At 38.9% G+C, this 72,089-nt stretch overlaps 1 protein-coding gene across 1 annotated transcript; it reads right to left on the reverse strand.

The window, feature by feature from the left end:
• Positions 1-23,794: 23,794 nt before the first annotated feature.
• SLC22A10 (solute carrier family 22 member 10) lies at positions 23,795-55,753 on the reverse strand. Its single transcript, XM_024255628.2, has 10 exons — positions 55,088-55,753; positions 53,976-54,079; positions 46,224-46,378; positions 45,954-46,122; positions 39,227-39,350; positions 38,642-38,757; positions 35,678-35,892; positions 33,971-34,079; positions 30,776-30,983; positions 23,795-24,568 (listed from the first exon to the last, which is right to left on the reverse strand). Exons 1-9 carry the CDS (start codon positions 55,487-55,489, stop codon positions 30,776-30,778), a joined length of 1,602 nt encoding a protein of 533 aa, XP_024111396.1. The 5' UTR covers positions 55,490-55,753; the 3' UTR covers positions 23,795-24,568.
• Positions 55,754-72,089: the final 16,336 nt, after the last annotated feature.

The raw sequence follows: 72,089 nt of genomic DNA on the forward strand, positions 1-72,089 counted from the left end.
GGTGTGAGTGACACAGAAGACAAATGATTTCTGCATTTCCAACTGAGGTACCAGGTGCATCTCACTGGGGGTTGTCAGACAGTGGGTGAAGGACAGTGGGTGCAGCACACCGAGGGTGAGCCAAAGCAGGGTGAGACATTGCCTCACCTGGGAAGCACAAGGGGTCATGGAATTCCCTTTCCAAGCCAAGGAAAGGGGTGACAGATGGCACCTGGAAAATCGGGTCACTCCCACCCTAATACTGCACTTTTCCAATGGTCTTAACAAATGGCACACCAGAAGATTATATCCCACACCTGGCTCAGAGGGTCCTATGCCCATGGAGCCTCACTCATTGCTAGCACAGCAGTCTGAGATAAAACTGCAAGGCGGCAGTGAAGCTAGGGGAGGGGCACCCACCATTGCCGAGGCTTGAGTAGGTAAACATAGTGGCCGGGAAGCTCAAACTGGGTGGAACCCTCCGCAGCTCAAGGAGGCCTGCCTGCCTGCCTCTGTAGACTCCACCTCTGGGGGCAGGGCATAGCCAAACAAAAGGCAGCAGAAACCTCTGCAGACTTAAATGTCCCTGTCTGACAGTTTTGAAGAGGGTAGTGGTTCTCCCAGCATGCAGCTTGAGATCTGAGAATGGACAGACTGCCTCCTCAAGTGGGTCCCTGACCCCCAGGTAGCCTAACTGGGAGGCACACCTCAGTAGGGGCAGTCTGACACCTCACAGCTGGATACTCCTCTGAGACAAAACTTCCAGAGGAGCGTTCAGGTAGCAATATTTGCTATACATGAATATCCGCTGTTCTGCAGCCTCTGCTGCTGATACCCAGGCAAACAGGGTCTGGAGTGGACCTCCAGCAAACTCCAACAGACCTGCAGCTGAGGGTCCTGGCTGTCAGAAGGAAAACTAACAAACAGAAAGGACATCCATGCCAAAACCCCATCTGTACATCACCATCATCAAAGACCAAAGGTAGACAAAACCACAAAGATGGGGAAAAAACAGAGCAGAAAAGCTGGAAACTCTAAAACTCAGAGCACCTCACCTCCTCCAAAGGAACGCAGCTCCTCACCAGCAATGGAACAAAGCTGGATGGAGAATGACTTTGACGAGTTGAGAGAAGAAGGCTTAAGACAATCAAACTACTCCGAGCTAAAGGAGGAAGTTTGAACCCATGGCAAAGAAGTTAAAAACCTTGAAAAAAATTGGATGAATAGCTAACTAGAATAACCATTGCAGAGAAGTCGTTAAAGGACCTGATGGAGCTGAAAACCACAGCATGAGAACTACGTGATGAATGCACAAGCCTCAGTAACCAATTCGATCAACTGGAAGAAAGGGTATCAGTAATGGAAGATCAAATGAATGAAATGAAGTGAGAAGAGAAGTTTAGAGAAAAAAGAGTAAAAAGAAATGAACAAAGCCTCCAAGAAATATGGGACTAAGTGAAAAGACCAAATCTAAGTCTGACTGGTGTACCTGAAAGTGACGGGGAGAATAGAACCAAGTTGGAAAACACTCTGCAGGATATTATCCAGGAGAACTTCCCCAATCTAGCAAGGTAGGCCAACATTCAAATTCAGGAAATACAGAGAATGCCACAAAGATACTGCTTGAGAAGAGCAACTCCAAGACACATAATTGTCAGATTCACCAAAGTTGAAATGAAGGAAAAAACGTTAAGGGCAGCCAGAGAGAAAGGCCGGGTTACCCACAAAAGGAAGCCCATCAGACTAACAGCTGATCTCTCGACAGAAACTCTACAAGCCAGAAGAGAGTGGGAGCCAATATTCAACATTCTTAAAGAAAAGAATTTTCAACCCAGAATTTCATATCCAGCCAAACTAAGCTTCATAAGTGAAGGAGAAATAATATCCTTTACAGACAAGCAAATGCTGAGAAATTTTGTCACCACCAGGCCTGCCCTAAAAGAGCTCCTGAAGGAAGCACTAAACATGGAAAGGAACAATTGGGATCAGCCACTGCAGAAACATGCCAAATTGTAAAGACCATTGAGGCTAGGAAGAAACTGCATTAACTAATGAGCCAAATAACCAGCTAACATCATAATGACAGGATCAAATTCACACATAACAATATTAACCTTAAATGTAAATGGGCTTAATGCTCCAATTAAAAGACACAGATGGGCAAATTGGATAAAGAGTCAAGACCCATCGGTGTGCTGTATTCAGGAAACCCATCTCACGTGCAGAGACACATATAGGCTCAAAATAAAGGGATGGAGGAAGATCTACCAAGCAAATGGAAAACAAAAACAGGCAGGGGTTGCAATCCTAGTCTCTGATAAAACAGACTTTAAACCAACAAAGATCAAAAGAGACAAAGAAAGCCATTACATAATGGTAAAGGGATCAATTCAACAAGAAGAGCTAACTATCCTAAATATATATGCACCCAATACAGGAGCACCCAGATTCATAAAGCAAGTCCTTAGTGACCTACAAAGAGACTTAGACTCCCACACAGTAATAAAGGGAGACTTTACCACCCCACTGTCAACATTAGATAGATCAACAAGACAGAAAGTTAACAAGGATATCCAGGAATTTAACTCAGCTCTGCACCAAGCAGACCTAATAGACATCTACAGAACTCTCCAACCCAAATCAAGAGAATATACATTCTTCTCAGCACCACATCACACTTATTCCAAAATTGACCACATAATTGGAAGTAAAGCACTCCTCAACAAATGTAAAATAACAGAAATTATAACAAACTATCTCTCAGACCACAGTGCAATCAAACTAGAACTCAGGATTAAGAAACTCACTCAAAACCGCTCAACTACATGGAAACTGAACAACCAGCTCCTGAATGACTTCTGGGTACATAACAAAATGAAGGCAGAAATAAAGATGTTCTTTGAAACCAATGAGAACAAAGACACAACATACCAGAATCTCTGGGACACATTCAAAGCAGTGTGTAGAGGGAAATTTATAGCACTAAATGCCCACAAGAGAAAGCAGGAAAGATCTAAAATTGACACCCTAACATCACAATTAAAAGAACTAGAGAAGCAAGAGCAAACACATTCAAAAGCTAGCAGAAGGCAAGAAATAACTAAGATCAGAGCAGAATTGAAGGAGATAGAGACACAAAAAACCCTTCAAAAAATCAATGAATCCAGGAACTGATGTTTTGCAAAGATCAACAAAATTGATAGACCACTAGCAAGACTAATAAAGAAGAAAAGAGAGAAGAATCAAATACATGCAGTAAAAAATGATAAAGGGGATATCACCAATGATCCCACAGAAATACAAACTACCATCAGAGAATACTATAAACACCTCTATGAAAATAAACTAGAAAATCTAGAAGAAATGGATAAATTCCTGGACACATACACCCTCCCAAGACTAAACCAGGAAGAAGTTGAATCTCTGAATAGACCAATAACAGGCTCTGAAATTGAGGCAATAATTAAGAGCTTGCCAACAAAAAAGTCCAGGACTAGATGGATTCACAGCCAAATTCTACCAGAGGTACAAGGAGGAGCTGGTACCATTCCTTCTGAAACTATTCCAATGAATAGAAAAAGAGGGAATCCTCCCTAACTCATTTTATGAGGCCAGCATCATCCTGATACCAAAGCCTGGCACAGACACAACAAAAAGAGAATTTTAGACCAATATCCGTGATGAACATCGATGCAAAAATCCTCAATAAAATACTGGCAAACAGAATCCGCAAAACATCAAAAAGCTTATCCACCATGACCAAGTGGGCTTCATCCCTGGGATGCAAGGCTGGTTCAACATACACAAATCAATAAATATAATCCAGCATATAAACAGAACCAAAGACAAAAACCACATGATTATCTCAATAGATGCAGAAAAGGCCTTTGACAAAATTCAACAACACTTCATGCTAAAAACTCTCAATAAATTAGGTATTGATGGGACATATCTCAAAATAATAAGAGCTATCTATGACAAACCCACAGCCAATATCGTACTGAATGGGCAAAAACTGGAAGCACTCCCTTTGAAAACTGGCACAAGACAGGGATGCCCTCTCTCACCACTCCTATTCAACATAGTGTTGGAAGTTCTGGCTAGGGCAACCAGGCAGGAGAAGGAAATAAAGGGTATTCAATTAGGAAAAGAGGAAGTCAAAGTGTCCCTGTTTGCAGATGACATGATTGTATATCTAGAAAACCCCATCATCTCAGCCCAAAATCTCCTTAAGCTGATAAGCAACTTCAGCAAAGTCTCAGGATACAAAATCAATGTACAAAAATCACAAGCATTCTTGTACACCAATAACAGACAAACAGAGAGCCAAATTGTGAGTGAACTCCCATCACAATTACTTCAAAGAGAATAAAATACCTAGGAATCCAACTTACAAGGGATGTGAAGGACCTCTTCAAGGAGAACTACAAACTACTGCTCAATGAAATCAAAGAGGATACAAACAAATGGAAGAACATTCCATGCTCATGGGTAGGAAGAATCAATATCATGAAAATGGCCATACTGCCCAAGGTCATTTATAGATTCAATGCCATCCCCATCAAGCTACCAATGACTTTCTTCAGAGAATTGGAAAAAACTACTTTAAAGTTCACATAGAACCAAAAAAGAGCCCACATTGCCAAGTCAATCCTAAGCCAAAAGAACAAAGCTGGAGGCATCATGCTATGTGAGTTCAAACCATACTACAAGGCTACAGTAACCACAACAGGATGATACTGGTACCAAAACAGAGATGTAGACCAATGGAACAGAACAGAGCCCTCAGAAATAATGCCACACATCTGCAACTATCTGGTCTTTGACAAACCTGAGAAAAACAAGAAATGGGGAAAGGATTCCCTATTTAATAAACGGTGCTGGGAAAATTGGCTAGCCACATGTAGAAAGTTGAAACTGGATCCCTTCCTTTTGCCTTATACAAAAATTAATTCAAGATGGATTAAAGACTTAAATCTTAGACCTAAAACCATAAAAACCCTAGAAGAAAACCTAGGCAATAGCATTCAGGACATAGGCATGGGCAAGGACTCCATGTCTAAAACACCAAAAGCAATGGCAACAAAAGCCAAAATTGACAAATGGGATCTAATTAAACTAAAGAGCTTCTGCACAGCAAAAGAAACTACCATCAGAGTGAACAGGCAACCTACAGAATGGGAGAAAATTTTTGCAATCTACTCATCTGACAAAGGGCTAATATCCACAATCTACAATGAACTCAAACAAGTTTACAAGAAAAAAACAACCCCATCAACAAGTGGGTGAAGACATGAACAGACACTTCTCAAAAGAAGACATTTATGCAGCCAACAGACACATGAAAAAATGCTCATCATCACTGACCATCAGAGAAATGCAAATCAAAACCACAATGGGATACCATCTCACACCAGTTAGAATGGTGATCATTAAAAAGTCAGGAAACAACAAGTGCTGGAGAGGATGTGGAGAAATAGGAATACTTTTACACTCTTGGTGGGAGTGTAAACTAGTTCAACCATTGTGGAAGTCAGTGTGGTGATTCCTCAGGGATCTAGAACTAGAAATGCCATTTGACCCAGCCATCCCATTACTGGGTATATACCCAAAGGATTATAAATCATGCTGCTATAAAGACACATGCACACGTATGTTTATTGAGGCACTATTCACAATAGGAAAGACTTGGAACCAAGCCAAATGTCCAACAATGATAGATTGGATTAAGAAAATGTGGCACATATACACCATGGAATACTATGCAGCCATAAAAAATGATGAGTTCATGTCTTTTGTAGGGACATGGATGAAGCTGGAAACTATCATTCTCAGCAAACTATCACAAGGACAAAAAAACAAACAGTGCATGTTCTCACTCGTAGATGGGAATTGAACAATGGGAAGACATGGACACAGGAAGGGGAACATCACACACTGGGGCCTGTTGTGGGGTGGGGGAAGGGGGGAGGGATAGCATTAGGCGATATACCTAATGTAAATGACGAGTTAATGGGTGCAGCACACCAACATGTCACGTGTATACATATGTAAGAAACCTGCACGTTGTGCACATGTACCCTAAAACATAAAGTATAATAAAAAAAATAAGTAAATGTGGTTAAAGTAAAAAAAAGAAAAAAGAACAGTGCATTCTCAAAGGATGTCTCCTTATTTTTATGATAGAATATATACTGAGCAGAAAGTTTCTTAATTCATTAAGACCCCTTGACAAGCTCATATGTATTGGTATTTCTGTTGGTACTTATAAAGTCACATTTTTATTTATAGGTTAATAGTGTCCATTATTAGAATATCTAATTTATAATGAAACAATAGTTGGCAATATAAGGAAAAAAATGAATGGTTCTCAGGAGACACAGGGCCAGAAATTAAAACTACTCAATCCCTCTAGGTCCAGGCACTATCATGGAAGAGGTTGGCATGTGAGATTATAAGGGTCAGTACTGAGTGATAAAATTACTTCAGAGTTTTTCTGTAAATTAAACAGGAACATCAAAAGCACACTTATGCAAGACCAGCATCTGGGACCCTGTATCAGATTAGCAAGGTTTTCTTGGTGCATTGATCTGTTCATTTATTTTTTCATTTTTATTGTAAAGCTTATTCATCTTTTGTTTTAATGTCAGTTTTTTTTTATTTTTGGTTTTCTTGTTTGTGAAGTTATATGTGTTTATCACAGAAACTCTAGAAATACAGAAAGAATGAATATCATATAATTCTGCCACCCAAAGAAAACCATGGTTAGCACATTGTTTGATCATTTTTAATGGTATATATATGTGGCATGACATTTCCTTTAGGAATGAAGGATCATAGTTGTACACACACAAACGTTTAGTGACGCAGAGATGAACAAATGTTCTCTATTGCTAGGGAGTCTGTAGCTTGCTAAGTCAGAAACATGCAAGTTTATAAATATGTGCAATAAAGTGTTTGTTGATAGAAGAATGTACAGGATACAGTAGATGCCAAAGGAAGAGTGGTCATTTTTACCTGGGTGGGCCAGAAAATGCATCATCAAGGAGATGCCATGAGCTAAGCATGTGGAAAAAGGGAGAACAAGCTCATCCAAAGGCCCCAGAGGCACCAAAATTTGCGGTGGTCAGAGAACTGAAAATTGTTTAATGCAGCCAGAATGTGCTTTGGTGGCAGGGGGAAGGTGAGGTACAATAAGAGAAAAGCCATGAAGCTGAGATAAAAACTATCAGATGGTTTCAGGCTGGCCTCTTTTCCTAAATTGTTGTCTCTACATTTCCTCAGGCACTTCTGTCTTGACAGTGTCATCTTGTAGCAATACTACCAGCCAGGGTAGATGGAACTCTTGGGGAAGTACAAACAAAACATAATACTTTGACAGTCTTTCTTCATTATGGGATAATGAGTTATTTTGTTTCATTAACACTTGGCTGAAAAATCTGCTCCTGCTTTAGATTTCAACCTGGAAGAAATTACAGGATTTAGTTAGAAAAATGGATCCAAATGAGCTGCTAGATGAAGATGTGGAAGAGGTGGCATTGTGGCCCTGAGAGCCAGGATAGCATGGTGATTAAGGGCACAAATTTATTTAATTAAATTAATTAATTAATTTATTTTCTTTAAGTTCTGGGATATATGTGCTGAGCATGCAGGTTTGTTATATAGGTACACATGTGCCATGGTGATTTGCTGCACCTATCAACCTGATATCTAGGTTTTAAGCCCTGCATGCATTAACTATTTGTCCTGATGCTCTCCCTCCCCTTGACCCTCTCTGACAGGCCCCGGTTTGCATTGTTCCCTTCCTTGTGTCCATGTGTTCTCATTGTTCAACTCCCACTTATGAGTGAGAATATACAGTATTTGGTTTTCTGTTCCAGTGCTGGTTTGCTGAGGATAATGGCTTCCAGCTTCATCCATGTCCCTGCGAAAGACATGAACTCATTCCTTTTTATGGCTGCATAGTATTCTATGCTATATATGTACACATTTTCTTTATCCAGTCTATCATTGATGGGTATTTGGGTTGGTTACATGTCTTTGCTATTGTGAATAATGCTGCAATAAACAAATGGGTGCATGTGTCTTTATTGTAGAGTGATTTATATTCCTTTGGGCATATAACCAGTAACGGGATTGCTGGGTCAAATGACATTTCTGGTTCTAGATCCTTGATAAATCACCAAACTGTCTTCCACAATGGGTGAACTAATTTACATTCCCACCAAGAGTGTAAAAGCATTCCTATTTCTCCACAGCCTCACCAGCATCTGTTGTTTCTTGACTTTTTAATAATTGTCATTCTGTCTGGCATGAGATGATATCTAATAGTGGTTTTCATTTGTATTTTTCTAATGATCAGTGATGTTGAGCTTTTTATCATACGTTTTTGGCCACATAAGTGTCTTCTTTCATGAAGTGTCTGTTTATATCCTTTACCCACTTTTTGATAGGGTTGTTTGGTTTTTTCTTGTAAGTTTGTTTAAGTTCCTTGTACATCCTAGATATTAGACCTTTGTCAGATGGGTAGTTGCAAAAATTTTCTCCCATTCTGTAGGTTGCCTGTTTGCTCTGATGGTAGTTTCTTTTGCTGTGCAGAAACTCTTTAGTTTAATTAGATCCCATTTGTCAATTTTGGCTTTTGTTTCTATTGCTTTTGGTGTTTTAATCATGAAGTCTTTGCCCATGCCTTCGTCCTGAATGCTATTGCCTAGGTTTTCTTCTAGGGTTTTTATGGTTCTGGGTTTTATATTAAAGTCTTTAATCCATCTTGAGTTAACTTTTGTATAAGGTGTAAGGAAGTGGTCCAGTTTCAGTTTTCTGCATATGGCTAGCCAGTTTTCCCAGCACCAATTATTAAGTAGGGAATCCTTTCCCCATTGCTTTTTTTGGTCAGGTTTGTCAAAGATCAGACAGTTGTATATGTGTGGTCTTATTTCTGAGGTCTCTATTCTGTTCCATTGGTCTATATGTCTGTTTTTGTACCAGTACCATGCTGTTTTGGTTACTGTAGCCTTGTAGTTTAGTTTGAAGTCAAATAGTGTGATGCCTTTAGGCTTTGTTCTTTTTGCTTAGAATTGTCTTGTTATATGGGCTTTTTCCAGTTCCATGTAATTTTTAAAGTAGTTTTTCTACTTCTGTGAAGAATGTCAATGGTAGTTTGATTGGAGCAGTATTTAATCTATAAATCATTTTGGGAAGTATGGCCATTTTCACAATATCGATTCTTCCTATCCATGGGGCTGGAATATTTTCCATTTGTTTGTGTCCCCTCTTATTTCCTTGAGCAGTGGTTTGTAGTTCTCCTTGAAAATGTCCTTCACGTCCCTTGTTACCTGCATTCCTAGGTATTTTATTCTCTTTGTAGCAATTGTGAATGGGAGTTCATTTACGATTTGGCTCTCTGCTTGTCTATTTTTGGTGTATAGAAATGCTTGTGGTTTTTGCACATTGATTTTGTATCCTGAGACTTTGCTAAAGTTCCTTATTAGTTTAAGTTGTTTTTGGGCTGAGACAATGGGGTTTTCTAAATGTAGGATTATGTCATGTGCAAAGAGAGACAATTTGACTTCCTCTCTTCCTATTTGAATACTCTTTATTTCTTTCTCTTGCCCAATTGTCTCGACCAGAACTTCCTATACTACATTGAATAGGAGTGATGAAAGAGGGGCTCCTTGTCTTGTGCTGGTTTTCAAAGGGAATGCTTCCAACTTTTGCCCATTCACTATGATATTGGCTGTGGGTTTGTCATAAATAGCTCTTATTATTTTGAGATGTGTTCCATAAATACCTAGTATATTGAGAGATTTTAACATGACGGGATGTTGAATTTTATTGATGCTCTTTTCTGCCTCTATTGAGATAATCATGTGGTTTTTGCTATTGTTCTGTTTATGTGATGGATTACGTTTATTGATTTGTGTATGTTAAACCAGTCTTGTATCCCAGGGACAAAGACAGTTTGATCATGGTGAATAAGCTTTTTGATGTTCTGCTGGATTTGGTTTACCAGTGTTTTATTGAGGATTTTCACATTAAGGTTCATCATGGATATTGGCCTGAAATTTTCTTTTTTTGTTGTGTCTTGCCAAGGTCTTGTATCAGGATGATGCTGGCCTCATAAAATGAGTTAGGGAGGATCCCCTCTTTTTCTATTGTTTGCAAAAGTTTCAGAAGGAATGGTACCAGCTCCTCTTTGAACCTCTGGTAGAATTTGGGCTGTAAATCTGTCTGGTCCTTGGCTTTTTTGTTGTTGCTGTTGTTGCTAGACTATTTATTAGTGCCTCAATATCAGAACTCTTTATTGGTCCATTCAGGGATTCAGTTTCTTCCTGGTTTAGCCTTGGGAGGGTGCATGTGTCCAGGAATTTGTCCATTTCTTCTGGATTTCTAGTTTATTTTCATAGAGGTGTTTATAGTATTCTCTGATGGTTGTATTTCAATGGGGTCAGTGGTGATATCCCCTTCATCATTTTTATTGTGTTTATTTACATCTTCTCTGTTCTTCTTTATTAGTCTAGCTAGTGTTGTATCTATTTTATTAATTTTTTCAAAGAACCAGCTCTGGGATTTACTGATTTTTGAAGGGTTTTTCATGTCTCTATCTCCTTCAGTTCTGCTCTGATCTTAGTTATTTTTTTGTCTTATCCTAGCTTTTAACTTTGTTTGCTCTTATTTCTCTAGTTCTTTTCATTGTGATGTTAGAGCATCTATTTGAGATCTTTCTAGCTTTCTGGTGTGGACATTTAGTGCTATAAATTTCCCTCTTAATACTGCTTAACTGCATCCCAGAGATTTGATATACTGTCTCTTTGTTCTCATTGGTTTCAAAGAACTTCTTGAGTTCTGCCTTAATTTCTTTTTTACCCAGGAGTCATTCAGAAGCAAGTTGTTCAATTTACATGTAGTTGTGTGGTTTTGAATGAGTTTCTTAATCCTGAGGTCTAATTTGATTGCACTGTAGCCTGAGAGAAGGTTTTTTATGTTTTCAGTTCTTTTACATTTGCTGAGGAGTGTTTTACTTCCAATTATGTGGTTGATTTTAGAGTAATTGCCATGCGGCACTGAGAAGAATGTATATTCTGTTGGTTTTGGGTGGCGAGTTCTGTAGATATCTATTAGGTCCACCTGATCCAGAGTTGAGCTCAAGTCCTGAATATTATTATTAATTTCCTGTTTCATTGATCTTTCTGATATTGACAGTGGGGTGTTAAAATCTTCCACTATTATTGTGTGGGAGTCTAAGTCTCTTTGTAGGTTTCTAAGAACTTGCTTTATGAATCTGGGTGCTCCTGTATTGGATGCATACATATTTAGGAAAGTTAGCTTTTCTTGGTAAATTTTTCCTGCACCCCTTTATTTTGAGTCTATGTGTGTCTTTGCACATGAGATGGGTCTCTTGAATACAGTACACTGCTGGTTCTTGACCCTATCCAATTTGCCAGTCTGTGCCTTTTAACTGGGGGCATTTAGCCTATTTACATTAAAGGTTAATATTGTTATGTGTGAATTTGATCATGTCATCACGATGCTAGCTGGTTATTTTGCACACTATTTGATGCTGTTTCTTTATAATGTCATTGGTCTTTATATTTTCTTGTCTTTTGCAGTGGCTGGTACCAGTTTTTCCTTTTCATATTTATTGCTTCCTTCAGGAGCTCTTAAAAGGCAGGCCTAGTGGTGATAAATTCCCTCAGCATGTGCTTATCTGAAAAGGATTTTATTTCTGCTTTGCTTATAAATCTTGGTTTGGCCAGATATGAAATTCTGGGTTGAAAATTCTTTTTTTAAAGAATGTTGAATATTGGTCCTCCCTCTCTTCTGGCTTGTAAGGTTTCTGCTGAGAGATCTACTGTTAGTCTGATGGGATGGGCTTTCCTTTGTAGGTAATCTGGCCTTTTTCTCTGGCTGCCATTAACATTTTTTCCTTCATTTTGACCTTGGAGAATCTGTTATTATGTGTCTTGGGATTGATCTTCTCATGGAGTATCTTAGTGGGCTTCTCTGGATTCTCTGAATGTGAAAGTTGGCCTGTCTTGATAGGTTGGGGAAATTCTCCTGTATAATATCCTGAAGTTTGTTTTCCAACTTGGTTGCATTCTTCCCATCTCTTTCAGGCATGCCAGTCAATCATAGTTTCAGTCTTTTTATATAGTTCCATATTTCTCAGAGGTTTTGTTCATTCCTTTTCAATCTTTTTTCTCTAACCTTGTCTGTCTGCCTATTTCAGCAAGATAGTCTTCAAACTCTCATATTCTCTCTTCCACTTGATTGATTCAGGTATTAATACATGTGTATGTTTCACAAAGTTCTCGTGTTGCATTTTTCAACTCCATCTGGTCATTATGTTCCTCTCCAAACTGGTTATTCTAGTTAGCAGCTCCTCTAACTTTCTATCGAGGTTCTTAGCTTCTTTGCATTGAGTTAGGACATGCTCCTTTACCTCAGTCAAGTTTTTTATTACCCACTTTCTGAAGCCTACTTTTGTCAATTCGTCCATGTCATCCTCTGTCCAGGTCTGTGCCCTTTCTGGAGAGGTGTTGCAATCATTTGGAAGTGAAGAGGCACAGTGTCCTTTTTGGTTTTCAGCATTTTTTCATTGATCCTCATCTTCATGAATTTGTCTAGTTTTGATCTTTGAGGCTGCTGATTCTTGGATGAGGTTTTTGTGGAAATTTTTTCATTGATATTGTTGTTGCTTTCTGTTTGTTTGTTTTTCTTTCAATAATCAGGTCCCTCTTTTGTGGGGCACCTATGGTTTGCTGGGGGTTCACTTCAGACTATATTCATCTGGTTTGTTCTCATGCCTGGAGATGTCACTTGAGGAGGCTGGAGAACAGCAAAGATGGGTGCCTGCTCCTTCTTTTGAGATATCTGACCTCAAGGGGCACCGATCTGATGCCAGTAGGAACACTTCTGTATAAGATGTCTGACAACCCGTGTTGGGGGGCCTGGAATTTCTGATCTCAAGGGGCACCGACCTGATGTCAGTAGAAACATTCTTGTATAGATATCTGACAACACTTGTTGGGGGTTCTCACCCAGTTGAGTGGCATGGAAAGCAGGACCCATTTAATGGAGCACTTTTGGCTGTCCTCTGGTGGAGGAGGTGTTCTTCATTGGGGGGAAACCTACTCATCTCAGCTGCCCAGATTCCTCAGAGATAATAGGAGGAAAGACTAAGTCTGCTGGTCTGCATAGACTATAGCCACACCTCCCTTTAGGGACTCAGGACCCGGGAGATTAGAGTTCTGTCCCTGAGTCCCTGGCTAGAGTTGGAGTTCCTGCCGGGAGGCCCTGCAGACACAGTGTTGACTGCCACCCCTCCCCCAAGGAGCTCAGCTGGGTTAGAGAGTAGGCAGCCACAGCAGTGGCTGTGGTAATAACAAACTTGACTGAGCTAAAGGAGCCTGTTGTAACCCAATGCAAAGAAGAACCTCCATAAAAAGTTAGAGGAGCTGCTAACTAGAATAACCAGTTTAGTGAGGAACATAAATGACCAGATGGAGTTGAAAAATGAGCACGAGAACTGTGTGAGACACACACATGTATTAATACCTGAATCAATCAAGTGGAAGAGAGAATATGAGAGTTTGAAGACTATCTTGCTGAAATAGGCAGGCAGAGAAGGTTAGAGAGAAAAGATTGAAAAGGAATGAACAAAACCTCTGAGAAATATGGCGAGTTCAGAGTTCAGCCACCATGAACTCTGCAGGCTTAGGCTGATTCTAGCCGACTGGCTGTTGAGATTCTGCATGGCTCCTGGTTGGGACTCAAGGCCCTGGTGGTGCAGGCTTATGAGTGGAATCTTCCAATCCATGGGTTGCACAGTTTTGTGGAAAAAGCAGTTTTCCAGGCTGGATAACATGCTCACTCACCACCTCCCTTGGCTGGGGGTAGGGGTTCCCCTGCCCTGTGTGGCTCTCAGGTGGGCCACTGCACCACACTGCCCTTCCTTCCTTTCCGTGGATCATGTCAGGCACCTAGTCAGCCCTAATGACAAAACCTGGATGGTTTGGTTGCTGGTGCAGGATTCGCATGCTGTTTTGGATCTTTCTGATGGGAGCCTCCAATCACCACTGCTTCTAGTCAGCCATCTTGGCTCCATCTCCCCGATCGGCTCTTCAATTGTAAAAGGTCATTAAAAGTTTATGGAAATATTATGGTCAAACCAATTAAAATTAGATACAGTTGTTTATAAGGGTTTATTAAAATTAGTTTTAATAATAATACACCATACAATAGTAAAATTTAGTTTTCTCTTTTAAAACATCTTTAGGTAATATTAATAAGAGATGGTTCTGCTGTGATTTATCTTTGGTGGAAGTAGGAAACTGAAGAGAAAAATATTGTATTCCTGAAGAAAATTGTTGTATTAGATTAACCTTTGATTCCTGAGTGGCCAAGTGGTCACCCTTGGTGTGAAGTTGTCCGTAATGCCCCTCCTTACCATGAAGCAGCCAGAAAGATCAATAACCAGATTCCCCATGATTGAGGAGCTGATAGATAAAATGGTCGGGGGGGGGGGGCGGGCACTGAAACTGGCCCAATTGTCCCATAGAACTGATGTTTATTGTTTCTTTGAATAAACATAGAAATTGATCATCCCAGTCTTTTTTTTTTTATGTTAAATGTAGAGTTTAATTGAGCCCAAAGCTTGAGGATGGCTACCCAGGAATATTGATTCAAGTTGCCCTGAATATGCACTCCTATTAGTAGCAGTTACAAGTGTGGTGGGTCTTTCTTTCTTTTTTTTTTTTTTTGAGACGGATCTTGCTCTGTTGCCCAGGATGGAGTGCAATGGTGCCTTCACAACTCACTGCAGCGTCGACATCCATGGTTCAAGCGATCCTCCTTTTTGACTTCACCCTCAATTGTAGCTGGGACTACAGGGGCACACCATCATGCCTGGTTAATTTTTTTTAATTTTATTATTATTATACTTTAAGTTTTAGGGTACATGTGCACAACGTGCAGGTTTGTTACATATGTATACTGTGCCATGTTGGTGTGCTGTGCCCATTAACTCATCATTTACGTTAGGTATATCTCCTAATGCTATCCCCCCCCACTCCCCACACCCCACAACAGTCCCCAGTGTGTGATGTTCCCCTTCCTGTATCCATGTGTTCTCATTGTTCAATTCCCACCTATGAGTGACAACATGCGGTGTTTGGTTTTCTGTCCTTGCAATAGTTTGCTGAGAATGATGGCTTCCAGTTTCATCCATGTCCCTACAAAGGACATGAACTCATCATTTTTTATGGCTGCATAGTATTCCATGTTGTATATGTGCCACATTTTCTTCTTTATATTTTTATTATTATTATACTTTAAGTTTTAGTGTACATGTGCACAATGTGCAGGTTAGTTACATATGTATACATGTGCCATACTGGTGTGCTGCACCCATTAACTCGTCATTTAGCATTAGGTATATCTCCTAATGCTATCCCTCCCCCCTCCCCCCACCCCACAACAGTCCCCAGAGTGTGATGTTCCCCTTCCTGTGTCCATGTGTTCTCATTGTTCAATTCCCACCTATCAGTGAGAATATGCGGTGTTTGGTTTTTTGTTCTTGGGATAGTTTACTGAGAATGATGATTTCCAATTTCATCCATGTCCCTACAAAGGACATGAACTCATCATTTTTTATGGCTGCATACTATTCCATGGTGTATATGTACCACATTTTCTTAATCCAGTCTATCATTGTTGGACATTTGGGGTGGTTCCAAGTCTTTGCTATTGTGAATAGTGCCGCAATAAACATACCTGTGCATGTGTCTTTATAGCAGCATGACTTATAATCCTTTGGGTATATACCCAGTAATGGGATGGCTGGGTCAAATGGTATTTCTAGTTCTAGATCCCTGAGGAATCTCCACACTGACTTCCACAATGGTTGAACTAATTTACAGTCCCACCAAGAGTGTAAAAGTGTTCCCATTTCTCCACATCCTCTCCAGCACCTGTTGTTTCCTGACTTTTTAATGATTGCCATTCTAACTGGTGTGAGATGGTATCTCATTGTGGTTTTGATTAGCATTTCTCTGATAGCCAGTGATGGTGAGCATTTTTTCATGTTTTTTGGCTGCATAAATGTCTTCTTTTGAGAACTGTCTGTTCATGTTCTTTGCCCAATTTTTGATGGGGTTGTTTGTTTTTTTTCTTGTAAATTTGTTTGAGTTCATTGTAGATTCTGGATATTAGCCCTTTGTCAGATGAGTAGGTTGTGAAAATTTTCTCCCAATTAGCCCTTTGTCAGATGAGTAGGTTGCAAACATTTTCTCCCATTTTGTAGGTTGCCTGTTCACTGTGATGGTAGTTTCTTTTGCTGTGCAGAAGCTCTTTAGTTTAATTAGATCCCATTTGTCAATTTTGGCTTTTGTTGCCATTGCTTTTGGTGTTTTAGACATGAAGTCCTTGCCCATGCCTATGTCCTGAATGGTAATGCCTAGGTTTTCTTCTAGGGTTTTTATGGTTTTAGGTCTAACATTTAAGTCTTTAATCCATCTTGAATTAATTTTTGTATAAGGTGTAAGGAAGGGATCCAGTTTCAGCTTTCTACATGTGGCTAGCCAGTTTTCCCAGCACCATTTATTAAATAGGGAATCCTTTCCCCATTTCTTGTTTTTGTCAGGTTTGTCAAAGATCAGATAGTTGTAGATATGCGGCATTATTTCTGAGGGCTCTGTTCTGTTCCATTGATCTATATCTCTGTTTTGGTACCAGTATCATGCTGTTTTAGTTACTGTAGCCTTGTAGTATAGTTTGAAGTCAGGTAGCATGATGCCTCCAGCTTTGTTCTTTTGGCTTAGGATTGGCTTGGTGATGCGGGCTCTTTTTTGGTTCCATATGAACTTTAAAGTAGTTTTTTCCAATTGTGTGAAGAAAGTCATTGGTAGCTTGATGGGGATGGCATTGAATCTATAAATGACCTTGGGCAGTATGGCCATTTTCATGATATTGATTCTTCCTACCCATGAGCATGGAATGTTCTTCCCTTTGTTTGTATCCTCTTTGATTTCATTGAGCAGTGGTTTATAGTTCTCCTTGAAGAGGTCCTTCACATCCCTTGTAAGTTGGATTCCTAGGTATTTTATTCTCTTTGAAGCAACTGTGAATGGGAGTTCACTCATGATTTGGCTCTCTGTTTGTCCGTTTTTGGTGTATAAGAATGCTTGTGATTTTTGTACATTGATTTTGTATCCTGAGACTGCTGAAGTTGTTTATCAGCTTAAGGAGATTTTGGGCTGAGATGATGGGGTTTTCTAGATATACAATCATGTTGTCTGCAAACCAGGACAGTTTGACTTCCTCTTTTCCTAATTGAATACCCTTTATTTCCTTCTCCTGCCTGATTGCCTTGGCCAGAACTTCCAACACTATGTTGAATAGGAGTGGTGAGAGAGGGCATCCCTGTCTTGTGCCAGTTTTCAAAGGGAATGCTTCCAGTTTTTGTCCATTCAGTATGATATTGGCTGTGGGTTTGTCCTAGATAGCTCTTATTATTTTGAGATATGTCCCATCAATACCTAATTTAGTGAGAGTTTTCAGCATGAAGTGTTGTTGAATTTTGTCAAAGGCCTTTTCTGCTTCTATTGAGATAATCATGTGGTTTTTGTCTTTGGTTCTGTTTATATGCTGGATTACATTTATTGATTTGTGTATATTGAACCAGCCTTGAATCCCAGGGATGAAGCCCACTTGATCTGGTGGATAAGCTTTTTGATGTGCTGCTGGATTTGAGTTGCCAGTATTTTATTGAGGATTTTTGCATCAATGTTCATCAAGGATATTGGTCTAAAATTCTCTTTTTTTGTTGTGTCTCTGCCAGGCTTTGATATCAGGATGATGCTGGCCTCATAAAATGAGTTAGGGAGGATTCCCTCTTTTTCTATTGATTGGAATAGTTTCAGAGGAATGGTAACAATTCCTCCTTGTACCTCTGGTAGAATTTTGCTGTGAATCCATGTGGTCCTGGACTCTTTTTGGTTGGTAAGCTAGTGATTATTGCCACAATTTCAGAGCCTGTTATTGGTGTATTCAGAGAGTCAACTTCTTCCTGGTTTAGTCTTGGGAGGGTGTATGTGTCAAGGAATTTATCCATTTCTTCTTGATTTTCTAGTTTATTTGCATAGAGGTGCTTGTAGTATTCTCTGATGGTAGTTTGTATTTCTGTGGGATCGGTGGTGATATCCCCTTTATCATTTTTTATTGTATCCATTTGATTCTTGTCTCTTTTCTTCTTTATTAGTCTTGCTAGTGGTCTATCAATTTTGTTGATCCTTTCAAAAAACCAGCTCCTGGATTCATTAATTTTTTGAAGGGTTTTTTGTGTCTCTATTTCCTTCAGTTCTGCTCTGATTTTAGTTATTTCTTGCCTTCTGCTAGGTTTTGAATGTATTTGCTCTTGCTTTTCTAGTTCTTTTAATTGTGATGTTAGGGTGTCAATTTTGGATGTTTCCTGCTTTCTCTTGTGGGGATTTAGTGCTATAAATTTCCCTCTACACACTGCTTTCAATGTGTCCCAGAGATTCTGGTATGTTGTGTCTTTGTTCTCATTGGTTTCAAAGACCATCTGTATTTCTGCCTTCATTTCGTTATGTACGCGGTAGTCATTCAGGAGCAGGTTTTTCAGTTTCCATGTAGTTGAGCAGTTTTGAGTGAGTTTCTTAATCCTGAGTTCTAGTTTGACTGCACTGTGGTCTGAGAGACAGTATGTTATAATTTCTGTTCTTTTACATTTGCTGAGGAGAGCTTTACTTCCAACTATGTGGTCAATTTTGGAATAGGTGTGGTGTGGTGCTCAAAATAATGTATATTCTGTTGATTTCGGGTGGAGAGTCCTGTAGATGTCTATTAGGTCCACTTGGTGCAGAGCTGAGTTCAATTCCTGGGTATCCTTGTTAACTTTCTGTCTCATTGATCTGTCTAATGTTGACAGTGGGGTGTTAAAATCTCCCATTATTATTGTGTGGGAGTCTAAGTCTCTTTGTAGGTCACTCAGGACTTGCTTTATGAATCTGGGTCCTCCTGTGTTGGGTGCATATATATTTAGGATAGTTAGCTCTTCTTGTTGAATTGATCCCTTTACCATTATGTAATGGCTTTCTTTGTCTCTTTTGATCTTTTTGAAGTCTGTTTTATCAGAGACTAGGATTGCAACCCCTGCCTGTTTTTGTTTTCCATTTGCTTGGTAGATCTTCCTCCATCCTTTTATTTTGAGCCTATGTGTGTCTCTGCACATGAGATGGGTTTCCTGAATACAGCACACTGATGGGTCTTGACTCTTTATCCAATTTGCCAGTCTGTGTCTTTTAATTGCAGCATTTAGTACATTTGCATTTAAAGTTAATATTGTTATGTGTGAATTTGATCCTGTCATTATGATGCTAGCTGGTTATTTTGCTCATTAGTTGATGCAGTTTCTTCCTAGCCTCAATGGCCTTTACAATTTGGCATGATTTTGCCGTGGCTGGTACCAGTTGTTCCTTTCCATGTTTAGTGCTTCCTTCAGGAGCTCTTTTAGGGCAGGCCTGGTGGTGACAAAATCTCCCAGCATTTGCTTGTCTGTAAAGGATATTATTTCTCCTTCACTTATGAAGCTTAGTTTGGCTGGATATGCAATTCTGGGTTGAAAATTCTTTTCTTTAAGAATGTTGAATATTGGCTCCCACTCTCTTCTGGCTTGTAGAGTTTCTGTCGAGAGATCAGCTGTTAGTCTGATGGGCTTCCCTTTGTGGGTAACCCGACCTTTCTTTCTGGCTGCCCTTAATGTCTTTCCTTCATTTCAACTTTGGTGAATCTGACAACTATGTGTCTTGGAATTGCTCTTCTCGAGGAGTATCTTTGTGGTGTTCTCTGTATTTCCTGAATCTGAATGTTGGCCTGCCTTTCTAGATTGGGAAGTTCTCCTGGATAATATCCTGCAGAGTGTTTTCCAACTTGGTTCCATTCTCCCCGTCACTTTCAGGTACACCAATCAGACTTAGATTTGGTCTTTTCACATAGTCTCATATTTCTTGGAGGCTTTCTTCATTTCTTTTTATTCTTTTTTCTCTAAACTTCTCTTCTAGCTTCATTTCATTCATTTGATCTTCCATCACTGATACCCTTTCTTCCAGTTGATTGCATCAGCTCCTGAGGCTTCTGCATTCTTCACATAGTTCTCAAGCCTTGGCTTTCAGCTCCATCAGCTCCTTTAAGCACTTCTCTGTATTGGTTATTGTAGTTATACATTCGTCTAAATTTTTTCAAAGTTTTTAACTTCGTTGCCTTTGGTTTGAATTTTCTCCTCTAGTTCAGAGTAGTTTGATCATCTGAAGCCTTCTCTCAACTTGTCAAAGTCATTCTCCGTCCACCTTTGTTCTGTTGCTGGTGAGGAACTGTGTTCCTTTGGAGGAGGAGAGGTGCTCTACTTTTTAGAGTTTCCCATTTTTCTGCTCTGTTTTTTCCCCATCTTTGTGGTTTTATCTACTTTTGGTCTTTGATGATGGTGATGTACAGATGGATTTTTGGTGTGGATGTTCTTTCTGTTTATCAGTTTTTCTTCTAACAGACAGGACCCTCAGCTGCAGGTCTGTTGGCATTTGTTGGTGGTCCACTCCAGACCCTGTTTGCCTGGGTATCAGCCGCAGTGGCTGCAGAACAGCAGATTTTTGTGAGCCACGAATGCTGCTGTCTGGTCGTTCCTCTGGAAGTTTTGTCTCAGAGGAGTACCCAGCCATGTGAGATGTCAGTCTGCCCCACTGGTGGGTGCCTCCCAGTTAGGCTGCTCCAGGATCAGAGGTCAGGGACCCACTTGATAAGGCAGTCTGCCCATTCTCAGATCTCCAGCTGCATGCTGGGAGAACCACTGCTCTCTTGAAAGCTGTCAGACAGGGACATTTAAGTCTGCAGAGGTTACTGCTGTCTTTTTGTTTGTCTGTGCCCTGACCCCAGAGGTGGAGCCTACAGAGGCAGGCAGGCCTCCTTGAGCTGTGGTGGGCTCCACCCAGTTCGAGCTTCCTGGCTGCTTTGTTTACCTAAACAAGCCTGGGCAATGGTGGGCGCCCCTCCCCCAGCCTCACTGCCACCTTGCAGTTTGATCTCAGACTGCTGTGCTAGCAATCAGTGAGACTCCATGGGCATGGGACCCTCTGAGCCAGGTGTGGGATATAATCTCTTCGTGTGCTGTTTTTTAAGCCCATCAGAAAAGCACAGTATTAGGTTTGGAGTGACCCAATTTTCCAGGTGCCATTTGGCACCCCTTTCTTTGACTAGGAAAGGGAACTCCCTGTTCCCTTGTGCTTCCCGAGTGAGGCAATGCCTCGCCCTGCTTCGGCTCATGCATCACACATGGTGCGCTGCACCCACTGTCCTGCGTCCACTGTCTGGCACTCCCTAGTGAGATGAACACGATACCTCAGATGGAAATGCAGAAATCACCCATCTTCTACGTCAGTCAAGCTGGGAGCTGTAGACTGGAGCTGTTCCTATTTGGCCATCTTTACATTTTCTTAATCCAGTCTATCATTATCAGACATTTAGGTTGGTTCCAAGTCTTTGCTACTGTGAATAGTGCCGCAATAAACATATGTGTGCATGTGTCTTTATAGCAGCATGATTTACAATTCTTTGGGTATATACCCAGTAATGGGATGGCTGGGTCAAATGGTATTTCTAGTTCTAGATCCCTGAGGAATTGCCACACTGACTTCCACAAGGGTTGAACTAGTTTACACTCCCACCAACAGTGTAAAAGTGTTCCTATTTCTCCACATCCTCTCCAGCACCTATTGTTTTCTGACTTTTTAATGATTGCCATTCTAACTGGAGTGAGATGGTATCTCATTGTGATTTTGATTTGCATTGCTCTGATGGCCAGTGATGATGAGCATTTTTTCATTGTATTTTGGCTGCATAAATGTCTTCTTTGGAGAAGTGTCTGTTCATATCCTTTGCCCACTTTTTGATGGGGTTGTTTGTTTTTTCTTGTAAATTTGTTAGAGTTCATTGTAGATTCTGGATATTAGCCCTTTGTCAGATGAGTAGGTTGCAAACATTTTCTCCCATTCTGTAGGTTGCCTGTTCACTCTAATGGTAGTTTCTTTTGCTGTGCAGAAGCTCTTTAGTTTAATGAGATCCCATTTGTCAATTTTGGCTTTTGTTGCCATTGCTTTTGGTGTTTTAGACATGAAGTCCTTGCCCATGCCTATGTCCTGAATGGTAATGCCTAGGTTTTCTTCTAGGGTTTTTATGGTTTTAGATCTAATGTTTAAGTCTTTAATACATCTTGAATTAATTTTTGTATAAGGTGTAAGGAAGGGATCCAGTTTCAGCTTTCTATGTATGGCTAGCCAGTTTTCCCAGCACCATTTATTAAATAGGGGATCTTTTCCCCATTTCTTGTTTTTGTCAGGTTTGTCAAAGATCAGAGAGTTGTAGATATGTGGCATTATTTCTGAGGGCTCTGTTCTGTTCCATTGATCTATATCTCTGTTTTGGTACAAGTACCATGCTGTTTTGGTGACTGTAGCCTTGTAGTATAGTTTGAAGTCAGGTAGTGTGATGCCTCCAGCTTTGTTCTTTTGGCTTAGGATTGACTTGCAATGTGGGCTCTTTTTTGGTTCCATATGAACTTTAGAGTTCATCTCATAAGCTGAGGAGGATGTATGTTGCCTCAGGACCCTATGATGATTGCATTAACTGCACAAGTTGTAGAGTATGTGTGTTTGAACAATATGAAATCTGGGCACCTTGAAAAAAGAACAGTATAACTGCAATATTCAGGGAGCAAGAGAGATAACCTTAAACTTTGGCCACTGGTGAGCCAGGCAGAACAGAGCCATATTTCTCTTCTTTCAAAAGCAAATGGGAGAAATATCCCTGAATTCTTTTTCTCAGCAAGGAACATCCCTGAGGAAGAGAATGTGCCCCTGAGGGTGGGCCTCTAAAATGGCCCCCTTGGGTGTGGCCATCTTCTATGGTTGAGACTGTAGGGATGAAATAAGCCCCAGCCTCCCATAGCACTCCCAGGCTTATTAGGACAAGGAAATTCCCACCTAATAAATTTTGGTCATACCAGTTGCTCTCAAACCCTGTCTCCTGATAAGATGTTATCAATGACAATGGTGCCCAAAACTTCATTAGCAATTTTGATTTCACCACTGTCCTGTGATCTTGCCCTGCCTCCATTTGCCTTGTGATAGTCTATTACCTTGTGAAGTACGTGATCTCTGTGTCCCACACCCTATTCATACACTCCCTCCCTTTTTGAAAATCCCTAATAAAAACTTGCTGGTTTTACGGCTCAGGGGGTATCATGGAACCTACCGACATGTGATGTCTCCCCCAGATGCCCAGCTTTAAAATTTCTCTCTTTCGTACTCTGTCCCTTTATTTCTCAATCCAGTTGATGCTTAGGGAAAATAGAAAAGAACCTACATGAAATATCGGGGGTGAATTTTGCCCGATATCTGACTGAATTTCCCCCAATACCTCACCACCTGTTGTTTGTTTGAGCACCAATAAATAGCTTGGGCTCCGAGAGCTTGGGGCCTTTGCAGCCTCCACACTTTTGATGGCCCCCTGGTCCCACTTTCTCTCTCAAATTGTCTTTTTCTCATTCCTTTGACTCCACCAGACTTCATTGCCCCCATGACCTGGTGTTGGGTCTCATCACCCCAACATTCAGTGTATCTTCACCCACTCTGAGAATCATTAGCACTTAAAATCTTTGCTGTTTAAAATGAAATTTTATATTTTGGTTATGTAGATTTGCCTGAAATTACTTTACTACTATATATACTTTCATTTATTAGTCACATCATTTGAAATATAGTTTTTAAATTTATAGTTATTTTATTAAATGCACACACAGTTTGAAAATTGCTGAACCTGGCCTTTGCCCTTCAATTTGAACAATATCTTTATAATATTGTAAACTATACCTGCTGTTTGTTTAAAATATACAGAGAGAAAATTACAAAGAAAAAGTAATTAAAATTCCACCATTGAAAAGTAACTATCATCATTTAGTGACTGTATTTACAAAGAGATAGTCAATGCTATTTAGTATCTAATCTTTCTATTTTCCAATGACTTATTGTGTCAAAAGTACCATGTATTAAGCATATTTATACAGGTCTCTATTTCTGGATTTATTTTGATTTCTGGTTGCATGTACAGTATTGTTCTGACTTTTGCAGCTTTATGAATTCATCACATGGTGCTTCATACACCAGCCAGCCACATCCTAATTCTGTGATTTTCTTCTGTTTCTGAATCATCTTATCTACTAGTAGTTTATTGATAAATTTGTAACTTTTTAAAGGACTTCCCAAAAATATCAGATTGCTCGAGAGATTACATGTCCCCACAAGTTGATTTTGAAATAAAATGCAAATTAATGCCATAATTATAATTGAGATTCATGTATCTAGTATATATTCTTGCTGGTTGTAGGGGAAAAAAAACCTTCTGGTGTGTTCTTTTCCCATTTTCTTTTCTGAATTTCCTCACCAATCAGCTCATGAAGGCTTCTTAAAATTTGGTCACTTTTGTATAGCAATCATTTTTATGCCTTTTTCTTGAGATTTTTTTTCTGGAAAAACAAAACAGAAACAATAAATTGAAAAAGAACAAACAAAAACAAACATTCAGAAAAAATCAAAATTACTTTGTATGTCCTCTATGCACCACTGCAAGCTGAACCTCTGACCATCAGCTTTTATTTATTTATTTTTTAACTTTTATTTTAGGTTTAAGGGTATATGTGCAGGATTGTTATATAGCAAACAGTGTGTCACAGGGGTTTTGTGTACAGATTATTTAGTTACCCAGGTAATAAGAATAGTACTCCATAGGGTTTTTTTTAATCCTTTCCCTCCTCCCAATCACCATCCTCAAGTAGGCCCCAGTGTCTGTAGTTCTTTGTGTCCATGTGTTTTTGTAGTTTAGCTCCCACTTATAAGTGAGAACATATGGTATTTCATTTTCTGTTCCTGCATTATTTTGCCTAGAATAATGTTTTCCAGCTCCACCCATGTTGCTGCAAAGGACATGATTTTTTTTATGGCTGCATGGTATTCCATGGTATATATGTACCACATTTTCTTTATCCAGTCTACTGTTGATGGACACTTAGGTTGGTTCTATGTCTTTGCTATTGTGAATAGTGCTGCAATAGACACACATGTGCATGTGTGTTTATAGTAGAATGAATTATATTCCTTTGAGTATATACCCAAAAATGGGATTACACCATCAGCTATTTATAAGTCACTATTTCTAGTGAATCACACTCACTCTGTAAAAGGTCCTGTTGCATGTGCAGATCCAAAAAGGGAGTTTTGAAAATTGCTACTCTCACTTGGTCTTATTAGACCTGTGGCAAATGGCATCTTTAAAAGTTAAGGGGTGAATTAAAAAATTTAAGAAATCTCATCATTAATTATGGGTTACATAGTGTCCCCCCACCAAAAAAAAATTTATATGTTGAAGTCTTAACTCTAAATACCTCAGAATGTGACATTATTCAGAAACAGTGTTGTTACACATGTAACTAGTTAAGGCAAGGTCATATTGGAGTAGAGTGGGACCCCTCACTCCATGTGACTGGTGCCCTTATAAAAAAGGAGGAATTTGATGCCAGATGTGGTGGCTCATGCCTGTCATCTCAGCACTTTGGGAGGCCGAGGTGGGCGGATCAGGAGTTCAAGACCAGCCTGATTAACATGGTGAAACCCTGTCTGTACAAAAATACAAAAATTAGCCTGACATGATGGTGGGTGCCTGTAATCCCAGCTACTTTGGAGGCTGAGATGGGAGAATAGTTTGAATCCAAGAGGCAGAAGTTGCAGTGAGCTGAGATCGCACCATGGCACTCCAGCCTGGGTGACAGAGCAAGACTCCATCTAAAAAAAAAAAAAAAAGTTGAGGGGAATTTGAATGTAGAGACACACACATGGGGAAAATGCCATGTGAAGATTAGAGTTGGGAAACTATACCCAAGGATCTACCAGAAGTGAGAAGAGACATCTGGAATAGATTCTTCCCTACGGACTTCAGTGAGGTCAAGTCCTTTTTAATAAATTGATCTCAGACTTCTAGCTTCCAGAACTGTGAGACAATAAATTTCTTTTTTTTAAGCCCCTAAGTTTGTAGTACTTTGTTATGGAAGACATAAGTAGTGAATATGTTATTTTTATTATTTAAACATTATTTCTTGTCACCAATCAGATTAAACCCAAACAAGAATATCCCAAGGCAAATTATAATAAACTCTCAAAGAGCAGACAAATAGAGAATCCTGAAAGCACCAAGAAAAAAAGAAGCAAATAATATATAAGGGATATCCAATATGCCTGGAAGCAGACTTGTAGCTGAAATTTTGCAGGCCAGAAAGGATTGAGATGATATATGCAGAATGCTGAAGGAAAAAAAAAAAGACTGCTATCCAAGAATACTCTACCCAGAAAAGCTATATTTCAGAAATGAGTTGAGATAAAGACTTTCCCAGGCAAAAAAAAAAAAAAAAAAAAAAAAAGCTGAGGGAATACATCACTGTCATAACTGTCCTACAAGAAATGCTAAATGGAGTTTTTTGAACTTAAAGAAAAGGACATTAATGTGATTGTTACTCTAGTACTGTAATTGTGGCATGCAAGCCACTTATATCTTTAGTATGAAAACTAAAAAAATCTATAAAAAATAATAACTACAATAATTTGTTAAGAGGTGGGCAAAATAAAAGTGTAAATCATGACAAAAATCAAAAGGTGGAAGGAGAGTTGAATTGTACCAGATTATTTTGTTTCTTTTCTTTTCTTTGTGATCAGTGTCAAGTTGCTATCATTTAAAATAACTTGTTGTAAGTATAAAATTTTGTATAAGCCTTGTGGTAACTGCAAAGCAAAAACCTATAATAGATATGCTAAAATTAAAACACAAAGAATCAAAAGATACTACTAGAGAAAACCACAAATAAAAACTGTAAAAGTGAAAGCAAGGGAAAAAAATGTATGAAACAAGTAGAAAATTGGTAACAAAATGGCAATGTTAAGCCCTTACCTATTAATAATTACCTTGAATGTAAATGGACTAAATTCTGCAATTAAAGATGTAGAGTGATTGAATTGATTTTTTTTTTTTTTACTTAACTATATGCTGCCTATAAGAGACTCATTTCAATTATAAGGACACACATAGACTTAAATTGAACAAAAGGAAAAAGTATTTCATGCAAATGGAAACTAAAAAAGACCAGGAGTAGCTATGCTTATATCAGATAAAATAAACATTATGGTCTTGTTTCTTTTTGCAGTTTTTTTTTTTTTGCCAGAAATTGCAAAAAGAGATAAGACCATATATAATACTTAAGGGATACAGCAATAGGATAAAACAATTACAAATATATATGCCCCAACATCAGAGCACCTAAATATATGGAGCAAATATTAATAGACCTAAATGGAGTGATAGTCTGCATAAAATAATAATAGGAGACTTTCAGCAATGGACAGATCATCCAGATAGAAAATCAACAAACAAACATTAAAATTAAATCACATCCTAGATCCAACATTTACAGAACATTTCATCCAACAGCTACACAAGGCAAATTCTTCTCAGAAGCACACAGAACATTTTTCAGGTTAAATCGTATGTTAGGCCACAAAACAAATCTCAACAAATTTTTTTAAAATCAAAATAATTTCAAATATCTTTTCTGACCACAATGCAATAGAACTAGAAATTAGTAACACAAAGAACTTTGGAAACCTTACAAATACATGGAAATTAAACAACATGCTCCTAAACAATCATTGGGTCAATGAAGAAATAAAAACAAAATTTAAAAATTTCCTGAGAAAAAGGAAAATGGAAACACAACATACCAAAACCTATGGGATACAGCAAAAGCCATTCTAAGAGGGACGTTTATAGCATTAAATATGTACATAAAAAAATTTAAAGATCTCAAATAAACAACCTGATATTAAACCTAAAGGAACTAGAAGAACAAAAACAAACTAAAACCAAAATTAGTAGAAGGAAATAACAAATATCAGAGCAGAAATAAATAAAAAAGACAAAAATACAAAACATTAGGAAAACTAGTTTGCTTTTTGAAAAGACAAACAACATCAACAAGACTTAGCCAGACTAAGAAAAAAGAGAGATGACTCAAATAAATAAAATTAGCGATGACAGAGGAGACATCACCATTGATATCATAAAAAGAATCCTTAGAGACTGTTATGAACAAATACAAACCAAAAAATTAGAAAACAGAGAAAAAAACAGAAAAATTCCTAGACACATACAAACCTACTAAGACTGAATCATAGAGAATTAGAAAACCTCAACAGGCCAATAAAAAAATAAGGAAATTGAATCAATACTAAAAGTCTCCCAATAAAGAAAAGCCCAGGACTTGATGCCTCCATAGATGAATTCTACTAAACATTTAAAGAAGGAATTCTAAAATAGCAAAAATATACAAATGGAATTATATCAAACTAAAGAGCCTTTATGCAGCAAAGAAAACAATCAATGAAGTGAAGAGACAGCCTGCAAAGTGAAATAAAATATTCACAACCTATGCATCTAACAAGGGACTCATAACTAAAACACAAAAGGAGCTCAAGAGTAAAAAACAAAGTGTGATTTGAAAGTGGGCAAAAGATCTGAATAGACATTTCATAAAAGAAGACACATGAATGCCCAACAGTTATATGAAAAAATACTCAACATTGCCAATCATTGATAAAATACAAATTAAAGCCACAATGAGACGTCATCTCACTCCAATTAGAATGGCTATTACCAAAAAGTCATAAAATAACAAATGATAGTAAAGATGTAGAAAGAATTTATACATGATTGGTAGAAATGCAAATTAGTACAGCCATTATGGAAAACAGTATGAAGGTTCCTCAACAAATGAAAAGTTAACCACCATAATATCCAGCAATCCCACTATTGAGTATATATCCAAAGAAAATGAAATTGGTATGTCAAAGAAATATTTGCATTCCCATGTTTTACAGCACTATTCCCCATAAGCAAGATATAGAATTAACCTAAGTGTCCATCAACAGATAAGTAGATTTTGAAAAGATGTATATATATATATATATATACGTACATATATATATATGTATATATATGTATACATATATATATATATATACACACACTCAGTGGAATATACTCAATGGAATACAATTTGGCCATAAAAAAGAATGAAATCCTGTCCATTTAACATGGATTATGACATGTTAATGACAACATGGATTAACCATGTTAAGTGAAATAAGAGAAGCGCATGACAAATGCTACATGATCTCTCTCATATGTAGAATCTTTCAAAAGTTGATTTCATAGAAGTTGATAGTAGAATAGTGGTTGTCAGAGGCTAGGGAAGGAAGAAGGTAGGGGGAGATAGGAACAGGTTCATCAACAGGTAAAAAGCTACAGTTTGTTAGGAGAAAGAAGTTATAGGCCGGGCGCGGTCCTCACGCCTGTAATCCCAGCACTTTGGGAGGCCGAGGCAGGTGGATCACAAGGTCAGGAGATCGAGACCATCCTGGCTAACAGGGTGAAACCCTGTCTCTACTAAAAATACAAAAAATTAGCCAGGCGTGGTGGTGGGCTACTCTGGAGGCTGAGGCAGAAGAATCGCTATAATCCGGGAGGCGGAGGTTGCAGTGAGCCGAGATTGTGCCACTGCACTCCAGCCTGGGAAACAGAGTGAGACCCTGTCTAAAAAAAAAAAAAAAAATTCTAGTGTTCTATGGCACAGTAGGGTGACCATAATTAGCAATAATGTATTATATATTTCAAAAGAGCTATAAGAAAGGATTTGAATGTTCTCACCACAAAAAATGATGTGTTAAAGATTATGGATATGCTAATTACCATGATTTCTATGTATCAAAATATCACACTGTTCCCCATAAATATGTGCAATTATTTTGAGTCAATTAAAAACAAAATAAAAGGCCAAGGCAGGGGGATTGCTTGAGCACAGGAGTTCGAGATCAGCCTGGGCATCATGGTGAAACCCAATCTCTACAATCTCTACTAAAAACACAAAAATTTAGCCATGTGTAGAGGCGTGCACCAGCTACTCAAGAGGCAGAGGTGGAAGAATCACCTGAGCCCAGGAACTCGAGGCTTCAGTAAGCTGTGATTGCACCACTGCACTCCAGACTGGATGACAGAGGAGACCCCATCTTTAAATATACAAATAAAATGAAACATAAAAATTAAAATTAAAAAATAAAAATACTTTTTCCTAGTTTCTTATTTTCTCTATCCTCAAACCTTCTATTACTCATGGCAGCAAGATTGACTGAATTTCACAGGCAACTAAACAAGAGTTATCTCCTTTATTATCTTTTCAAGGAGGATCTTTAACTCTTTGTGGTATCTCTGAACATTCTTCCTTCACTATTTTATTTCCTTCCCCACCATATCCCAAGCTCTATGAATCCAAGAATCATTAAATACCATCATGAGTGTGTGTCTTTCATGAGGAAAGGTAGTATGTGCCATCACAACCTAGCGCATTTTTATCTCTTTATCACTAAAAGTACCAATGAGGATGTCTCTGTACTCTAGAGTTGGAACTCAGAATGGATAGAGCTGGCCCTGCTGCTAATGAAAGGCAATGGCCCAAGTGGAAGTAGCTCAGGAAAGGCTAAGCTTTCACAATAATCTCAAGGATACACGTGGAGTTTTTCATTTCTTATCGCGGATATAGAGTACACTGCTTCTCTCAGGACATAGCTAGAAGATTCACTCACTGATTTTCCACATCCTTGATGGTGTCAGGCAAAGGCAGATTCTTGGTTTCTGGTAGGAGGAAGACAACAAGGCCACCAATGATGGGGAAGGTTCCATAAATGATCCATGGCAAAGTGGTATAAAATACTGTTAAGGTCATCAAGAGGGGAGCCAGTGCTGCTCCAATCCTACTAGCCATTAAATCTATTCCTGAAGCTCTTGCCCTACAGATAAATAACAATACATGATAATCAGAAAAAAAATCTACACATGTAATTTGTGACATATTATTTTGATTTGACAGAAGACAATAAAACACAATCATTAGGTACATGGGCAAACAGTTGCTTTTGAGATTTTCTGTATGATTTTCTAGCTGTTTTTTTTTCTTTCTTTCCTTTTTTTTATTATTATTATACTTTAAGTTTTAGGGTACATGTGCACAATGTGCAGGTTAGTTACATATGTATACATGTGCCATGCTGGTGTGCTGCACCCATTAACTCGCCATTTAGCATTAGGTATATCTCCTAATGTTACCCCTCCCCCGTTCCCCACCCCACAACAGTCCCCAGAGTGTGATGTTCCCCTTCCTGTGTCCATGTGTTCTCATTGTTCAATTCCCACCTATGAGTGAGAACATGCGGTGTCTGGTTTTTTTGTCCTTGCAATAGTTTACTGAGAATGATGATTTCCAATTTCATCCATGTCCCTACAAAGGACATGAACTCATCATTTTTTATGGCTGCATAGTATTCCATGGTGTATATGTGCCACATTTTCTTAATCCAGTCTATCATTGTTGGACATTTGGGTTGGTTCCAAGTCTTTGCTACTGTGAACAGTGCTGCAATAAACATACGTGTGCATGTGTCTTTAGAGCAGCATGATTTATAATCCTTTGGGTATATACCCAGTAATGGGATGGCTGGGTCAAATGGTATTTCTAGTTCTAGATCCCTGAGGAATCGCCACACTGACTTCCACAATGGTTGAACTAGTTTAGAGTCCCACCAACAGTGTAAAAGTGTTCCTATTTCTCCACATCCTCTCCAGCACCTGTTGTTTCCTGACTTTTTAATGATTGCCATTCTAACTGGTGTGAGATGGTATCTCATTGTGGTTTTGATTTGCATTTCTCTGATGGTCAGTGATGATGAGCGTTTTTTCATGTGTCTTTTGGCTGCATAAATGTCTTCTTTGGAGAAGTGTCTGTTCATGTCCTTTGCCCACTTGTTGATGGGGTTGTTTGTTTTTTTCTTGTAAATTTGTTTGTGTTCGTTGTAGATTCCGGATATTAGCCCTTTGTCAGATGAGTAGATTGCAAAAATTTTCTCCCATTCTGTAGGTTGCCTGTTCACTCTGATGGTAGTTTCTTTTGCTGTGCAGAAGCTCTTTAGTTTAATTAGATCCCATTTGTCAATTTTGGCTTTTGTTGCCATTGCTTTTGGTGTTTTAGACATGAAGTCCTTGCCCATGCCTATGTCCTGAATGGTAATGCCTAGGTTTTCTTCTAGGGTTTTTATGGTTTTAGGTCTAATGTTTAAGTCTTTAATCCATCTTGAATTAATTTTTGTATAAGGTGTAAGGAAGGGATCCAGTTTCAGCTTCCTACATATGGCTAGCCAGTTTTCCCAGCACCATTTATTAAATAGGGAATCCTTTCCCCATTGCTTGTTTTTGTCAGGTTTGTCAAAGATCAGATAGTTGTAGATATGTGGCATCCTTTCTGAGGGCTCTGTTCTGTTCCATTGATCTATATCTCTGTTTTGGTACCAGTATCATGCTGTTTTGATTACTGTAGCCTTGTAGTATAGTTTGAAGTCAGGTAACATGATGCCTCCAGCTTTGTTCTTTTGGCTTAGGATTGACTTGGTGATGCAGGCTCTTTTTTGGTTCCATATGAACTTCAAAGTAGTTTTTTCCAATTCTGTGAAGAAAGTCATTGGTAGCTTGATGGGGATGGCATTGAATCTATAAATTACCTTGGGCAGTATGGCCATTTTCATGGTATTGATTCTTCCTACCCATGAGCATGGGATGTTCTTCCATTTGTTTGTATCCTCTTTGATTTCATTGAGCAGTGGTTTATAGTTCTCCTTGAAGAGGTCCTTCACATCCCTTGTAAGTTGGATTCCTAAGTATTTTATTCTCTTTGAAGCAATTGTGAATGGGAGTTCACTCGTGATTTGGCTCTCTGTTTGTCAGTTATTGGTCTATAAGAATGCTTGTGGTTTTTGTACATTGATTTTGTATCCTGAGACTTTGCTGAAGTTGCTTATCAGCTTAAGGAGATTTTGGGCTGAGATGATGGGGTTTTCTAGGTATACAATCATGTCATCTGCAAACAGGGACAATTTGGCTTCCTCTGTTCCTAATTGAATACCCTTTATTTCCTTCCCCTGCCTGATTGCCCTGGCCAGAACTTCCAACACTATGTTGAATAGGAGTGATGAGAGAGGGCATCCCTGTCTTGTGCCAGTTTTCAAAGGGAATGCTTCCAGTTTTTGCCCATTCAGTATGATATCAGCTGTGGGTTTGTCCTAGATAGCTCTTATTATTTTGAGATATGTCCCATCAATACCTAATTTATTGAGAGTTTTTAACATAAAGGGTTGTTGAATTTTGTCAAAGGCCTTTTCTGTGTCTATTGAGATAATCATGTGGTTTTTGTCTTTGGTTCTGTTTATATGCTGGATTACATTTATTGATTTGCATATATTGAACCAGCTTTGCATCCCAGGGATGAAGCCCACTTGATCATGGTGGATAAGCTTTTTGATGTGCTGCTGGATTCAGTTTGCCAGTATTTTATTGAGGATTTTTGCATCAATGTTCATCAAGGATATTGGTCTAAAATTCTCTTTTTTGGTTGTGTCTCTGCCCGGATTTTCTAGCTGTTTTTAATCAGGTTCCGTGTGATTTAAGACTCCTTTTCATCATTTTAAACAGACAGTTACACATTACACCTACACTGATGAGTGGTCCAAAAGATTAGTGAGATGATGCATTAAAATACTGCCTAACACAGTAGATGGTGTAAAGTCAGCTTGCAATAAACTTTGGCCATAATTTTTGTTAATGTATTGTCAGTATTATAAATGATTGCTTTTATAATAATAAAGAGGTCTCAGGTTTATTCCCTCAGTAAGTATTGTTTAGTGGGAAATTCTTATTTTGGGCTCAGGTGGAGCATCCATATCTCTTATACCTGAGAACAGTGGGGATGAGTTCAATGAAGTGAACAGCAACACTGGAAAAAGTAGCAGAAGAACAGCCGATTCCCAGACATGCCAAAGCCACACGCAGGATCTGCAATTCTGGCAAAAGGAAGAGACCAGTGAGACTCTCATATCTGGGCTGAAGAAAGCAACATCCACCAAACTTAATTTAAAAACAGCCTATCGAGTATTTGCATGTTTGAAAGATACAGTAGAAGACTGAGCAGTGCCAGAGAACACCCAGAGGTTGATAAGCTGAGAAATTATCAGCTTAGAATTATCAATGTATGTGGAAAAAAGTGCATAATATTATCTGCATTAGTGCAGGAAATCTCTCTGTATATCTAAGATTTTTCAGAGAGGGAGGAGTAACGATGAGTCTAGCAGAAATGTTTTCTTAATTATTCTGTCCAGTATTCGCTATGCCCATTCTATAGAAGGTAGAACCATCATGTGGACAATTATTGAGGAGTCTGAGACTCAGCACTATACTTGAGAACTTTACAATTAAAGTGCAGAATTTAAAGGGACAAGCCATTCTAGATTTCCCAGGGATGAAGGGGTTTTAGTGATGTGAAATTTTTATTGATAAAACCAAGAAAGTCCCAGGTAAATCGGGGTAACTCAGTCAATCTAGTACAGATACAGTATTGTCCTGGAGTTGGTATTGCACAGGAGACTAATGAAGAAACTCCTTTGTTTGTGGGCAGGGTAGAGAGGCTAGATCCAGAATGATAATAGGCATAAGGAACCAAGAAATGGAACTTCTGCTTCAGGAAAAATAAATTCAGAATTTGGAAAGCATTAAAAGAAAGTTTCAGAGAATGTTTTCTGCCCAATATAGAAAGAAAGGTAATTATAGATTTATAAGATTAGAAAGTGCTCAATGTAAGTCAGGAAATATACATTATTGATAATATTCAGGAAGAGGAATCAAGTTCCCCAATCTATTATGCGGTAAAATACATTCTTGTATTGGGAAGCAGGGAAGGCATAGTGCCTACTAAGGTGCCCTAATCATTACATACAATCATTGTATTAACTTATAAAATAACCTAACAGGGAATGAAATAGGCTTTTAATCTGCCTAGTTTATTGTCCCTACCATATATTCTTTCTCTGCTTGTAAGCAAAGGATTTCTATTTCATTAAAGTCAAAAAGGTTTCCCCTAATCAAGGGCTGCAGTCATGGTGACTTAACATCACACCCAAGTGTGGCTACATGGATATCAGTGAGTAGACTGGTCACTGAAGACACAGTAATGAGGAAGAACCTAGACAGAGCCCACACAAAGGAAGCAATCATATTGTGTCCTCAAATGGGATATAATTGCAAGGCCTAGACATGCCATGCTTGTTATCAAAAGTGTGATTAACCAAAGGGCTCATGATCAATTGATCTCCTAGAGAAACTGTCAGGAATGAATGTCACCACTATCCAGCTTCTTCCAGAGTTGATGAAGATAAATACACATCTGAGCTGCCCCTGGCTCTTTTCTCAATTATTAGCCAAATTTGTGGCTCTTTTCTCAATTATTAGACAAATTTGTGTTACATGCTCATATTGCTTTGAGGGAATATGTAGCCTTTAAATGGTACCCCTCTTTATTCCTGGTTTTAGGCAAGTGTGACCAATAAAATTCCTGAAGAACAAAGAGAAGACATTTTCTTTCCCCCAAAGTCCAGTCTTCCCTCACCTTTGGGCACAAACGTGTTGGCCAAAATGGAAAGGCCCACCAGGAACATGAACAATATCTGGCTTATTCGACGGCCCATATGATTTAGTGTCAAAAGAGCAAGACATCGAACTATGAGAGCGACAGCTCCATAAAGTACCTGCAACAGGAAAATATTGCTCCCCACATGCTGAAGATTGACCATGGTACCATAAAAAGGTATTGTGTTTGCAAATCTGTGGTGAACAAAATAGAAAAGACACATGTCATAAGCTTTAGAGCCTATGTCCTCCAGTCAATTATCATATAGGTCCAGGCAGTCATTGGTCAGTGTTAAGGAATAAAGGAATAAAGGTCAGTGTTAAGGAATAAGTACGATTTGTAGAGTACTTTGTTTTAAAGATGGTGATCTTAGAGCTATCATGAATATCATGAATAATTGCATGACATTACATAAGAACAGGACTCCTCTCAGTCATTCTTTTGTCCAAGTTCCCAAGCAGATAGTTGATAATGACAGGGAAACTTAACCTGAATCAGTCATCAAACTCAATGGTATATAAGCATTGAACACAGAAGAATTAAAGCTTGAAAATTAGGGAAATAATTCCTTTTCTGAGAGCTGTCAGTAATCTGTAAGTGCTCTCTCTCTTCTCCCCAATGCTACTAATATGAAGAACTTTCCCTTTGCTAGAGAGTAAGGCTCCAAAAAGACTACGTGCCTGGCAGCACTGTCTGGGAGCACAGCTTTCTGGTGCCTGACACAATTCTAAGAAATTTAAGGTGAGAAACAGTGGCTATCTCCTGAGGGGTCAGAGCAGAGACAGAGAATGTGATGAGTGAATAAGCACACTGTATGGACACAGAGGCAGGGATACACGTGTTTCTCTCATAGACCATCTGTGTGGGCTGTTTCCAAGTAAGAGCTGACCAGGAGCCATTTTAAGTCAAAAAATAACCATTCAACCACTCCATGTCTTTAATTGCAGAATTTAATCCATTAACATTTAAGGTAATTATTGATAGGTAAGGGCTGAACACTGCCATTTTGTTACTTGTTTTCTACTTGTTTTGTAGATTTTTGTCCCCCTTTGGTTTCACTTTTACAGTTTTTATTTGTGGTTTTCTCTAGTAGTATCTTTTGATTCTTTGCTTTTTAATTTTAGCATATCTATTTTAGGTTTTTGCTTTGCAGTTACCACAAGGCTTATAAAAAACATTATATAGTTATAACACATTATTTTAAATGATAGCAACTTGACACTGATCACAAAGAAAAGAGAAGAAACAAACAAACAAACACAAAAATCTGGTACAATTCAATGCAGAGGATGCCTGAGGAGGATATTTCTCACTAAAGAGGTTAATATCTCATTTCCCAGAGCTAAGAAAAAGTGTCAGAGTGCAGGCAAACAAATCTACACCAACTTCACCATAGGAAATAAAATCAGAGGTTCCTACTGAGGATCTTCAATGTACCCAGAAAGCATCTACGGAGAACCAGTCCACATTAATGATCTATCACACCCAGAAAGAGCTAGCTTTAGACATTATGGCAGAAGAAACCACCATAGATCATAGCAATTCCAAGCAAGTAAGTCCTTCTCTGACCACTATCTCTACTTTTTTGACCCACTCTGACTGTCTAGGATTCAGAAGCCAGAGTCTGTAATGTAGTGGATAGGGGAAAAGTGATAAAGCACAATGCAATTAAATGAAGTAGCCACCTATAGGATATGCCTAGAAAGAGGTAAACTGTATAATTTAATAGTACTGTCTTCAGCTTGGAAGTGGACATACACTCTCCTGTAACACTTTTTATAAGTTTTCAAAAATTTAGAATTATATTTAAAATTTTTCCTACTGACACTACCAAAGTAAGTACTTACATGTAGACAACGTACAAGATTGCCTACAGAAGTCCTTGTGTGAACACCCCAAATTGGAAATAAGTAAAAGTCCACCAACAATGAAGTAGGTAAAGAAATTGTTCTGTATTCATCTATTGGAATACTGAAACACTGGGAAGGGGAACAACCTACTGTTACAAGCAACAGCACTGATAAATCTTGAAGGAATAAAGTTGAGGAAAAGGAGCCTGTGACAAACAGAGCCATGTTATCTTTTACATTTTGTGAAGGTAGAAATCAGGCAATAATCCTTCATGGTGATGGAGGCCAGAACTGTTCTTAAGTTATTTTTGGCAGGGGCAGTTTTTATTGCTGTAGATGACACACAAGGAGGCCTTCCAAGGTTTTTCTACATCTTGATGTGGGTGTTGATTACATTATCTTTTTTCTTTCTTTCTTTTTTTTTCTTTTGAGACAGAATCTCACTCTTTCACCCAGGCTGGAGTACAGTGGCACAATCTTGGCTCACTGCAAACTTCACCTCCCAGGTTCAAGCAATTCTTATGCCTTAACCTCCTGAGTAGCTGAGACTACAGCTGCGCACCACCACTCCTGACTAATTTTTCTATTTTTAGTAGAGACGGGGTTTCACCATGTTGGCCAGGCTGGTCTCGAACTGCTGACCTCAGGTGATCCACATGCCTCAGCCTCCTAAATTGTTGGGATTACAGGCATGAGCCATCATGCCTGGCTTGATTACATTTTTTTATGTACCAAAATATTCATGGAGTTCTATACATTCATAATCTGTGCACATTAGTAAGATTTGTTTCAAGTAGAATTGAAAAAAATAAAGAAAATTAAACAACACAATTTACCTCAGTATCAATCACCAATGATGAGACTGGTAGGATGATAGGGCTGACTCCTTATTGTGTAACCAGTCCATGTGAGTCTACATAACCCTCTGCCTCTCTTCAAATGTAGCAGTTATCTGTGTATTTTCTTCATCTTTTATCTACAAATCAGTCCTACACACACACACACACATACACTACTGTTGTAACCTTTGAAATAAGAAAGCGATTCATGTCACCACACTTTTAATGCCCCTCATATACTATACAAAGCCTACCTCAAAAATACCAGAATACAGATCCTTTTACGCATACTGGGGTTGCGGAACAAGTCACACACAGTAGTTTTGGTCTGTGCTGCATCCAGCTCCTCCTGCATGGTGGATCTCACAACCTTCAATAATAAACATATATCATTTATCAACATCATCCAAGGCATTGTGGTGAGAACTGGCACTCAGTAGGACAAGAGAAATGTGTTCCCTTTCTCTCAAGTGTGATATATGATACGCAATTACAGGAGTGAAAGTGATGTGAAGAAAAATGAAGGAGAACATTAAAGGAGCCTCCAGGAAATTATGCAGCAATAAAGACATTTGAAAATAAGGCCCCAAAGGGGTATAGTGTATCCACAAGGATGCATAGGTTGTAGATTCAGATCAGGAAGTGAACTAAAGGAACAGATAGTTACATAATTCCCAAAGCTTATTTTATATGAGATGGCCTTGAAAAAATGAGAACCAAGCTTGTGTTCTCAGCTAGCTGCCCTTCTTAGAAGCAGTTAGTCTGTCTCAATAAGGAAAAGGCAGATGTCAGCTTATGTCTTCCCTTCAACCCAGTACCACCTTCACTTTCCTACTCACCTCTATGTTCAGGGTTTCTTCAGCATTCTTTATTCCATTTGTGTGTGCAACTTTTCTAAGTGCCTTTAAGCCCTCATCTAGTTTCTTGGTGATTATCAACCAACGAGCCGATTCCACCAGCCACCTGATAAAAGAAAAACACACAAGCGCAGTCATCTCTGTCTTTCTTACTACTCATATGATTATTGGCTATGAGTGCCTTTTGTCTTCTATTTATTATCCACCACTTAGTTGTATTGAAAACAGAAAGTCCTATTTTATTATACAAATACTAGAAAAATGTGACCATGATCCTGCAGTACACCTTCATGGTTTAGGAACACAGACTTTGGAGACAAATCACTTCTTTGTTTGATCACAGGAAAATATTCTTTTTTTTTATTTTTTTAATTTTTATTTATTTTATTTTATTATTATACTTTAAGTTTTAGGGTACATGTGCACAATGTGCAGGTTAGTTACATATGTATACATGTGCCATGCTGGTGTGCTGCACCCATAAACTTGTCATTTAACATTAGGTATATCTCCTAAAGCTATCCCTCCCCCCTCCCCCCACCCCACAACAGTCTCCAGAGTGTGATGTTCCCCTTCCTGTGTCCATGTGTTCTCATTGTTCAATTCCCACCTATGAGTGAGAAGATATGTTGTTTGGTTTTTTGTTCTTGCGATAGTTTACTGAGAATGATGATTTCCAATTTCATCCATGTCCCTACAAAGGACATGAACTCATCATTTTTTATGGCTGCATAGTATTCCATGGTGCATATGTGCCACATTTTCTTAATCCAGTCTATCATTCCTGGACATTTGGGTTGGTTCCAAGTCTTTGCTATTGTGAATACTACCGCAATAAACATATGTGTTCATGTGTCTTTATAGCAGCATGATTTATAATCCTTTGGGTATATACCCAGTAATGGGAAGGCTGGGTCAAATGGAATTTCTAGTTCCACATCCCTGAGGAATCGCCACACTGACTTCCACAATGGTTGAACTAGTTTACAGTCCCACCAACAGTGTAAAAGTGTTCCTATTTCTCCACATCCTCTCCGGCACCTGTTGTTTCCTGACTTTTTAATGATTGCCATTCTAACTGGTGTGAGATGGTATCTCATTGTGGTTTTGATTTGCATTTCTCTGATGGCCAGTGATGGTGAGCATTTTTTCATGTGTTTTTTGGCTGCATAAATGTCTTCTTAGGAGAACTGTCTGTTCATGTCCTTTGCCCACTTTTTGATGGGGTTGTTTGTTTTTTTCTTGTAAATGTGTTTGAGTTCATTGTAGATTCTGGATATTAGCCCTTTGGCAGATGAGTAGTAGGTTGCAAACATTTTCTCCCATTCTGTAGGTTGCCTGTTCCCTCTGATGGTATTTTCTTTTGCTGTGCAGAAGCTCTTTAGTTTAATTAGATCCCATTTGTCAATTTTGGCTTTTGTTGCCATTGCTTTTGGTGTTTTAGACATGAAGTCCTTGCCCATGCCTATGTCCTGAATGGTAATGCCTAGGTTTTCTTCTATGATTTTTATTGTTTTAGGTCTAACATTTAAGTCTTTAATCCATCTTGAATTAATTTTTGTATAAGGTATAAGAAGGGATCCAGTTTCAGCTTTCTACATTTGGCTAGCCAGTTTTCCCAGCACCATTTATTAAATAGGGAATCCTTTCCCCATTGCTTGTTTTTCTCAGGTTTGTCAAAGATCAGATAGTTGTAGATGTGCAGTGTTATTTCTGAGGGCTCTGTTCTGTTCCATTGTTCTATATCTCTGTTTTGGTACCAGTACCATGCTGTTTTGGTTACTGTAGCCTTGTAGTAGAGTTTTAAGTCAGGTAGCTTGATGCCTCCAGCTTTGTTCTTTTGGCTTAGGATTGACTTGGCGATGTGGGCTCTTTTTTGGTTCCATATGAACTTTAAAGTAGTTTTTTCCAATTCTGTGAAGAAAGTCATTGGTAGCTTGATGGGGATGGCATTGAATCTATAAATTACCTTGGGCAGTATGGCCATTTTCATGATATTGATTCTTCCTACCCATGAGCATGGAATGTTCTTCCATTTGTTTGTATCCTCTTTGATTTCATTGAGCAGTGCTTTGTAGTTCTCCTTGAAGAGGTCCTTCACGTCCTTTGTAAGTTGGATTCCTAGGTATTTTATTCTCTTTGAAGCAATTGTGAATGGGAGTTCACTCACGATTTGGCTGTTTGTCTGTTATTGGTGTATAAGAATGCCTGTGATTTTTGTACATTGATTTTGTATCCTGAGACTTTGTTGAAGTTGTTTATCAGCTTAAGGACATTTTGGGCTGAGATGATGGGGTTTTCTCGATATATAATCATGTCATCTGTAAACAGGGAAAATTTGACTTCCTCTTTTCCTAATTGAATACCCTTTATTTCCTTCTCCTGCCTGATTGCCCTGGCCAGAACTTCCAACACTATGTTGAATAGGAGTGATGAGAGAGGGCATCCCTGTCTTGTGCCAGTTTTCAAAGGGAATGCTTCCAGTTTTTGCCTGTTCAGTATGATATTGACTGTGGGTTTGTCCTAGATAGCTCTTATTATTTTGAGATACATCCCATCAATACCTAATTTATTGAGAGTTTTTAGCATGAAGGGCTGTTGAATTTTGTCAAAGGCCTTTTCTGCATGTATTGAGATAATCATGTGGTTTTTGTCTTTGGTTCTGTTTATATGCTGGATTACATTTATTGATTTGCATATATTGAACCAGCCTTGCATCCCAGGGATGAAGCCCACTTGATCATGGTGGATAAGCTTTTTGATGTGCTGCTGGATTCAGTTTGCCAGTAGTTTATTGAGGATTTTTGCAACAATGTTCATCAAGGATATTGGTCTAAAATTCTCTTTTTTGGTTGTGTCTCTGCCCGGCTTTGGTATCAGGATGATGCTGGCCTCATAAAATGAGTTAGGGAGGATTCCCTCTTTTTCTATTGATTGGAATAGTTTCAGAAGGAATGGTACCAATTCCTCCTTGTACCTCTGATAGAATTCGGCTGTGAATCCATCTGGTCCTGGACTCTTTTTGGTTGGTAAGCTATTGATTATTGCCACAATTTCAGAGCCTGTTATTGGTCTATTCAGAGAGTCAACTTCTTCCTGGTTTAGTCTTCGGAGGGGGTATGTGTCGAGGAATTTATCCATTTCTTCTAGATTTTCTAGTTTATTTGCATAGAGGTGTTTGTAGTATTCTCTGATGGTAGTTTGTATTTCTGTGGGATCGGTGGTGATATCCCCTTTATCATTTTTATTGCGTCTATTTGATTCTTCTCTCTTTTCTTCTTTATTAGTCTTGCTAGCAGTCTATCAATTTTGTTGATCCTTTCAAAAAACCAGCTCCTGGATTCATTAATTTTTTGAAGGGTTTTTTGTGTCTCTATTTCCTTCAGTTCTGCTCTGATTTTAGTTATTTCTTGCCTTCTGCTAGCTTTTGAATGTGTTTGCTCTTGCTTTTCTAGTTCTTTTAATTGTGATGTTAGGGTGCCAATTTTGGATCTTTCCTGCTTTCTCTTGTGGGCATTTAGTGCTATAAATTTCCCTCTACACACTGCTTTGAATGTGTCCCAGAGATTCTGGTATGTTTTGTCTTTGTTCTCGTTGGTTTCAAAGAACATCTTTATCTCTGCCTTCATTTCGTTATGTACCCAGTAGTCATTCAGGAGCAGGTTGTTGAGTTTCCATGTAGTTGAGCGGTTTTGAGTCAGTTTCTTAGTCCTGAGTTCTAGTTTGATTGCACTGTGGTCTGAGATACAGTTAGTTATAATTTCTGTTCTTTTACATTTGCTGAGGAGAGCTTTACCTCCAACTATGTGGTCAGTTTTGGAATAGGTGTGGTATGGTGCTGAAAAGAAGGTATATTCTGTTGATTTGGGGTGGAGAGTTCTGTAGATGTCTATTAGGTCTGCTTGATGCAGAGCTGAGTTCAATTCCTGGGTATCCTTGTTAACTTTCTGTCTTGTTGATCTGTCTAATGTTGACAGTGGGGTGTTAAAGTCTCTCATTGTTATTGTGTGGGAGTCTAAGTCTGTTTGTAGGTCACTCAGGACTTGCTTTATGAATCTGGGTGCTCCTGTATTGGGTGCATATATATTTAGGACAGTTAGCTCTTCTTGTTGAATTGATCCCTTTACCATTATGTAATGGCCTTCTTTGTCTCTTTTGATCTTTGTTGGTTTAAAGTCTGTTTTATCAGAGACTAGGATTGCAACCCCTGCCTTTTTTTGTTTTCCATTTGCTTGGTAGATCTTCCTCCATCCTTTTATTTTGAGCCTATGTGTGGCTCTGCAGGTGAGATGTGTTTCCTGAATACAGCTCACTGATGGGTCTTGACTCTTTACCCAGTTTGCCAGTCTGTGTCTTTTAAGTGGTGCATTTAGTCCATTTACATTTAAAGTTAATATTGTTATGTGTGAATTTGATCCTGTCATTATGATGTTAGTTGGTTATTTTGCTTGTTAGTTGATGCAGTTTCTTCCTAGCCTCGATGGTCTTTAGAATTTGGCATGATTTTGCAGTGGCTGGTACCGGTTGTTCCTTTCCATGTTTAGTGCTTCCTTCAGGAGCTCTTTTAGGGCAGGCCTGGTGGTGACAAAATCTCTCAGCATCTGCTTGTCTGTAAAATATTTTATTTCTCCTTCACTTATGAAGCTTAGTTTGGCTGGATATGCAATTCTGGGTTGAAAATTCTTTTCTTTAAGAATGTTGAATATTGGCTCCCACTCTCTTCTGGCTTGTAGAGTTTCTGCCGAGAGATCTGCTGTTAGTCTGATGGGCTTCCCTTTGTGGGTAACTCGACCTTTCTCTCTGGCTGCCCTTAACATTTTTTCCTTCATTTCAACTTTGGTAAATCTGACAATTATGTGTCTTGGAGTTGCTCTTCTCGAGGAGTATCTTTGTGGCATTCTCTGTATTTCCTGAATCTGAATGTTGGCCTGCCTTGCTAGATTGGGGAAGTTCTCCTCGATAATATGCTGCAGAGTGTTTTCCAACTTGGTTCCATTCTGCCCATCACTTTGAGGTACACCAATCAAATGTAGATTTGGTGTTTTCACATAGTCTCATATTTCTTAGAGGCTTTGTTTGTTTCTTTTAATTCTTTTTTCTCAAACTTCCCTTCTTGCTTCATTTCATTCATCTTCCATCACTGATACCCTTTCTTCCAGTTGATCACATCAGCTCCTGAGGCTTCTGCATTCTTCACGTAGTTCTCGAGCCTTGGCTTTCAGCTCCATCAGCTCCTTTAAGCACTTCCCTGTATTGGTTATTCTAGTTATACATTCATCTAAAATTTTTTCAAGGTTTTCAACTTCTTTGCCTTTGTTTTGAATTTCCTCCTGTAGCTCAGATTAGTTTGATTGTCTGAAGCCTTCTTCTCTCAACTCATCAAAGTCATTCTCCATCCAGGTTTGTTCCATTGCTTGTGAGGAGCTGCGTTCCTTTGGATGAGGAGAGGTGCTCTGCTTTTTTAGAGTTTCCAGTTTTTCTGCTCTGTTTTTCCCCATCTTTGTGGTTTTATCTACGTTTGGTCCTTGATGATGGTGATGTACAGATGGGTTTTTGGTGTGGAAGTCCTTTCTGTTTGTTAGTTTTCCTTCTAACAGACAGGACCCTCAGCTGCAGGTCTGTTGGAGTTTGCTAGAGGTCCACTCCAGACCCTGTTTGCCTGGGTACCAGCAGCGGTGGCTGCAGTACAGTGGATTTTTGTGAACCACGAATGCTGCTGTCTGATCATTCCTCTGGAAGCTTTGTAATCACAGGAAAATTTTCAAAGAAATCTGTGAAGCTTAAGCTTTAGGGTCCCTACATGCATAAGTTCTTTCCAAAGTTTGGCATGAGTTCTAGCAAATTTATGTTCATGATATGTATTGTTTAAGAAAAATGAGTCTTCAACTTATGTAAAGTGAAAGCTGCTCAAAGGTTGGAAGTATTTCTGCCACTACCAGCTATCCTGGTAACTTACTATGCAAGTGAGTCACTCATTTACATCTGCTTCAGTTTCCTCATCAATAAAACAAAAACAGCAGTGCCATATTCCTTACTGGGTTGTTATGAAGATGAAATAAGATAATGGAAGAGTCTGACATGGATTATACTCTACTCTCTATTGGAATTCATCTCACTGTGTTAAATATATAGTAATATCTCAATATTCCAGTAATTTCTAACTGAATCTGATGCTTCCCTAGATTGGTTTCAAATGTAGAGATGAAATTAGCCACAAATAAATGTTTGTTAAAATTATCTAATGGAGGAGGAAGTGCTGAAGACATGTTATAAATCACTCAGTCTGACCAACTTTTAGTACTGGTGAAATGGTCCTGCACTATTGTCAAAGAGTTATATGAATACACTTGTGGTTTCTTCCAATTTCACCTATAAAAGTGAAAAGCATTATACATATCACCAAACTTGATTTATTTCAAGGCAAAAATGAATCAAAGATATTCTTTTTGAAACATCTGAATCTATATGTTTGGTAAAAAAAAGATGTAATCATTCTATATCTACAATAAATGTTTTTCCAATTTTATGTCAGAACTCTGAGGCAGAAGAGCCATTGCTAGGTACCATTGTTTCTCAAGCTGCACAGGGTGAATAGATGAGAACGTGGGTCTAGGTCCAGAAGTGGGAATACAAAAATCAATATGTTCTTGTTCAGTATTCATTTTCATCCCAGGACCCCATAAGACAAAGTGAGAGAGAAAGCTCCTACCTTGAAAGAAGAAAGAAGACAAAGAAAGGTACAGACACCACCACGTGCAGGGTTTGCCAATCTCGGAAGACATAAGCCAAGCCTCCCAGTATTATCTGTCCAATACTAAGGGCACCAGATGACAATATTACTACCAGGGCTTTAGAGTTGGGCCTTATCCACTCAGTAACTGAAAGAAAACCCATATAGCATTTAAGGTCAAATAGAGATGAAATTTCAAGGTCAAATTCAGGGCTCATAAAATAGAGAAGATCACAATTATTGACTTACTGAGCAAAGAATTATTTGATATAATGATCATAGAAGAAAAACCTGCCAAGAAGCGTAGTACACAGTAAACAGGAAAGGTGGGAGCGAAGGCAGCACAGGTGTCAGTGATGGCAAGCTGGAGGAAACACCATCTGAGAATCAATCTTCGCCCAAACCTGAGAAACAGAGAGTCATGTTAGATTATGACAGCAATAATAATTTATGGTAAAAACTTAAGAAAATGAAAGCTCACTCTAAAATTTGATAATATTTTAACAAATTGTTTTGTGTACTTTAAATCCTGAAAGATCAAGAGCTAAATTGACACAGAAATATCCTCAGAAGTTACCCTCCCTGTTTATAATATACACTAACAATATCAAAATCAAAACTTCATCATTTAATATAAGAAGGGATCTGATACCAACAGATACTGTATAAAAGAAGCTACAGTTTTGGAAATTGTAATATGTAATAAGTATCTACTATACTGACATATGTATCCAGCATAGTAGAGTGTCTACATAGTATATGAAATACAAGGGAGCTAAATATGTATTTGGGTCTCTAAGACCATGCAGGCCAAGGCGAAACTTATGTATAAGATACATCAGTGGAGCAATGCATCAAAGTTTCTGTTGGGTTGCCTAAAAGGCTCTCATAAAGAAACTTGGACTCCCATTGTTGACCTGGGTTTATGGGCCTCTGTGTTCCATCTAGAACAAAATGTAAGAGAGCCACAACCCAGACAAAGTACAGAAACTTCTCAGAGGAAAAAAATATGTAGAAAGAAGAGAGAAGGGAGAGAGAAGGTGAAGCCAAAAAGGGAAAGGAAATTTGGCATTTTACAGGGTGTTTGTAAAGACGGGTCTTAAAGGAAACAACTTGGAGTAAATGGGGTGTGCTTATTGTATATGCCCAGTAATATTAACAAACAAAGTTTTCGGTTGGGAACTGTTCTACATTTGAAATGGAACTCTAAATATATTTAAATAGTATCTAGAGGAGTGATATCAGCAAGATAGCTAAATAGAGACTCCTGACACTCACTCCCCCCAACCCACACACCAATGAGAAAAAAACTAAGACAACAAATAAACACGTAAGATTTCACTAGAGTGTGGAAGGGAGAGCACTGGAATGCAGCGAGGGGGTGGAGACACACCTGTGGTGATTGGAAGTCCAAGAGGGCAGCATGGAGGTGCCCAGCCTCTGTAGCAGAAGAACCCACCAGTCTCCATTGCCACCACAAACAGCAACAGTTCTTACAACAGGATAATTTCATAGTCTGCACAAGTCCTGAGTCCAAAAGAGAGCTGCTGAAAATTTACCCAACTGCATTGCCCAGATTAGGGGCACAAAGTATGTATTCCCCAGGTCATGCCTATCCCTCATGAGTCAAGCTGTTGCAGCATGGCACCATCTTGAGACCAGAGCCACCTCTGGAGTGCATCCTGCCCTGGGGGCCAGTAGCTACTGTGCCTCTCCAGCACTGGAACTCTATCTTCATTCCATGAAGCCCACATCAGTGACTGAACACCACAACCCCAGCAGTGCAGAGCCTGGGCTTAGGATCAGTGGTGACTCTGGTCCTACAAAGCAGAGAAACCAATCCCACCACCCTCATTTTCATCTGGAAAAACAATCTGGCAATTCTGCCCAGGGTGAACCCACTGTTGAGCCAGCTAAACTGCTGCATGCCCTTCCCCAAGGGGGAAAGGCCCTGAAACTCTATGCAACTAACAGCATTCCAGCCAGTAAAGCCTGCTCCTATGCACCTCTTTCTAGAACCTGAGAACAGCTCCATGATGCCCCACCCCCTGCAGACAAGCCCTTGGTATGCCCAATGGCCCTGCATCTGCAATCAGGATGTCAGAACAACTGAAACCTTCCCTGGCAGTCAGACCTCCAGGCTGGCTGAGTAGCTGTGTGCCCATGTCCTGGGTCTGAGAAAACAGCCCTGCAGGACATCCTTGGACATGAAGCCCCCAGGCTGATGAGTAACCATTGGTGCAGCTATGAGCTGATGTCTTGGGCCAGAAACACCCTTTGGGCCATGCCCAGCAACATGCCCCAGGCCAGCTGAGCTTTGTGTACCTATGTTCTGGGCCCAAGAAATAGCTCTGCAGGCCACCCCTGGCCAGCTAGCTCCAAGGCTGGTAAGCAGCCAAGACAGCAGCCATAAGCTCATGTCTCAGACCACAGGAACAGCCATGTGGGTCACCCCCAGCAGACACACCCAAGGTCAGCCAAGCAGGCAGGCATGACCTCAGGCTGGCTGAGCAGATTTGTGCATACATTCCAGCCCTGAGAAGCAGTTCTAGGCCTCCCTCTAGAAGACATACACCCAGGTAAGCTGAGAAGTCATGCAAACAGATTCCAAGCCTAAGAAAGAGCCCAATGGCCCACTTTTGGCAAATACACCTTGAAGCCAGGCAAGAAACTGTGTATCTGTGTCCCAGGTCTGAGAAACAGCCCCGTGGGGGACTACTGGCAGGCTTGCCATCAGCCTGGCAGAGCAACCTTATGCATGTGCTCCCAGCCAGAATAATAGCTCCATAAGTCTAACTTGGCTTAACTTGGCCAAACCACCACATGCATGCATGCACCCCAGACCTGAGAAACAGCCTGGCAAGCTGACCCCCAGCAAAGCCTTACCACTACCATAACCAACTCTTGCAGCCTATGCCGCTAAGACACTAGCACATGTCACTAGCCTAGGTTAAAGCTGGAGAAACTACACAGAAACAATACTACTGTGCCTGCCTAGAACCAAAGCCTAACATACCCCATAAAACTGACAGTACAAGACCCATTCATACAAATAAGTCTTTCCTTATGAAATCTCTTCATAAAGTTGTAAGAGGCAACCTTTCCACTCAATCCAAAGAAATCAATGTAGAGACAAATCAAACATTACAAAGGAAAGAAATTTGACACATTTAAAGGACCACAATAATTTTCCTGTAACCGGCCCCAATTACAGAGAACTATACAAAATGCCAGAAAATGAATTCAAAATAACAATATTAAAGAAACTCAGTGAGACACAAGAAACTATAGATAGGCAATTCAATATAATTACAAAAATGATACATTATTGAATGAAAAATTTAACAAAGACATAGATATAAAAAACAACCAAAGAGAAATCCTACAGTTGCATATTCAATGAATGAAGTAAAAAAAAATGCAACTGATGGCTTCAACCATAGACTGGAACAAGCAGAAGTAATTTCTGAGCTTAAAGACAGTTTGCTAAAAATAATAGAGGCAGATGAAAGAAAAAAGAATTACAAAGAATGAAGAAAACCTACAGAATGTATAAACACCAGTAAGTGAATAAATATTTGCGTTATGAGAATTCCAGAAGAGAAGGGAAAAGGTTAGAAAATATATTTTATGATATTTTATGATATGATAGCTGAACATTTCCCAAGTCTTGGGATGAGGATGGATATCCTGGTACAAGAAGCTCAAAGAATGCCAAATAGAGTCAACTCAAACATGTCCCCTAGCAGGCACATTATAGTCAAATTTTCAAAAAAGCAAAGATAAAGAAAAAATACTAAAAGCAGTAAGAAGAAAGCATTGAGTCACATATAAAGGAATTACTATTAGACTAACAGCAAATTTCTGAGTGGAAACCTTGGAGGGCAGGAGAAAATTAGATAATATATCCAAAGTCCTGAAAGAAAAAACTGCCAGAAAAGAATATTATAACCAGAAAAATTCTTCTATGCTTCAGAAATGAAAGAACTATAAAACCTTTCACAGACAAGCAAAAACTGAAGGAATTACCACCACAGAAACAGCCAAAAACATTCTCCAGGGAGTCTTATATCTTGAAGTAGAGAGACGGCAGTTACCATAATGAAAGCAAGTAAAACTATAAAGCTTATTAGGAGAGCCAATAAACAAAGGATAAAGATAGAAAGAGGAATCAAATATAATCACCTCAGAAAAACACCCAACAAGCCTATCAACCAAAATAATAATAAATAAACAAATAAATAAATAATAAATTAAAAAAGCACCCAGGACCAAACAGAATCACAGCTGAATTCTACTAGAAGTACAAAGAAGATCTAGCAACATTCCTGCTGAAACTATTCCAAAAAATTAAGGAAGAGGGACTCCTCCCTAACTCATTCTATTAGGCCAGCATCATCCTGATACCAAAACCTGGCAGAGATTACAAAACAACAATAACAACAAAAACACACAAAAACTTCAGGCCAATATCTTTGGTGAATATCAATGCAAAAATCCTCAACAAAATACTGGCAAACCAAATCCAGCAGCATATCAGAAAAATTATCCACCATGATCAAATATGCTTTATCCCTGGGATGCAAGGTTGGTTCTATATTTGTAAATAAATATATGTGATTTATCACATAAACTCAACTAAAGACAAAAACCACACAATTATCTAAATAAATGAAAATGCTTTTGATAAAATTCAACAACCTTTCATGTTAAAAACTCTCAATAAAGTAGTTATTGAAGGATCATGCCTCAAAAGAACAAGAGCCATGTATGACAAACCCACAACCAACATCTTATTAAATAAGCAAAAGTTCAAAGCATTTGTCTTGTAAACTGGCACAAGGCACCACTCCAATTCAGCACAGTATTGGAAGTTCTAACTAGGGCAATCAGGCAAGAGTAAGATATAAAGAGCATCCAAATAGGAAGAGAGGAAGTCAAACTATCCCTGTTTGCAGATGATATGATACTGTATCTATAAAACCCCATAGTCTCAGCTCAAAAGCTTTTTAAGCTGATAAAGAACTTCAGCAAGTCTCAGGATAGAATATCAACATGCAAAAATTGCTAACGTTCTTTTTTTTTATTATACTTTATACTTTAAGTTTTAGGGTACATGTGCACAACGTGCAGGTTTGTTACATATGTATACATGTGCCATGTTGGTGTGCTGCACCCATTAACTCATCATTTAGCATTAGGTATATCTCCTAAGGCTATCCCTCCCCCCTCCCCCCACCCCACAACAGTCCCCAGTGTGTGATGTTCCCCTTCCTGTGTCCATGTGTTCTCATTGTTCAATTCCCACCTATGAGTGAGAACATGCGGTGTTTGGTTTTTTGTCCTTGCGATAGTTTGCTGAGAATGATAGTTTCCAGCTTCATCCATGTCCCTACAAAGGACATGAACTCATCCTTTTATATGGCTGCATAGTATTCCATGGTGTATATGTGCCACATTTTCTTAATCCAGTCGATCATTGTTGCACATTTGGGTTGGTTCCAAGTCTTTGCTATTGTGAATAGTGCCACAATAAAAAAACGTGTACATGTGTCCTTAGAGCAGCATGATTTATAATCCTTTGGGTATATACCCAGTAATGGGATGGCTGGGTCAAATGGTATTTCTAGTTCTAGATCCCTGAGGAATTGCCACACCAGCTTCCACATGGGTTGAACTAGTTTACAGTCCCACCAACAGTGTAAAAGTGTTCCTATTTCTCCACATCCTGTCCAGCACCTGTTGTTTCCTGACTTTTTCATGATCACCATTCTAACTGGTGTGAGATGGTATCTCATTGTGGTTTTGATTTGCATTTCTCTGATGGCCAGTGATGATGAGTATTTTTTCATATGTTTTTTGGCTGCATAAATGTCTTCTTTTGAGAAATGTCTGTTCATATCCTTCACCCACTTTTTGATGGGGTTGTTTGTTCTTTTCTTGCCACCTGACTTCAAACTATACTACAAGGCTACAGTAACCAAAACAGCATGGTACTGGTACCAAAACAGAGATAGAGAACAATGGAACAGAACAGAACAGAGCCCTCAGAAATAATGCTGCATATCTACAACTATCTGGTCTTTGACAAACCTGACAAAAACAAGCAATGGGGAAAGGATTCCCTATTTAATAAATGGTGCTGGGAAAACTGGCTAGCCATATGTAGAAAGCTGAAACTGGATCTCTTCCTTACACCTTATACAAAAATTAATTCAAGATGGATTAAAGACTTACATGTTAGACCTAAAACCATAAAAACCCCAGAAGAAAACCTAGGCAATACCATTCAGGACATAGGCATGGGCAAGGACTTCATGTCTAAAACATCACAAGCAATGGCAACAAAAGCCAAAATTGACAAATGGGATCTAATTAAACTAAAGAGCTTCTGCACAGCAAAAGAAACCACCATCAGAGTGAAAAGGCAATCTACAGAATGGGAGAAAATGTTTGCAACCTACTCATCTGACAAAGGGCTAATATCCAGAATCTACAATGAACTCAAATAAATTTACAAAAATCGCTAACATTCTTATACACCAATAGCAGTCAAGCTGAGAGCCAAATAAGGAGTGCAATCCCATTCACAATTGCCACAAAAGAATAAAATACCTAGGAATACAGCTAACTAGGGAGGTGAAAGATCTCTACAAGGAGAATTAAAAAACACTGTTCAAAAAAAAAATCAAAGATGACACACACAAAAATGGAAAAGCATTCCATGCTCATAGGTAGAAAGAGTCCATGTTATAAAAATGGCTATACTGCCCTGATATGAGTTGGCTGTGTCCCCACCCAAATCTCATCTTGAATTGTAGCTCCCATAATCCCCATGTGTTACGAGAGAGACCTGGTGAGAGGTAATTGAATCATGAAGGCATTACCTCCATGCTGGTTTCGTGATACTGAGTGAGTTCTCATGAAATCTGATCGTTTTATAAGGGGCTTTTACCCCCTTCACCCTCCACTTCTCTTTCCTGTCACCATGTGAAGAAGAATGTGTTTACTTCCCCTTCCACCATGATTGTAAGTTTCCTGAGGTCTCCCCAGCCATGCTGAACTGTGAGCCAATTAAACCTCTTTTCTTTATAAATTACCCAGCCTCAGGCAGTTCTTCACAGCAGGGTGAGAGTGGACTAATACATGCCCAAAGCAATTTATAGATTGAATGCTATTCCTATTAAACTACCACTGAGATTCTTCACAGAACTAAAAACTATTATTTTAAAATTCATATTGTTATGGTTTGGCGCTGTGTCCCCAACCAAATCTCACGTTGAGTTGTAATAATCCCCATGTGTCATGGGAGGGAGCCAGTGGTAGGTAATTGAATCATGGGGGCTAGTTTTTCCCTTGATGTTCTCCTGGTAGTGAATAAGTCTCATGAGATCTGATGGTTTTATAAAGGGGAGTTCCCCTGCACACGCTTTCTTGCCTGCTACCATTCAAGACATGAATTTGCTCCTCATTCGCCTTCCACCAAAATTGTGAGGCCTCCCAAGTCATGTGGAACTGTGAGTCAATTAAACCTCTTTCCTTTATAAATTACTCAGTCTCAGGTATGTCTTTACTGGCAGCATGAGAACAGACTAATACACCTGCTCATTACAGTGGGGTAATTATGATAATGACAACCAGGCTGGGAATCCACGAGCATTTAGCTTACAGAGTCCAGGAGGGACTTAACACAATATCCCTAGCCAATGTCTACACACCATTTCATATATTTGTATTTTCAAGGAGGCTGAATTCTCTATCTTGATATTTGTGTATTCAGTATCCTATACAGAGATGCTGTACAGAGATCTCTGTGGCAACAAAATGGCACTCACTAAACTCACTGTAATTCATTTCTGTATCTAGCTCTCTGGGGAAAAAAGCAGCACCAACAGTGTAAATTGCATATTGTAACTCAATAACACTTCTTTGTGAAAGAATTAATTGTAAGCTGATAAAAACACTACAGAGTAATGATAACCCTGATCTGGAGACACTCACCTGTCTGAGAAATGGCCACCTATGATGCCTCCCACCAGCATTCCAGTCAGAAGTAGGAACTGAACCACTGATTTCAGTGACTGATAATCACATACCAGGTCCCACTGGAAGAGAAGGAAGCCAATACAGCATTGCTTCACAGCAGCTTTTGACTTCTCATTGTTCACTGGCTGCAATAGCTTTCAGTGGACATACTCTCTAGCCTCTTTTTACTACATTTTCTTCCCTATACCATTCAAGTCTTGGCTTAAGCATGGATTTCTCTGGAAATCCTCACCCAAAACCTTCCAGGTTTTGTTGATGTCTGTCTTTATATTCATTCAGCACCGCATACCTCAGTAGTTCTCAATTTTTGCCACACATTAAACACAGTTAAGGAGATTTTTTTAACCATTGATGCTAGTATGAAATCCACTCTGATTTGCTTCTGTAACATGTAGCCAAAGCAGGCAGATTTTTAAAATAACAGATGTTCCCAATTTGTAACTTAGGCTGAGAACAAGTGACCAGGAAGACTATTTTTCTAATCATGAGTCTTCTCTTCAAACTAGTTTTGTGATAGCTGTATTTATATCTAGTTGGTTGAGTTCATTGCCTCGAATTCAATGTAAGTGCCTGGCAATTAAAAAATAAGTAGCCAGGTGCGGTGGCTCACATCTGCAATCCTAGCACTTTGGGAGGCCAAGGCGGGTGGCTCACCTGAGGTCAGGAGTTTGAGACCTGTCTGGCCAACATGGTGAAACCCTGTCTCTACTAAAAAATACAAAGAAAAAAAAATTAGCTGAGTGTCGTGGTGCATGTCTGTAATCTCAGCTACTTCAGAGGCTGAGGCAGGAGAATTGCTTGAACCTCGGAGGTGGAGGTTGCAGTGAGCTGAGATCTCACCATTGCACTCCAGCCTGGGCAACAAGAGTCAAACTCCATCTCAAAAAAAAAAAACAAAAAAAACAAAAAAACAAAAACAAAAACAAAAAAACCGCAATCACTATTTGCCAAAAGAGTGGCTGAGCGCTGACTACAGTATCTACACCATAACTAGAGGCTTAAAGCATGTTTATGTTCTTCTAAACACCTAGATTGTGTATCCAGAACAGGTTAACAGGACCCTTTACCTTAGTCACAATGGTCGACGGGAAGTAGCTTTGGTCATACACCCACCCATCCACACAGGGTTCTGTGTCTGCCTCACTTGTGCTGTGGATAGTCCCATTCAGGTGAAGAAGCTGCCACTGGGGATGGACGAAGCGACGACACTTCTCTGGCCTCTGGTTTGAGTCTAGTGGGATGGAGATTCTCAGGAGGGCATCTTCACTGAGGATTCCAGTTTCATTATCAGATCCAGTATTATTGTCCAGGATGTGGACCCAGCAACGATGACCAGGAATGGCTGCAGCGAAGTTCTCCAGCAGTATATGAGGGATTAATACCATGAGAGAGGGAAGAATAAAAACCAGATGAAGGATCTGAAATCTCCCAAGGCCTCCAACTTGACTCAAGAGCTCCTCAAAGGCCATTGATTGTGAACACGTGACCCCCAAGAGGAGGCACAATGGCTTTACAGAGGTAAGTTCAAAGGGAGAAAATATTTCCTTTTATTAATTCAAATTAAGCTTGTATTGATCCTCGCATTCAATTTCTCATCCATGGGCCCGGACTCACCAATGCAATAGAGCCGTAGTGGAAACAGCTTCCTCAGTTCTTTTGTGATCAGGAGGTAGGTGTTATTTTGTAGTCATAGAGATCATTATTTCACAGAGATACTTCTAGCTGTTGACAATAAACTCCGTTTAAAGGTTTACTCTCTAAATATGTTTGTCCTCAAGTGACTCATGAAATTTACATTGGACTTTGGCATGTACATGTTCTCTAAATAAGCTAAAATAAATCAGTTAAACAGTGTTGTTATTTCTAGGAAGTGAAATTTGAGAGACACAAAAGTAAACTGCTTTATAATTTTTCCATGAAAGGAACAGAAAGTCAGGGTTTTTCTCCTTTGTACTGAATTTAGATTAAAATGATGAATAAATGCAAATCCCTATTACCATGTTTTGCTTTTTAAAGCAAATTGAAATGTGATGCCATTACTATCTTTTGTTAATTGATATTATGCTTCAGGTTAAATCACATGAGGAACTCACATAAATTTAAATTATATGAAATATAAATACAGGAGAAAGGCAGTGTTCAGCTCCTATAGGAATTTATTTCCTTGGGCTTATTTATTCATTTATATATAGCACATTGGAGGATCTTTTCCATGCTAGTTTTGGGAATCCTGATAAATTGTTTATTTTATTGTTATAAACTATGCCTCTATCTCCAGTGATGCTCCTCATTTTGAATTATATATTTTTTAACATTAATATGGCTATGCCAGGTTTCTTATAGTTTGCATGATATAACTTTCCCACCTTTTAGATTTTTAAGTGAAATGTTTTTTGAGATTATTATAGATTTACATGCAGTTGCAAGAAATAACACAAGGAGTAATCATATACTCATCACCGTTTCCTCTAATAGTAATATTTTACAAAACTGTAGTATAATATTGTATCAACATCAAGATGTTAGTATGATACAATGTAGTATAACACCAGGATCTTGATACTGATACAATCTACTGATTTTATTAATATTTCCCCAGTTGGTTTATCTGTATCTGTGTATGCATATAGTACTATACAATTTTATGTGTGCAATTTAGTGGGCCCATCATCACAATCAAGATAGTGAACAGTTACATCTCCACAGATATCCCTCCTTCTAGGAGAATAATACGGTATATATCCTTCTCAGGTTGGCTTTTTAAAAATCAGAAACTCTACAGATATTCATCTAAGTTGCTGTATATATTAATACTTTGTTCCTTTTTATTGCTGAATATTATTCCATAGAATGTATATACAATTAGCTTTTTAAAATCAATGCTATTGTGCATATTTAAGATAAGCAACATGATGTTATAATATATATATATAAAGATATATAGAGATATATAAAATGCTAACTATAGTGGAACCAATTAACCTATCTGTCATCTCACAAATGGGAAAAGTTACCCATTCCCCCCTTTGGCAAAAGCACATATAATCTATTCATTTATCAAAAACACAATATACTGTTATTAATTACAGTTCTCCTGTTGTACATGAGATTCTTCAACTTGTTCATCCTACATATAGGCTACTTTGCATCCTTTGACTTACATCTCCCCACTTCTTCCCACCCCTCACAGCCCAGCCCTTGTAAATACCATTCCATTCCTTATCTCTACCTACTTGACCATACTTGACCTTATTATTTTTTTTTTATTATTATACTTTAAGTCTGGGATACATGTGCAGAACGTGCAGATCTGTTACATAGCTATGCATGTGCCATGGTGATTTGCTACACCCATCAACCCATCATCTACATTAGGTATTTCTCCTAATGCTATCCCTCCCCTAGCCTCCCACCCCCAGACAGGCCCCAGTGTGTGATATTCCCCTCCCTGCGTCCATGTGTTCTCACTGTTCAACTCCCACTTATGAGTGAGAACATGCAGTGTTTGGTTTTCTGTTCTTGTGTTAGTTTGCTGAGAATGATGGTTTCCAGTTTCATCCATGTCCCTGCAAAGGACATGAACTCATCTTTTTTATGGCTGCATAGTAGTCCATGGTGTATGTGTGCCACATTTTCTTTATCCAGTCTATCATTGATGGGCATTTGGGTTGGTTCCAAGTCTTTGCCATTGTGAACAGTGCCTCAATAAACATATGTGTGCATGTGTCTTTATAGTAGAATGATTTATAATCCTTTGAGTATATACCCAGTAACAGGATTGCTGGGTCAAATGGTATTTCTAGTTCTAGATCCTTGAGGAGTCACCACACTGTCTTCCACAATGGTTGAACTAATTTACGCTCCCAGCAACACGTAAAAGCATTCCTATTTCTCCACATCCTCTTCAGTATCTGATGTTTCCTGACTTTTTAATGATCTCCATTCTAACAGGCATGAGATGGTATCTCATTGTCTTTGTGATTTGCATTTCTCTAATGACCAGTGATGATGAGCTTTTTTTCATACGTTTGTTGGCTACATAAATGTCTTCTTTTGGGAAGTGTCTGTTCATATCCTTTGCCCACTTTTTGATGGGGTTGTTTGTTTTTTTTCTTGTAAATTTGTTAAAGTTCTTTGTAGATTCTGGATATTAGCCCTTTGTCAGATGAATATATTGCAAAATTTTTCTCCCATTCTGTAGGTTGCCTGTTCACTCTGATGATAGTTTCCTTTGCTATGCAGAAGCTCTTTAATTAGATCCCATTTGTCAATTTTGGCTTTCGTTGCCATTGCTTTTGATGTTTAGTTACGAAGTCTTTGCCCATGCCTATGTCCAGAATGGTATTGCTTAGGTTTTCTTCTAGGGTTTTTATGGTTTTAGGTTTTATGTTAAAGTCTTTAATTCATCTTGAGTTAATAAGGTGTAAGGAAGGGGTCCAGTTTCAGTTTTCTGCATATGGCTAGCCAGTTTTCCCAACACCATTTATTAAATAGGGAATCCTTTCCCCATTGCTTGTTTTTGTCAGATTTGTCAAAGGTCAGATAGTTGTAGATGTGTGGCATTATTTCTGAGGCCTCTGTTCTATTTCATTGGTATATATATTTGTTTTGGTACCAGTACCATGCTGTTTTGGTTACTATAGCCTTGTAGTATAGTTTGAAGTCAGGTAGCATGATGCCTCCAGTTTTGTTCTTTTTGCTTAGGATTGTCTTGGCTATGTGGGCTGTTTCTTGGCTCCATATGAAATTTAAAGTATTTTTTTTCAGTTCTGTGAAGAAAGTCAATGGTAGCTTAATGGAGATAGTATTGAACCTATAAATTACTTTGGGCAGTATGGCCATTTTCACAATATTGTTTCTTCCTATCCATGAGCATGGAGTGCTTTTCCATTTGTTTGTATACTCTCTTATTTCCTTGAGCAGTGGTTTTCTGTTCTCCTTGAAGAGGTCCTTCACATCCCTTGTAAGTTGGATTCCTAGGTATTTTATTCTCTTTGTAGCAATTGTGAATGGGAGTTCACTCATGATTTGGCTCTCTGTCTGTTATTGGTGTATAGGAATGCTTGTGATTTTTGCACATTGATTTTGTATCCTGAGACTTGGTGAATTGCTTATCAGCTTAAGGAGATTTTGGGCTGAGACAGGGTTTTCTAAATATACAATCATGTCATCTGCAAACAGAGACAATTTGACTTCCTCTTTTCCTCATTTAATACACTTTCTTTCTTTCTTTGGCCTGATTTCCCTGGCCAGAACTTCCAATACTATGTTGAATAGGAGTGGTGAGAGAGAGAAAACTTGTCTTGTGCCAGTTTTCAAAGGAAATGCTTTCATCTTTTGCCCATTCAGTATGATATTGGCTGTGGGTTTGTCATAAATAGCTCTTATTATTTTGAGATACATTCAACCAATGCCAAGTTTATTTAGAGTTTTTAGCATGAAGGGGTGTTGAATTTTGTTGAAGGCCTTTTCTGTACCTCTTGAGATAATCACGTGGTTTTTGTCATTGGTTCTGTTTATGTGATAGGTTAGATTTATTGATTTGCATATATTGAACCAGCCTTGCATCCCAGGGATGAAGCTGACTTCGTAGTGATGGATAAGCTTTTTGATGTGCTGCTGGATTCTGTTTGCCATTATTTTATTGAGGATTTTCACATTAATGTTCATCAGAGATATTGGCCTGAAATTTTGTTTTTTTGTTGTTGTTGTGTCTCTTCCCGGATTGGTATCAGGATGATGCTAGCCTCATAAAATCAGTTAGGGAGGACTCTCTCTTTTTCTATTTTTTGGAACAGTTTCAGTAGGAATGGTACCAGCTTCTTTTTGTACCTCTGGCAGAATTTGGCTGTGAATCCGTCTGGTCCTGGACTTTTTTTGGTTGGTAGACTATTAATTACTGCCTCAATTTCAGAACTTGTTATTGGTCTATTCAGGGATTTGAATTCTTCCTGGTTTAGTCTTGGGAGGGTGTATGTATCCAGGAATTTATCCATTTCTTCTGGATTTTCTGATTTATTTGCATAGAGGTGTTTATAGTATTCTCTGATGGTAGTTTGTATTTCTGTGGGATTGGTGGTGATATTGCCTTTATCATTTTTTATTGCATCTATTTGATTCTTCTCTCTTTTCTTCTTTATTAGTCTGGTTAGTGGTCTATCTGTTTTGCTGATCTTTTCAAAAAACCAGCTCCTGGATTCATTGATTTTTTGAAGGGTTTTTCATGTCTCTATCTCCTTCAATTCTCCCTGATCTTAGTTATCTCTTGTCTTCTGCTAGCTTTTGATTTTGTTTGCTCTTGCTTCTCTAGTTCTTTTAATTGTGATGTTAAGGTGTTGATTTTAGATCTTTCTCACTTTCTCTTGTGGGCATTTAGTGCTATAAATTTCCCTCTATATACTGATTTAAAATGTGTCCCAGGGATTCTGGTACATTTTGTCTTTGTTCTCACTGGTTTCAAAGAACATCTTTATTTCTGCCTTCTTTTCATTATTCACCCAGTAATCATTCAGGAGCAGGTTGTTCAGTTTCCATGTAGTTCTGTGGTTTTGAGTGAGTTTCTTAATCCTGAGTTCTAATTTGATTGCACTGTGGTCTGAGAGACTGTTTGTTAACATTTCCATTCTTTTACATTTGCTGAGGAGTGTTTTACTTCCAATTGTGTGGTCAATTTTAGAATAAATGCAATGTGGTGCGAGAAGAGTGTATCTTCTGTTGATTTGGGGTGGAGAGTTCTGTAGATGTCAATTAGGTCTACTTGGTCTAGAGCTGAGTTGAAGTCCTTGTTATCCTTGTTAATTTTGTCTCATTGATCTGTCTAATATTGACAGTGGGGTGTTAAATTCTCCCACTATTATTGTGTGGGAGTCTAATTGACTTAGCTATTCTATGGCCTGTTTCTTCCCACATACATTTTAGAATAAAAATGTTTATGTCTAAAAAATCACTTCCTGGAATTTTCATAAGAATTACATGAAACCTATAAAATCGATTTTTTACTACATCCTATTACATTTAACCTACCTGTGTCCTTATATTTAAATCTACCACTTGTAGAGAGCATTTAGATGGGACACCTATTCAATGCTGCCTTAAAACTGTGACTTTTAATTGGTATATTTAGTCCCTTTAATTGCAGTATTTAGTCCATTAAATTACATTTAATATAATTCTCCATACTTTTGGAAATAAACCTGCTGCTCAGGTCTTATAAAGGTCTGTTAAAAGGCTTATAAAGTTAAAAATAAGCCTACTTTATAAATAAAAATCACCAAATATTACCAAATATTTGTGTCCATAAGATGTCATAAGAGAATATGTAAATAGCAGCTGCATTTACAAAACATAAACTGAAAAAAAAGCCATACGTCCAATAACAACATCCATCCAGTAATATGGATAAATAAGTTGTTAACATCTATATCCAAATGTAATGTTACTCAGCAATAAAAAGAAATAAAATGCTGATAAAAACAAAAGCATGCATTAATCTCACATATACTATATTGAAAAAAGAAACTGTATGCAAAATACACAGTTTATAATTTCCATTTACATGATGTTCTAGAACAAGTATAATTAAGTCCTAGTGAAAAAAATATAGAATTGGCTTCTAGATGGCTGATTAAAGGCATCTGGAACTTGCCATCTCTACAAAGAAGAACCAAAATATCAAGTAGATAATAACACCTCGAATAGATCATCTAAAAGGAAACACTAGAATTAAGCCAAGGAGTGACAGGAAACATCTAGGGAAGAATGAAGAAGGAAGCAGGGCAGTCTGCTTGATTAGCATTGTCTGTCAGCTAAGACAGCCTCCACAGTGTAGGAAAAGAGTAAGTTAGAGATCCCCAGTGGTCCACATTTTCTCCACAGACTCCTGTAATCCTAGCCATAGGATAGCACCTAGAGCCCTGTGGGTTTTCAGACTAACATAATGAAGTGCCTGAAGACTCTGCAATGGCATTGCTCCAGAGAGGGAGGTCGTGCTGCGTCTCACATAACCTCCCCCTCAAGACCTAAGTGGCTACAGCATGGTGCCACTGGGGGAGCCCAGCCTATGGCACCATTTTGGGAGCAGCCACCAATGCTGCTAGCAGCTGCCACCAGGCTGAAGCATGAGCCACTGGTTGCTCCCAGTAGCAGCAGGTCACCCTGAATTTGCCTTCTCAGGGCCAAAGAGCAAGAAACTGGCAGCAACTTTGCTGTCTATAGTAGTACGGCTGTGCCATATTTGTATGTGCCTTGAGGGCACTCACTCCCCACTCACTGCCACCACTGTCACCCCCATCATAACACTCTGCAAGGTCCTGAAGATAACTCCATGCCTGCCCAACAAAGCCACTACCCATATACAACAGCAGAGGACCCAAGGACAGGACCACTAGGTCTGGCTCCACCCACCACTCCCAGTGCCTGAGCACTCCCTCCAAGGACCTGGGGAATCTCCTTGCAGTGTCCACCACTATTGGTACTTAGCACTCCTCCTAGAGCCTAAGAAGCAGCCCACACAGCCTGCCACTACAACCACAGCTAGCACCCATCTCCATGCATCACCTGTGGGCCTGGGGACTGGCCAGTGCAGTCCATCACTGCCACTGCTAACACCAATGCAGAACACTTGTGAGCCAGAGAATACTCCCACCACTACTACTGCCATCACCCATTTCACACATGCTGGCCAAAGACCTAAGAACCCACCCACTAGCATGACCCATTGCTGCTACTACTGGCATTTGAGCAAGTTACCTGGAGGCCCAAGAATCAACTAGCCTATAACTGCTAACACCACTCCCAGCATGCAATGCCATGGACTCCAAGGACAGGTATGCTTGGCCTGCAGCTGTCACAACTGTGACCTGAGCACTGGCCCAACGGGTGTCCCCATCTTCAACAAAATTTCACCACAGCCTCCATTTAGAGCCACTCCTGAGGCCACTGAGACAGTGCCCACTGACACTCTTTACAGTGTAGGAAATCATATGAAGACTATACTATTACAGCACCCAAAATCAAAGCCAAAATACCATACAAACCAAAACCATAGATAAACTATCAGAAAAGATGAGTTCATGTCCTTTGTAGGGACATGGATGAAGCTGGAAACCATCATTCTCAGCAAACTATCACAAGGACAAAAAACCAAACACCGCATGTTCTCATTCATAGGTGGGAATTGAACAATGAGAACACATGGACACAGGAAGGGGAACATCACATACCGGGGCCTGTTGTGGGGTTGGGGGAGGAGGGAGGGATAGCATTAGGAGATATACCTAATGCTAAATGACGACTTAATGGGTGCAGCACACCAACATGGCACATGTATACATATGTAACTAACCTACACGTTGTGCACATGTACCCTAAAACTTAAAGTATAATAAAAAAAAGAAGAGCGTTCTCCCCTATGAAAGCAGATCAAAAAAAGGAAATGATTGTTATACCACATCCATAGATATCAATATTATCAATATGAGGACACAATAAATATGAAAAAGCAAGGAAATGGGATACTTTCTAAAAATCACAATAATTCTCCAGCAACAGATTCTAATAAAAAAGAAATTTATAAAATGCCAGAAAAAAAATTAAAGATAATAACATTAAAGAAGTTCAATAAGATATGAGAGAACACACAAAGAATATAAAGAAATCACAAATACGATTCAGGATACGAATCAGAAAATTGCCAGAGAGATAGGATAAAAAAAAAAAAGAACCAAACTGAAATCCAGGAACTGAAGAATTCATTAAATGAAATTAAAATATATGCCCAAAGGCTTCAAATGTAGACGAGATCAAGTAGAAGAAACAATTTCATAATGTGAAACAGGTCTTTCAAAATCACACACTCAGACAAAAATAACAGAGAAAAATAAGGTATGAATAAAGCCTTTGTGACATATGAGACACCACAAAGTGATCAAACATTTGAAATTTTGTGTCCCAAAAGATGAAGAGCAAATGAAAAAAATATAAAGCCTATTTGACAAAATAGTAGGTGAATACTTCCCATGTCTACCAAGATATTTAGACATCCAGATATAGGAAGTGCACACATTACCAAATAAATACAACTCAATATCTTCTCCATGACACATTCTTGTCAAACTCAAAAGTCAAAGACAAAGAGGGAGTTCTAAATTCAGCAAAAGAGAAGCATTTCATTCCTTATAAGGGAACCCCCATCAGGCTACCAATGAGTTTCTTAGCAGAAACTTCACAGACCAGGAGAGAATAAGATGATATATTCCAAGTTTCAAAAGTAAGAAAAGTCTTTCATCCAAGGATACAATACCTAGCAAAGTTATACTTCATAAATAAAAGAGAAATAGTCTTTCCCAATTGAAAGCTGAGGTAATTGATAAATGCTAGACAAATCCTACAAGTCATGCTTAAGGGATTTCTAAACCTGGAAGTGAAAGAATGTTATCTATTAATACTACTCTGAATACACATGAAAGTATAAAACTCACTGGTAGAGCAAACAGACAGTTACCACTGTCAAGAGCAAACAAACCACACTGATAAACAATAAGAGAGAAAGTAAGGAACAAAGAGCATACAGAATTACCAGAAATCAAGTAATAAATGTAGTAATAAGCCCTCATATATCAATAACAACCTTGATTGTAAACAGATTAAACTTTACACTGACAAGATATAGACAGGCTAAATGGATTTTTAAAAATTACCAACTATATTCTGCCTGTAGGAAAATTATCTTCTCTGTAAAGACCACATGTATAATGAAAGTAAGGGGATAGAAAATGGTATTCCATGTAAATGGAAACCAAAAGTGAGCAGGGTGACCATACCTCTATTGCATAAAACAGACTTTAACTCAAAAACAGTACAAAGGGACAAAGAAAGTCATTATATAATGATAAAGGGATCAATTCAGCAAGAGGATATAACAATTCTAAATAGAATATGCCCCACCCTGGGGAACCCAGATATATAAATTGAATATTACTAGATCTAAAAAGACAGCTAGATTTCAATATAGTAATACTTGGGAACTTCAGCACCCCACCCACAGCATTAGACAGAATATCTAGATAGACAATTAATCAAAAAATGGATTTAAACTGTTCTTTAGACCAAATGAACCAAATAGACATTTACAGAACATTTCATTCAACAGTTACAGAATACACATTCTTCTCTCATCAGTACATGGAATACTCTTCAGGGTAGACCATCTGTTAGCCCACAAAACAAGTCTCAATAAATTTTAAAAAGTTAAAATCATATCCAATATCTTATCAGACCACAGTGGAATAAAACTAGAAATCAAAAACAAGAGGAACTTTGGAAACTATACAAACACACAGAAATTAAATGACATACTCCAGAATAATCACTGGGTCAAGAAAGAAATTAAAAAGTGAAATTCAAAATGTCTTCAAATAAATGAAAATTAAAACACAACATATTAAAGACTAAGAGACACAGCAAAAGTTTTGCTAAAGTGAAGTTTATAGCAATAAATGCTTATTTCAAATAAGGTTTCAAATAAACAATATCACTGTGTACCTCAAGGAACCTGAAAAGGAGGAACAAATCAAGCCCCAAAATTAATTCCAAGAAAGAAATAATAAAGATTCACAAAGAACCAAACAATATAGAGACTTTTTAAAAAGCACAAAGCATAATGAAATGAAAGGTTGGTGTTTTGAAAAGACAAAATAGACAAACTGCTAGCTACACAACCAAGAAAAGAAAAGATACAAAATCCAAATAAATAAAATTAGAAATGAAAAAGGAGACATTACAATAGAGATCACAGAAATACAAAAGATTGTTTGAGACTATTATGAGCAACTGTACACTAAGAAACCGGAAAACTTAGAGGAAATGAATAAATACCTAGATGCCAACAATCTACCAAGATTAAATCAGGAAGAAATAAAAACCTGAACATATCAATAAAAAGTAAAAATTTGGAATCAGTAATAAAAATGCTCCCAATAAAGCAAAATTTAGGACTAGATGGTTTTACTGACAATTAGGCATACTTCACAATGGCTGACTGGAAGCAGGTATCGTGTGCCGCTCTCACAGAAAGGAGACAAAGTGGCAAGTAAATAGCAGATCTTCAAGAGAATCATCTAAGACACCATACTGGATTTCACTGAGGAAGTGAGGGGACCCATCAGATAAAGTGATGAGAATGTGCCCAAAAAAAAAGGAGCAAAACTGGGCAGCTGCCCACCTAGGACTGGTATGAAGCTAGGAGAAGCTCCCTAACATGGGGAAAGGGTGAGTGAATGAGAGTCACAAGGGGATCCACACTTCCCACACAAGCCTTCATAACCCTGAACATGCTTGAATCCCTCAGACCCCACCCATCAGGCTTCTAGCCTAACACTGAGAGCCTCCTGGAGTTTTTGCAAAGACATCACTGAAGTCCACATGGAGATCTACAGGCCCTAGATCCCTGAGTAGCGCAGAATCAGCTGCCGTATCCCCAGTACAGGCCAAACTCACAGTGTGGAGAAGCAGTCAGGCTACCCCACTCCTCCTTGCTAGGCAAGGCTTGGCTCAGTCTTCCACTAGAGCCACTCCATCCTTGTCTGAATTCTGTGGATGGGCACAGCTCAGCATTACCCCAGAAACAGCCCATATGGTAAAATGTGTAACCCCTGCCCACACTGCTCTGAGTCAAACAAAACTAGCTGACTTGGGCTGCCAGCACAGCAGCCCAGCCCTTGCTTGAATTCTATGGGTGGGCAACTGGAGGTAGAACTGGAGAATTATCCAACCAATTCCAACTCTTACCAGCATTCTTCCATAAACCGCCTGGATGGCAGACCATGTGACTCATGCCCCACTGCTCTGAGCCACGCAAGGCTTGGCTTCAGCTTCCAGTGCAGTGACCCCACCCCTGCCTGAACATTGCAGTGGGTTGCAGCTCTGCAGCTCTGCAAAACTCCCAGAGGAAACAGACAATGGTTGGCACTTTTGTGTGCCCCTGACAGTGAAGTTCAGCATCATTTGGGTGGGAGGGAAGTGCAAGCATGCCATATACCTCAGAGCCACCAGTCTTCATTGTCCCAGGTGAGGGTTCCAGCCATCTCCAGTGAATGGCCCACAGCAAAGCCACTCTGCCCCAATCTGAACATCTCATCTGCAGTCCACAGCTCTTCTAAAAACCCAACCCCAACAGGCCTGTGATATTTCTTCAGACTCCCACCACCTAAGCATTCTGCCTTCCCCTCCCTGAGAATTTGGCTGGTGACCCAGGAACTCACCCACCACCCAACACAGCCAACACCTAAACTCTGGGCTAGCCTGACCATCGTCCAGTGCCTTCAGGACTCATACATGCTGTCCAGAAGGTTATCTAGGGGCCTGGGAACTGAAGAACTACCTAACCCATTCCAACTCTGCTTGCACTTAACACTTTCCCTCAAGGCCTCGGGTGAGGCAACCCAGCTGACACCGCCAGAACCAACATTCACTCACTAACAAGCTCCCAAAGGTGAAGCCCCCATTTTACAAGAAGCAGCAGTACTGCCGCATCAGAGAACAGGTGAGCCTAAATGCTATCTGTTTCAGATAAAGTGATGAGAATGTGCACCAAAATCACTCCCACAGAGAGTCACAAAACAGGCATTTCCCATGACTCTCAACCACATTGCAGCCAAGAGATAGACTACAGTGTTTTTCTGACTAGGAGTCATGAGCCCTGAAACAGGGGTGTGATAGGGAAACAGATCATATTCCTGTCTATCTAAGACAGAGCAGGTGCAGTCCAGTCAAACTTCCCCCCACAGACTTCAAGGCACTTTACCAGGAGCTCTTCCCAACCACCCTCATCAGGACTGGTGTCTTTACTTGACATTGGGATATTTGTGCACAAGCCAGGAACCCCAGCTCTGCCCATCTGTGTCCCCTCAACCCCATGGAACAGGAAGCTCGGAAACCAGGCACATCACTGTTCAGTTTTTCTCTTGAAATAACAGAGAGCACCTCACAGTAAACAAAAACACAGACTCATACCCATCTGCTGGTGCAGCAGCTGGCTCTTACCTGCAAACACCATCTACTGGCCCATGGGTCAAATTTCACAGACCAATACAAAACCTACTGATAGAAATGCATAGGAATATAGAACCAGAACCAAAAGACTCTACCCTGTCCAGATAAGAAAAAAATAGAATTCTGCCAATATGAATAATTTGGATGTTTTGACTCCACCAAATATTGCTCTAGCTCTACAGCAATGGTCTCTAGCTAAAATGGGGGCAGAGAGATGATAGATGGAGAATTCAAAGCATGGATTGCAGGGAGACTCAATGAGATCCAAGATAAAGTTGAAAATTAACACAAAGAAATCTGTAGTGCAATCCAGAAAATAAAAATGTAGACACCTTAAAGAGAAAGCAATCAGAGCTAATAAAATTGAAAAGCTCACTTAAAAATTTCAAAATATAATTGAAATCTTTATCAATAGAATAAAACAAGTGGAAGAAAGAGTTTCCAAGTTTGAAGAATGGTCTTTTGAACTAAGGCAGTCAGACAAAAATAAAGAAAAATAATTTTAATAAATGAACAAAGGCTCTGAGAAATATGAGATTATGTGAAGTGACCAAAATAGAAATCACTGGCATTCCTGAGAGAGAAGAAGAAAAGGTAAACAGCCTAAAAACTGTATTTGAGGGAATAATTCAACAAAAATTTCCCGGGCAAGGACTTCATGTCTAAAACACCAAAAGCAATGGCAACAAAAGCCAAAATTGGCAAATGGATCTAATTAAACTCAAGAGCTTCTGCACAGCAAAAGAAACTACCATCAGAGTGAACATCTCCCTACAAAATGGGAGAAAATTTTTGCAACCTACTCATCTGACAAAGGGCTAATATCCAGAATCTACAATAAACTCAAACAAATTTACAAGAAAAAAACAAACAACCCCATCAACAAGTGGGCGAAGGATATGAACAGACACTTCTCAAAAGAAGACATTTATGCAGCCAAAAAACACATGAAAAAATGCTCACCATCACGGGCCATCAGAGAAACGCAAATCAAAACCACAATGAGATACCATCTCACACCACTTAGAATGGCAATCATTAAAAAATCAGGAAACAACAGGTGCTGGAGAGGATGTGGAGAAATAGGAACACTTTTACACTGTTGGTGGGACTGTAAACTAGTTCAACCATTGTGGAAGTCAGTGTGGCGATTCCTCAGGGATCTAGAACTAGAAATACCATTTGACCCAGCCATCCCATTACTGGGTATATACCCAAAGGACTGTAAATCATGCTGCTATAAAGACACATGCACACGTATGTTTATTGTGGCACTATTCACAACAGCAAAGACTTGGAACCAACCCAAATGTCCAACAATGATAGACTGGATTAAGAAAATGTGGCACATATACACCATGGAATACTATGCAGCCATAAAAAAGGATGAGTTCACGTCCTTTGTAGGGACATGGATGAAATTGGAAATCATCATTCTCAGTAAACTATCCCAAGAACAAAAAACCAAACACTGCATATTCTCACTCATATGTGGGAATTGAACAATGAGAACATATGGACACAGGAAGGGGAACATCACACTCTGGGGACTGTTGTGGGGTGGGGGGAGGGGGGAGGGATAGCATTGGGAGATATACCTAAAGTATAATAAAAAAAAAATTCCCTAATTTTGCTAGAAAGGTAGACAATCAGATAAAAGAAATCCAGAGGCCACCTACCAGAGATTATACAAAATGAATATCACCAAGGCATATAGTCATCAGACTGTCTGAAGTCAATGATAATGAAAAATTTTAAAGGCTGGTAGAGGGAAAGGTCAGATCACATACAAAGGAAGCCCCACCAGGCTAACAGTGGACTTCTCAGCAGAAACTCTACAAACCAGAATAGACAGGGGGCATATTTTCAGCATTATCAAAGAAAAGAAAGTCTAACCAAGAATTTCGTATGCCACCAAACCAAGCTTAATAAGGGAAGGAGAAATAAAATCTTTTTTTGACAAGTATCCTTAAGAGAATTCATTACTGTTAGACAAGTCTCACAAAAGATCCATAAAGGAGTTCAAATCAAAAGCACAATGAGACACCATCTCACACCAGTTAGAATGGCAATCATTAAAAAGTCAGGAAACAACAGGTGCTGGAGAGGATGTGGAGAAATAGGAACACTTTTACACTGTTGGTGGGACTGTAAACTAGTTCAACCCTTGTGGAAGTCAGTGTGGCGATTCCTCAGGGATCTAGAACTAGAAATTCCATTTGACCCAGCCATCCCATTACTGGGTATATACCCAAAGGACTATAAATCATGCTGCTATAAAGACACATGCACATGTATGTTTATTGCGGCATTATTCACAATAGCAAAGACTTGGAACCAACCCAAATGTCCAACAATGATAGACTGGATCAAGAAAATGTGGCACATATACACCATGGAATACTATGCAGCCATAAAAAAGGATGAGTTCACGTCCTTTGTAGGGACATGGATGAAATTGGAAATCATCATTCTCAGTAAACTATTGCAAGAACAAAAAACCAAACACCGCATATTCTCACTCATAGGTGGGAATTGAACAATGAGAACACATGGACACAGGAGGGGGAACATCACACTTTGGGGACTGTTGTGGGGTGGGGGGAGGGGGGAGGGATAGCACTGGGAGATATACCTAATGCTAGATGACGAGTTGGTGGGTGCAGTGCACCAGCATGGCACATGTATACATATGTAACTTACCTGCACGTTGCGCACATGTACCATAGAGCCTAAAGTATAATAATAATAATAATAATAATAATAATAATAAAAAGAAAAAAAAAGGAGTTCTAAACACAGAGATGAAAGAAGAATATCTGCTGCCACAAAATGACATCGAAGTACATAACCCATAGACCCCTTAAAGCAACTTCACAATAAGAACTATGAAACAAACAGCTAACAATTTTACAATAAAATCAAAACCTCACATATCAATATTAACCTTGAATGTAAATGGTCTTAATACCCCAGTTAAAAGGCAGAGTGGCAAGTTGGATTAAAGAACAAGACCCATCTGCCTGGTCTCCAAGAGACTCATCTCATACAGGTATGAATATACTCAAGTTAAAAGGCCAGAGAAAGATCACATAAACAAAAAACAAAAAAGAGCAGGAGTTGCTATTCTTATGTCAAATAAAACACACTTTAAACCAACAACACTAAAAAAGGACAAAAAACAGCAGTACAAAATAATTAAGGGTTCAATCCAACAGTAAGTTTCAACTATCCGAAATATATATGGGACCCATATTTGGAGTACCTGGATTCACAAAACAAGTACTCCTAGACCTATGAAAAGACTTAGACAGACACACAATAATAGAGGGGAACTTCAAAACTCCACTGACAGTGTTGGACAGATCACCAAGGCAGAAAATTAATAAGGAAATCCTGGACATAAATTTGACACTTGATCAATTGAACCTAATAGATATCTACAGAACACTGCACCCATCAACCACAGAATATACATTCTTCTTATCTGCACAAGAGACATGTTCTAAGATAGACCACATTCTTGGGCATAAAACAAGTCTCAAAAATTTTTTTTAAAAAATCAAAATCATACCAATCACACTTTTGGACCTCGGTGGAATAAAATTTAAAAATCATACCAAGAAGCTCTCTCAAAACCACACAATTACATGAAAATTAAACAACTTGCTCCTGAATGGCTTCTGGGTAAACAACAAAATTAAGGCTGAAATTTAAAAATATATTTGAAATAAATAATAACAGGGACACAGCATACCAAATCTGGGACAAAGCTTAAGCAGTAGTAAGAAAGAAGTTTACAGTGCTAAGCATCTACATCAAGAAGTTGTAAAGCTCCCAAGCAAAGAATATCACACGTAGAGGAACCAGAAAAACAAGAATGAACTAACTTCCAACTGAGCAGAAGAAAATAAATACCAAAATCAGAGTGAAAATGAATGCAATTCAGGCCCAAAATTTCATACACAGGATCAAAAAAACCAAAAGCAGATTCTTTGAAAGAATCAATAAAATTGAAAG

Source organism: Pongo abelii, chromosome 9 (assembly GCF_028885655.2).
Source record: "Pongo abelii isolate AG06213 chromosome 9, NHGRI_mPonAbe1-v2.0_pri, whole genome shotgun sequence".
Taxonomy (NCBI): Eukaryota; Metazoa; Chordata; class Mammalia; order Primates; family Hominidae; genus Pongo; species Pongo abelii.

Bases quoted from the DNA above. Each gene is read 5' to 3' on its own strand.
- SLC22A10 (XM_024255628.2), bottom strand. From the start codon at position 55,489: ATGGCCTTTGAGGAGCTCTTGAGTCAAGTTGGAGGCCTTGGGAGATTT. The intron at 38,758-39,226 runs GTGAGTAGGAAA...TTATTATTGAAG, and splicing joins AAGAAACCCTGAACATAGAG to GTTGTGAGATCCACCATGCA. The intron at 35,893-38,641 runs GTAGGCTTTGTA...TGTTCACCACAG, and splicing joins TGTATTCTGGTATTTTTGAG to ATTTGCAAACACAATACCTT.